Source organism: Condylura cristata, unplaced genomic scaffold (assembly GCF_000260355.1).
Source record: "Condylura cristata isolate star-nosed mole 26May11 unplaced genomic scaffold, ConCri1.0 scaffold00036, whole genome shotgun sequence".
Classification (NCBI taxonomy): Eukaryota; Metazoa; Chordata; class Mammalia; order Eulipotyphla; family Talpidae; genus Condylura; species Condylura cristata.
The window spans coordinates 6442723-6514811 of record NW_004567137.1 but is presented as its reverse complement, the minus strand read 5'-3'; the positions used below and the strand labels follow the sequence as shown (position 1 = coordinate 6514811).

Sequence of the window (72089 nt, the reverse complement as noted above, 5' to 3'; positions counted from 1 at the left end):
GTGTTGATCCAACAGAAATAAAAACATTCAGACTTCTGCATGAAAATTTATGGTTGTTTAATTATAATCACCCCTAAATTGGAAATAACCTGTGTCCACCAACTAAAGAAGGGGAAAATAAAGTATGGCAGTCTGTACGATGGCAGTACTACTCACCTACTGATGGACATTTGGGATGGATCCAGTTTTGAGCAATTATGAATAAAATGGCTATAAATATTTAAGATCAAGCCCATAGTATAGGCAAATGCTTTCATTTCCTTTACATAAATACTGAGGAGTAGAATTCCCAGGATATACTTAGAATGAGAAACTGCCCAACTGTCTTCTAAAATGGCCCCACCATTTGCTCTCCCCAGTGGTCTGAGAGTCCCAGCTGCTTTGTATTCTGGACACTTAACTGTTTTCAGTTCTTTAAATTTTAACTACTCTAATGGACAGCCAGCAATGTCTTACTGTGGTTTCAGTTTGCATTTCCCGGTGACAGGATGTTAGTTTTGTTTTGTTTTGTTTTGTTTTTTAAAGACTTGATTTTAAAGAAGAGTAGTGTTAAGTTCACAGCCTTCCCTGGAATTCCACACCCTCATCCTATCCCTCCCACACTGAATTTCTGAGGTTCTACTAAGGCCTCTTCTTTCTGCAATCTTCTGAGATCAAAGACCTGTGCTTTCTGGACTTCAAATATCATATTAATGCTAATTATTTGATAGTGTTTAATGGCAATTAAAGTGGAAGGAGGGAGAAAAGGTCAAAGGAGTAGGAGAGAGGGGAAAAATTAACCTAAATGGATCAAAGATGTAAATACAACACACTTCCATAATGTTACTTCATAATGTTACTTTGGTGATAGATTTTTTGTTTGTTTGTTTTTTGGTAAGAGAAAAAGCCACTGAAAAGTTTAATAATAAACACTGGAGAGACCCAGCATGACAACATAACTCCTAGAACTTGTATTTCTATTTGTGGAATAAAAGGGAGAAGAAGGGAAAAAAGCAGGTTGGGTTTTTTTTTTTCCCATTAAGTGGACCTTTTGTTTGTACCTAATGTTTAGACCTATTGCTTATGCCAAAGGAGAGAGATCCTAGTGACTGTAGGTAGAAAGTGTAGTTTGCAGGGTATTCTGGGACAATCTATGCACATTTTAGGTCATATAATCTCTGCTTCCCACTCAAGTTTTCTTGATTCTATCATTGTTTACTAACCAATATGTGTGGGGAACACACACAGAAGATAGATGTGGTCTCTGGCCTCATGGGAGATCAATCCATTAACAGTTTTTATAGAATAAAATCATTATGATTATTGAGACCCTATTTTTACCACAGTTTCAGGTATTCCCGGTATCTCAGCCTGCAATCTTTCATCTTCTACAGTCCTGAAATGCCCACGTGCCAGGATGTCATTATTTTTGTTTTACATTGTATTTTATTAAATCTATGTTTTTGTTTTAAATTTAGAAAAATCAAACTGTTTTTTGTTATAACTAGGATTTTCATGTAATTGTGCTTTGTTGAGAATACTGCCAAATTAGAAAGTCTTTCCTGAGTGAGTGTAGCTTTTAGATTAATTTTTTTTCTTAAGGAATCATACTAGCTCTGAAGTTCTTGTTTTGTCTTCTTTTTATTGTATTTTTTTTTTTGTAATGTTGCTTAACAACACTATACACTCTTTGGGAGTATAGTTTCACACCTCTTCAGATGTATGTTTCCACACCACACCCATGATCCTTAGTCACGGTCCACTGGGCTCCTTCCCACCAGGTGCCATTATCAATACACTGTCTCCCCGCTCCACTGATCTGTTTGCTTTAATTCTCTGTCACTTCTGAAACATGGGTGTTACATAGTCAGCTCTGCAAGAGCAAATACAACCTCAGGAGCAAAGGTTTTAGTGGTTCAAAGCTCTTTGATCCCAACATACCTGAATGGTAACTGGGAGAAGGAAGTAACCACTCAAGTGCTTTATTCATCTATTGTGCCAATATTGCCGTAGATTAAACACCCCCAAACTCAGTAGCTCAAACTCCAAAAATTGGTTTTTTTCTCTTATAAGTCTGTGGGTTGCTGTTATCGCTGGGCTCTGGGTTCCAAGTCCAGGTTGCAGGTTGGGTTCAGGTGTGCTCCCGGGTTTCCATAGCAGCCGCCCAAGTCAAATCACTGACAAGTACTAGACAAGATAACTTTATGAGTGCACGGAAAGCCTGTTCTTATATCTCTTCCTATCCTAGCACACTTATTGGCCAAATAAATCACATGGTCAACTCTCAAATCAGTGGAGCAGGGACATAGAGTCCATTTCCAGTCAGAAAGGGAGTGAAGTTAATATTTACAGAAGTCGGATTTTACCCTGTTACACTGAAATTGCCAGGAAGGGCAATTAAAAAGATGGTTTCCCGCAGGTAGGATATAGGCTTCATCCGGTCTTGGTGGTAGGTGAAAAAGGAGGAACAACTCCTAGAACACCGACTATTGGGAAGAAATAGAGAGGACCCACACAGGGTGAGATGGTAATGATGATGAAGTTGTAGTAGGCATGACTGTGGACATTGGTATTTAACTCAGATTTTAGTTTTTCTCATCTCCTCATCACTTACGAAAATTCAGGGGACTGAACTCTATATTGAGGACAAGGGCCAAATATCTTTCTTATTGCACAGTTCTATACAGTGGAAATCTGTAACAACTTATCCTTTAACAATATTTCATGTTCAAATATTTGCACTAAAGGGAGTTCCACACATGGCAAGTCATATGCAAGTATATTCTCTGCAACTACTTTTTGGTGTCACTTCCAAAACACTGTAGATAATCTAAAGGCCTTTCAATAAGAGTTCTATAAACAGATTGCAGATTATTCACTTTTTGGAATGCTATGCAACAATTAAAATGAATCCACTATATGTATTCTCATACATAAAGCTCTCATACATAAAGCAAAACTGGTCATGAAGAATACTATGTGCTAAGACATTTGTGTAACATTTGTATACATTCAGAATAGTAGTACATAATTTTAATAGATATGTATGCATGTGGTAAAATATAGATAGGTAGATAGATAGATAGATAGATAGATAGATAGATAGATAGATAGATAGATAGATAGATAGAGCCACCCAGGAGGCACTGTAAAGTTTTATTTCTTTGGGAAAATGGCTGAATATTTGTTAAATCTGACTTCTGTATTCATGGTGGATTTTGACATTGTTCTTTGTTCTCTATATGGCCTCATTATTTCATTCTTTGAATGGTAGAGATGTTTGCTTGATGTGACTAAAGCAAAAAGACTTGATTATAGAGAGGGTGGTAACTAAGCTATGAAGCGACAGTTACTATGCAGTAATTCCATTGTTGACATATGATTCCACTTATATGGAAATGTACTGTGTTAGGACTACCTCCTTAGTTTCATTCATTATTGAATCAAAGGGTATGTCTTCAGTGTTTTATTCTTGGAAGCTTCCTGGTTGCTGGGTAGACCAATACAACCCTAAGAGTCACAATCAGTTGTCCGTGGCGGTTACTGAGCTAAAGAGAAACAAAGAGAGGTAGTGGGGAGAACTCCCATGTTCTGAACAAGTCAGAGTTTTAGTCACTGTTCAATCTCCCATGCAAAATAATTAAGTCCCTTAAGGAGTCATCTGCATTCTGAATTACATTTTAGTTTAAATACACAGTAACAACAGAGAAGAGGATGACAATGAACAGTAAATATAGTGGGAATTCAGTAACAGAAACACAGCTCTTAAATTGAAATACTTAAGAATTCAAAGAAAGAAATGGGATTTAGGGTGGGAAATCAAGACTTATCTATTTAGATAAGGAATATAGGCAGAAATTCAGTTAGTATTTAAAACAGTCCAGTCTGGGGCCATGGAACATTTGAATATCTCTTGCTTTGTCCACTGCTGTTGAGATTTTTCTTTTTGAATTTTTTTTAAAGATTTATTTACTTATGCATACAGACCTGGGGTACAGGCCAGGGGTGCAGATGCTGTGTGAGAATTCACCAGAGACAGAGTAGGGGACAGAACAAGCAGAACTGACGAAGAACACTGCTGAGGGGACCAGTGGGCAGTTGGGAACGGTCTGCTGTGCCATGTGGATCAAGTGGGGAGGGGAGGTGTGCATGCGGGAGGGGAGAGGTGTATGGGGGAGGTTGGATCGAACTGATGCTGAAGTGGCTTTAGCTTCTTAGTGCTGTGCTTTAACCCACTGTGCCACCAGGGAGGGCTCTCTCTTTGAATTTTTAAAAAGGTTTTATGAAAGTGTCCTGATGTCTACTAAAAAGTAGAGAAAATAATAGACTTGCAGTATTACTACCTCAGGGTTGTTTGTATGCTATTTCTTTCTTTCTTTCTTTCTTTGTTATTGTGGTTAATTTGAAGTATAGTTGACATATGATAATACACTAGTTTCTGGTATACAACATAATTTTTGTACATATTAAGATGACCAAAATAGGTCAAAATGATACCCTGTTTTCCTCCCATTTTAAAATATAAGCAACACCATTTTATACATAGACAATTTTCCTATGTATTAAAAAGTAATCTAGAGTTAAATTTCCAAATCACTTTGAAGCGTTGGAAGTTGAAGGAAGGGAAAATCCAACATGAAATGCAACTTTTATTTGGTTGAAAGGAAAGATATAAGTACCAGTTATTCCGAAAAAGAGTATAAATTGTCTGTTCATCTGCTTACTTCTGTATTACTTGTGTATTGTGAATTTGGGTTAACAGTCCATATAGCTCCACATTATTTTAGGAGATATGCTGCCTATCTCTACTGAAGCATGGTGACCTGAGATAAGCATCCTGGAACTTTTTGCTCAGTTCCTGGTATGCAACTTAGTCCTTGATAGAAATCTTGCTTCATGTTCGACTATGTACTGCCATGAGGCAGAATAGACCTAGAGGGTCCCATGACTACTGGGCCTGGGTGATCTCATGACTACTGACCCTTTACTCACCCCTTGGTATGCAACAATATGACCCACTTCTTGGTATGTACTCAGATCATATCTGACTAATGCAAACCCACCTGAGACCTTGTAGAAACTGAAAGTGTAATAAGCCCCTGACTTCCTGCAGATGGGGCTCAGCTTTGGGATATGAATCCACTGAGTCAGCACTAGTGCATTAAACCTGCTTCTTGATAGCCCTGGTGTCCATGTTTCCTTTGTGCCATATACCACCACCACTGGCCCTTGGGGGAATGGCGCTTCTCCTTCTGGGCAACATTCTCTGACTTCGTATCTGGGAAAAGGGGATAGGATATCTCCAGAGAGTAAATTTATCTTCTTCCAAAAGGCCCTGGGCTCCTTTCTGCAAACTGGCCTACCTCTGTCCAGCTTTATATTCCGGGAATCACAGTGAGTGAGAGATCACTGAAAGATAGTTGCTACATCCTTGTCACAGAGCTTTACACCCTAATTAAAAATGAGTTCTGGGTCTCCCTGGCAGCAAAGGGGTTAAGTCTCAACACTATGAGGTTGTCCACAGAAGCAACTATAGCATGAGTTTGATCCTTGGCCAGCTGACCCACATGGTACAGCAGATATCTTCAGTCTTGCCTGCTGCTCCCCTCAGCAGTGTACTTGGTCATTCTGCCTCTTCTGCTCCCCACTCTGTCTCTGGTAAATCCTCTCATTCCTCTCCAACCCACCTCTGGCCTGCACTCCTGCTCTTGTATGCATAGATAAATAAAATAAATCTTTAAAAAGTAAAGATGTCAGCCTATGTTTCCCTTGCATAGAGAGTAGGACCACTCCAATGACTCTTCAGGAGATAAGTAATAAGTACTACTTACTACTTTGGCTCATAGTAAAGAACTTAAAACATGTTTGTTCCTTTGTCTCTTCTCTTTAGTTACCACCACTCCTGTTACTTGCCCTAATCCTTCGAAGATTCTTTTTGATCTGTCTTTTTCTTTTGGAATCTTCCCAAGCTTACTTTTCATCAAGTGAATCAACAAGACAGCAATAGTATGAAGGAGAAAGGAATTTAAGCTAAATCCCAGACGAAGACACCCCAGCAAGAGGCTAGAAGGTGGGAAAGAGCAAGTGAAGAATTTTCAGAACAGATTGTATTATTCACTTGTGACAACAAGTCTAAGTCGTGGTCACTTTTAAGTGCAAATGTCACCACGTGTGGAATCTGATAATTATATGCATCTGTGTTTTTCATGCCTGAACAGTTAAGAATTTTCAGCTGTCAGATATTCTCCAGTCTGTTCTGTGTAAATGAAGAGATAACATAAAAATCTTCATCAGTAGTAATATGAAACTTTATTCTTGAAAGCCAAGAGTTTGCAGTTACCTTCAATGTAACTACTGATTTTAATCTATCATGAATAATTTCAAACGTCCACAAAAGGGGAAGTACTAATACAGTGAACAAGACTGCCACCCTGATTTTAAAATTGTCCATATGTTGGCATACTATCTTAATCTACCTTTCCCGCTCCCCTACCCCCATTTTTTTTTTGTAGTTAAAGTATTTTAAAGCAAATCCAGAGTCTCAGGAGACTTCATCCCACTTACTTAAAACTCTACTGATTTTTAATTGAATTATTAAGTAAGCCGTTAACAGAAAACAGGATATGACAGGAAGTACCTAGTGAGGTGCAAAGTGCAGCAATTAATCTTTTCTCATTTAATCAAAGAGAGCAGCAGGGCTCTAGTCATATCAATTATGTTTAGAAATGGAAATTTTTTTAAATCAAAAACAAGGAAGCAATTTTAAGTATTTTTAAGCTCTTACTTCTGTTTTCCTCCCTCTTGACATATTCCTTATTAATAACTGGCTACTTTTCAATTCTTTGGCCTCTCCATGTAAGTAGGAAATATGCAAATCATACATATTTAACTTAGCTAGGAAATGGCAGGGTCCCAGCAAACAGTTCCAACAGAAGTTTTCATTTTTAGAGCAAAATCCTGGGCCTTGTGTCTGGAGAAATTTTCTAACCCTTTATATTTTAGCACTTCCATTTATGTTAGTATTATTATTACTGAGTGTTTCTTAGTATTTAAAAGAAATTTTCACAATTTCACAATTGTGAAATCAATTGTGATTGAATAAATCAAATACTCAATATTGGCCCTCCCAGTGGTGCAGCAGGTTAAAGCACAGCACTGCAAAGCTGTCGGAGGCCGCTGTAGCATAAGTTTGATCCCCAGCCAGGGAGGTGACCCACACGGCATGGCAGACCTCGCCTGTCTCACCCCCTGCTCCCCTCAGCAGTGTATTTCGATGGATCTGCCTGTTCTGCTCCCAACTCTGTCTCTGGTGGGTCCTCACCCTCCACACTTCTCGCCTGTACTCCAGTTCTTATATGCATAATTAAAAAAAAAACAACCCAGTATTGATGAAGGTATGGGTGATAGATTGCTGGTAGGAAGGAGTATGTTAATACATTTAAACAGAAGCTATTTTCAGTTTTTGATATCTTAAATTCCATTGGCCTGTTTATAATTGCACAGGATAAAGAATTCTTAATGTGGAAATGACCCCTCACTCTGCCAAAAAAGGGAATATTAACTTTGGATTTTTCTCTGTCCAGCTTCCCACCCTTTTCCTTCAGTGAAAAGGTCACTAGGCCAGATTAGATTGGTAGACTTTTGAAATGCAGAGCTACAGATTGGAAAGGAGTGGGAAAAATTTAATGTATAAATAAGTGACAATTAAGGGATGAAGAGGAGGGAAAATAATTGAGAAAAAGGGAGATATTATGGCTCTTTGAATTACGTGTTCTGAGAATGTTTCCTTTATCAATGTTTTTCCACACGAGTACTTATAACTTGAAAACATAACAGCCTAAGTTACTACTCAGTGAAAGCATTGTGGCCAATGTACCTCTATTGATATAATTTGATTTATCAGTATATTATTTCCAAATTTCTGCCATTTAAAAACTACCATGATGAATATATTTGTATTCACAGTTTTAATATTATTTTGTTAGGATAGAGAAATGTACAGAATTAGAATTATAAGATGAAATTTATAAAGATTTTACATTTTCAGGTTGATTTTTTGCTAAAAATTTTCTGCCACAAATATATGCAAATCCTTCATATGAGATGTGTGAGAATACCTTCATTAACTTGGGCATTTTACTTTTTTAGTGTCTTTTTTTGTGATTGTTTTCCTGATTTATTTTTATATACTTGACAAATCATAGATTGGACACAGTTTGCTGTTCTCATGAGAAAATAATGACTACTGGCATGAGAGGTGGAAGTAAAAAGAGAGAAAGAAAATAGTGATTATTACCTTAAATCATTTTGCATTTACCTCTTAAAGTATCTTTACTAGAGATCATCCCTCACATTATCCTTCTTCCTTCCCTTTCTTCAGTCTTTTCCTCCTCCCTCTTTCCCTTCCTCCCTCCAGTCCTCTTTTTTCCTTAACTTTCCTGTCTCATTTTTCAGAACAGCTGTTTTTTATTTATTTTGGAATACATCTAAGAAGAGCAAAGACTCTCTACCCTGATGATGTTAATCTTGAGTACTTTTAGTAACAAGAAGGGAACTCACAAAATCTCCCTGTACCACTTTGTTGACTTTTTCTGTGTTTTGAAGCAATGCAAAATTAAACCTATTTTGTACTGTACAAAATGCCCTTCAACCCTCCAAAGACAGCGATCTAAGTTTTCTCTTCTGTGTGCTAAGGCACCTCAGTGCCTGTAGCCTCCACACAAACAGTACTTGGAAATGCTTCAGTACTTGTTCACCCTTTCCTGAAAAAATGCTTCCTCTTTCTCAGATCATACAGATTTGACATTAGAGTTCATTTGTAACACTCCATTTGAAACTAATTGCCCCTTGTGTCGGAAATCTAATTCAAGTTTAGATTTGTTTGCTAAAACATATTACTACTTTAGTAAAAAGTTTTCTTTGAAGCAAACAAAGTACACCTCATTGATTCTCTTTCATAGTGCTTGTGAAAATGAATGATTTTCATAAAGTGTGTAGTATATTGGCAAGCATAGAGTGGTGGTCTATGAATGGTAGTGGGAGTCTTATTAGTAACTAGCACTTGAGCTCAGCCTAGGTTTTCTGATTATGTACATCCACATCCTCATCAAGAGAGTATTATTCTTCTGGCTTTATTTTAATGACATATACATTAGTAATAGTCTTTTTAAAGGCCTGATTTGAACTCTGTTGGGTGGAGCTATTACCTTCCTTGATAGAGATATTCATCTACATGTGGAAAACATAATTATGTGTCAAAAAGAAAAATTATTTAATTGCAGTTGAGTTTAATTACTCTTGAAACATTAAAATAATTAGTTCAGGCTATTTGTTTGCCAGGAAACTAAAGATGACAGGACAGACATACATGTCTCAGTTTTCACTTAGTACTACTTATAAAATACTTCCATCTTTTAAAAATTTTTATTTTATTATTACTTTTCAGTGCTCTTGTTGAAGTCCAGGTGGCAAAAGAGAGTGCCTTACCTGCCTTTCTCAAGGATGTTAAACTCAAGTATAACACTGAAGCTTGCATTCTAGAAAATTTGGATATTAGTTGCATTTTCTGTTTTCCTATTTTCAAATATTTGTTTAATTTTTATTTCAAAGTGTCTTTCTATGAGGGCAGTTGTTACGTCTATATAATTTATTACTGTTCTCCAAACCCAACATATTATAGGAGTATACTTTCTACAAGACCACAGGTCAGAATCTGACTTAAGATTTAAAAAAAAAATATTTTATATATTTATTTTTGTATAGAAGAACTAGGGTATAGCCGAGAGGTGTGGCGATTTAGAGGATTCACCAGAGACAGAATGGGGAGCAGGGCAGGCAGATCTACTGAAATACACTGCTGAGGGGAGAAGCAGGTGAAACAAGAGAGATCTGTTGTGTCTTAAGGTGGGTTAGGTTAGCTGTGGGCTGTTGTGGTGATAGCACTGAGATTAAACCCTTAGGCCACCAGGAAGGCCCAGAATCTGACATAGGGTAGAGAGGAATTCAGGAAGAGCCATCCTTTTAAAAACAGCAAAAATAAAAGATAACAGAGAATACTGAGGCCTACTAAAATGGCCAAATGTATGCTGAGAACAAGCGTTGTTTATTCGTATTATCGATAGAATGTGGGTTAATGCCTAAAACTTTACAGAAGTACAGAGAGCACCATTGGATGCTTTCAGGCAGTAGATAGGCAATTTATGGAACTGATACTCATTTGAAAATAGCAATGATTTTGGAAAGGTTTAAATAAACCTTTAAGGCTGGTCCATTATGAGTTATAAGAAAACATAACTATCATGGGCTCACCAGTGCATTTCTTTCTGGTGTTGGCAATATATTCTACTGTATCCCTGCCCTACTCCACTCTCCTCAAAAATACACTCACGCTAATAATAGTATTTGAATCTGATTCATTATAACACTGCTGATTATATACATACATATATACATATATATATAATATATAGGAGAATGTTTTGAGGATGATATTACATAAATGTTAATGTATTGTGTAAGTAATAAGGGGGTAGGAACTGTTTTTACAGCTATGCCTCTGAAATTTAAAAAAAAAATCACATTAAATCTTGATCTCAGTGCTACCAGCATTTCTCTCAGGGCAAGAATATATTTCATGTCCTATTAAATCAAAGGATGTTCATTGCAAAATGTGGTGTGTGTTCCCTTTGTGTTAACACATTGATGCACATGTTCAGTCATTCTGAACCTGACATTGGACTTCCAAAATTTGTAATACAGAAAGGAAACATTTTATGTGTTGCAACTTTTCACCCCCTTTAAAGCAATAACTCACCCGGGAGAAATATAATTCACTAAACATTTAAAAAATTCTCACTTGAAGCATTTTATGGAGTTAAAAATTAATATGGCATTTAAAAAAATAACATGTAAGAGTTCTGAGGTGATTTTTTTATTATAAAATAAGACTATGGAATTTTAGAAATATGATATGAACTATGACAAAAGTAGTATTAGCCCAGAAAAAAAATAATGCAAGTCAAAATTTAAAACTTTCAAAGAAATAATTTAAGCCATATGCTTGGAGATAGTACAGTCTGTCACCTAATGATAAATGATAACTGGCTTAGTGTTGATAGATTTATGGATACATCATTATTGAAAGGAATACTTAATTTTGAAGTGAGAAGGAGCTGAACTAAAAACCCAATTCTGTCGATAACAAGTCATCTCAGTAATATAACTCTGGGTAAGCCAAAGTCTTCTTATATCTCCTGGTTTCTCCATCTTTAAAAATTGTTCAAAGAGCTCTCCTTGGCTACTTTATACACATAAGATAAATTCCATGAAACTATTCTGTAAGTTATGATACCTTGTGTAAAATACCTTGTGTATGACAACCTTGTAGATGTATCTCTTGTCTAACTTAAGGATAACTTCAAAAACATTGACAATCACTTGACAAATTCACTTTTGTACAAGTGGCATTTCACTTGCCTCTCTATTTAGTGAACATATTTCTTCTGCATTTGGCATTTTACAACTTTGTCTTCGGTTGTATGTGTCCTCATTAATATTCAAACCAGAGACTTTTTTTTAAAGATTTATTTATTTATTCATACAGAACTGGGGTACAAGCCAGAGATGCGGAGGGTGAGAGGGTTCACCAGAGACAGAGCGAGGAGTAGAACAGGCAGATCGATGAAGTCCACTGCTGAGGGGAGCAGCGGGCGGGTCAGGAGAGGTCACCTCCAGGGCAGGTGGGGATCGAACTCATGAGGAAGTGGCTTTAGCTTCCCAGTGCTGTGCTTTAACGCACTGTGCCACCAGGGAGGGCCTAAACCAGAGACTTTTTAAAAAAATAAATAAAATGCTCTTTCTTTATAAAGACTAATTCATATTTTACTTTGTTCTAGAAGGGCACAAAACAAAAGTAGTGGCAAATGCCCTAGCCTTGGTTTACCTTAGTGTAGTGGTCACAGACTAGCATGAGTCTTATGTTCCAGCTCAGAGTCTGTGACCTCAGTAGGTAAGTAAACCTGTCAGTTCTTATTAAAGGGGAGAAAGCTCCCAGCCTACTGGGGCTGTTGTGAAAAGGTATAAAACACTGGACGGGGCAGTTTTGTGCTCAACAAATACTTGGCTTTCCTCCTACATCCTTTTGGCTTCTTAGAGAATCAACACAGAAACTCTAAACTAATACAAATAAAATCCTAAAATATTTAACCTGTAAATGATGCAAACATACATATAGGTGCCCAGACACCTCCTGGCTCCCCCTGCGGAGGTCTCTGCTTCCTTCCTCTCCTGATCCCTGGCTCCTCTCAGAAGATCCTCTCCCTACTTGTCACCTCTCTTGTGCCAGGTGCCTCAATCACATCAGGGTCTCTGTGGCAATTTCCCCTGAAGGCTTACAGCAGGAGCTTCTCAGGGTCAGAATCAGTTACTTCTTTGAGTTTTGGGGGCAGCACTGTCAGGTGGTACCCCTGAAGCTGAGTAAGCTCCTGATTTCTTTCGGCAGCGAGACCAGGTCTATCCCTGAAGTTGAGTATATGCAACTTTGTGAGTTTACCAATATCTGGAGTTAGGATTTCAAAATTATTGTCACTTAGCGAGCATGCAGTGTGGAAAGGTAGCAGTAGTTTCCAGAAAGATAATTTTCTTGCAAATTGCTGTAAGTCAACTCAAGGACCTCCAGAGCTGATAGGAGCCAAATCCACTAGGCAAGATGTTTTATCTGCTCATGCCATGGTTCAGGTGTTTCTAAAGATGCTAATCTGTTTGGGCAGATACTCCATCTGTTAATTAAAAAGTTAAGCACTTCCATATTCTTCATTTCTGTGATGTTTGCTGGCGCAGTTTTTAACTTGTTGTGGCTGAGGACCAGTTGCATGACGTAGGGCAAGTAGAACAAGCCATTGATATTACGCTTTTTTTAATGCTTACAGAACTGGGGTACAGGCCAGAGGTGTGGCGGGTGAGAGGATTCACCAGAGACAGAGTGGGGAGCAAAACAGACAGATTGACAAAGTACATCACTGAAGGAAGCAGTGGGCAGATCAGAAGAGGTCTGCCAGCCATGTGGGTCACCTCCCTGGCTGGGGATGGAACTAGTGCTTCGAAGAGCTTCATCATGCGGTGCTTTAACCCATTGCACCACCAGGGAGAGCCTGAGAAGGCCTTTTTTAAGAATTATTTTTATTTATCTATACATGGAAGAACTGGGGTGTAGGCCAGAGGTGAAGTGGGTAAGAGGTTTCACCAGAGACAGGGTGGTGATCAGAACAGGTGGACTGACTAAAATACACTGCTAAGGGGAGCAGTGGGAGAGACTGGAGAGGTCTGCTGCCTATGTGGGTCAGCTCCCTGGTGAGGGATCAATCTCTCGCTGTAGTGGCTGGTGATAGATTGCCTGATAGCACTGAGACTCAATCCCTTGTGCCACCAGGGAGAATCTTCATCTTTGAGGAAATTTTAAACTTAGACGAGACTCTTTACACAAGACATCAGATATGAAATACCTGTAGCCAGAACTGCAAAACTGAGACGATAATAATATACCAATACTACTTTAGTGAAAACCTAAAAGGTGTACTGAGGGCAACAAAATGTATCTTCCCAAATTATGCCTCTTTGGCTTGTGGATTATTTTGAGCTGAGGTCAAGTAGACTGCAGAAGAGGTTTCTGCTGTTTTTCTGTGGTTGATTCAGAGTCTAGATTCTTGTTGAATGTGTGCAAGAGAAATATTTCCGGAAAGACCAGTGCCCAAGTCATCATCAGACTCCCAGGTCCTTCTTTCTTTGCCTACACTGTCTTCTCAGCTCGGGCAGCAGCAGTGGAGCCTACATGGTAGTGGAGGCTTAGGATGTAAACATGGGCCAGGGCCTACGCAAACAAGATGGTTAGAAAGGTTCAGCATGTACAGTGACTGTTTTAATGAGGGCATTGATCTTCTCTGTGACTGTGAACTTGTGATCATGCAGAATGAGGACTGAGTAGCTGGCGGGGTGCTCTGAGTGGAGGCCAGGCTAAGCCAGCTTGTGGCAGAGTTTCTGGTGGAAGTGAGGGTCTCACCCCATCTCAGCCTTAGCTTCTTGGGAAGGAACAAGCCCCTTAGTAGCAGTTGAGGAAAGGGGCAGGAGTTTTGTTTTATTATTTATTTTTAAAGATTTATTTATTTGTGCATACAGAACTGGGGTACAGGCCAGAGGCCCAGGGGCGGCGAGAGGCTTCAGCAGAGACAGAGTGGGGAGCAGAACCGGCAGATTGACGAAGTACACTGCTGAGGGGAGCAGCGGGCGGGTCAGGAGAGGTCTGCCACGCCATGTGGTCACCTCCGGGGCAGACGGGAATCGAACTCATGCGGAAATGGCTTTAGCTTCTCAGTGCTGTGCTTTAACCCATTGCACCACCAGGGAGAGCCGTTTTGTTTTATTTTTAATCTCTCTCTTAACTGACTAACATAATTTAGGAAAATGGCCTATACCTATAGGAGATATTACCTAGAAGATGATATTATCATCTCATTATCAAAAGACTTGCCTGCATGGTGAGGCAAACATTTGTTTACTAACTATCAGTTCTTTTCATTTTCCTATAATTGTCTTCTTCTTTGAGACTTTACACCTCTACCCCTTTTTCTTTGTCTCAGGAGGGTATAGAAGCCTCCATCTGACATGAAAGGGGAAGCCTGTCATATCTTCGTGAGACATCTGTAGATAGAACATTAAATGTTTTTTAATACTGTTAAAGTCTTATGTCAACTTGATTATTAGACCAGCTAAAGAGCTGAGAAATAGGAAAAATTTTCTGCTCTCGACAGTGCTATTAATTCTGATCCATGTGAGAATCTGAATGAAACACTAATTGAATTTTTTTAATTGACTTTCAAAAATTCATCATGATTTTTTCCTTGAAGAATATTTCCATGTACATGTTTGAGTATGTGCCAAGTTGGAAGTTCCATTGTTAAGAGAAATGAATCACAAAATAAAGTTCAAATGGAGTTTTTACAATCCTAACTGTAGTACACTGGAGTTGGAATAGTTAGGCATAAAGAAAAAATTGGGGGGACACTTTCAATAAATATAAGTCAACTTACAAGCATCGGAGCAGTTTGACAGCATAAAAGCATGAAGAGTCCCCCATTTCCAAAATTGTTTATTATTTCACTGGTTATCTACTTAGTTATTTCAGAATCAGCGTGCAACTTATATTTGCAATACAAATAGTTAATGAGTTACTTGAAGAAGTAAAACACTGGTGTAGAATTGCAAACCTTGGGTCGTATTCCACTCTCCAGCTCAAGATCATGTTACTGGGAAATGTAGATCTCCCAGAACTGTTCATTGACTTCACAGAAATGAATTCATCCTTGCCTACAGTAAACAGACCTGTCTCTAACAAGCCAATAGGGTTTAGATATTTTTCGTAATTTTAATAGCTAGGTTAGTGTCAGCAATTTGATAAGCAATAAAGTCAATTATCAGCTCTGTTAGGTAAATCTGTAACCACGTGAAAAAAGGTCTTAATAACTGAACACATTCAGGGATTTCATGCTCAGGAACATAAATGATTTTTCCAATTGTGCTAGTTATCCAAACTTAAGTTTACCTTCTCAATAATGAGAAATACACGTGACTTATTTAATTTGTTCATTCAGTCAGTTATCTCTTAAGCCTTGTTACATTTCAGGTCAGGCATTGTGCTATGAAGGGGATGCAAAAACAAATGAGACAATTTTCCTAACCTTAACACACATTCAGTTAGCTAAAAAGGAGATATGACCAGTTTATAATATATGGAGGTTTATTATTTATAACTTCACTGGAGATGACATTTGTACTGGTCTTTTTTTCCCTTTCCTTTTTTAGTGTCATGAAATTGACAGACATAAAATCATGTAATCATCTTAAGTGCATGACTCAGGTATTGAATACATTCAAAATGTTATATAACCACTTCTATTTACTGATCATTAAAACATTTTCTTTTTATCCTCAGATATAACTGACATATAACATTGTGTAAGTTTAAGGTGAGCAAGTGATGATTTATTATACATATATATTTGAAATGATTATCACAGTAATGTTAGTTAATACATCCACCATCTCACAGTTTACCATTGGGTGTGTGTATCACTATCCCACGGTTTATTACAAATTACTAATCACAATTCATGAATGATATTTCTAGGATGATAACATTAAGTGAAACAAATAAAGAAATGTTTTAATATGTTATTTGTTACTAATGTTAATATCAGGTGATTCACATATATTTTCTTCTGAAATGTTTTATGGGTTCTTATAAATCTGTAAAGGCTCTAAAAGATTTTCAAAGTCCGTTTGCCAAAAAAATATACTTAGCAAGGTTAATAACCAATCTCCTTTCAGTAGAGTATAAATATAAAACATATTTTTCAAAAAGCTTTCTCTGAAAAACCCAACTCATTACTTAATGACATCTCTGTGAGTTCCCAGTATTTCCAATCAATCAGATAGAGATATTTTAAATTCTGCCTAGTATAACCCTCTTCAACATACTCCATTCCCACTGTTACCTGGTTTGTAGTGCAAGATACTTGAATTGGAAAGGAAGTTCTTTTTTTCTTAGACACATTCTCAGATATGTACAACAGGATCTTTTTTTAGTACAACTCTAGTGAAATATGGACTGTGGACTCTACAATTTGTTTATAGGGAGTCAAGGAGCCCATTAATTTTTCCTTATCTACCATTATCAATCAAGACTTCTAGTGATACATAACTCATGAGGATTCAGAATCAGCTTTCACAATCTGAAGCAAGTGGTGGCCTCTTTATGACTTTACAACACTGTTCATTCCAAGAAACATTTATTGTGTCCAATACTAGTTATATCGGTGAAATCATAGCACAAGAAAAAAAATGGAGTTCATTTTGAAGTATTGTGTATATTTACAGATATGAAGATGGTCTGAGGTAACATGTTTTTTCTTTGTGCAAAATCTCAGTTGCTTCTAAGTATTTCTAGGTTCTCCACTCGGAATAAGTGTTCAGTTTGACCGATGCTATTAACAATAGCAAACATAAAGTTAGCAGGTGCTGTGTGTCACTGTGGTGATTTACATATTCCCTTTAATCTAGCTAGTAATGTGATAAGGTATTAAAAATATCATTCTCAGTTTACAGTGAGAAAACTAAGTGTGAGTGGTAATTAAACATGTCCATTTTTACCTTTAAAGTAAGCCCTACAGCTCTGATTCAAAGCTTGCTAAGCCAGTCCAGCTATTTGATTGGAATTGGGATAAGAAGGCTGCTGACTCTGCCCCTTTGTCTGCAAGTTACTTGACTCACCTTTCTGTGTCAGTTTCCTCATTTTAAAAATGGCAGTAACCAATGTGCCTTACATATTTTGTGAGATGAATTAAGTTCAAATAAATAAAATATTTATAACTTATAAATAGTTTATAGTCTGGCACTGAGCACACATAAAAAATCTTAGTTATCACAATTCCATAACCACTAAAATTCATACGAAAACATAAAAGACCCTGTGTTGTCAAACAGATTTGAAAAAGAGTAAAGCTGAAATCCTCACAGATCCTGGCTGCCAAACAAATTACAAAGCTACAGTAATCAAGAGTAGAGCATAAAACATATATATCGAGAACAACGGAATAGAAAAGACATATAAGCCAGAAATAAACCCACACGTGTATATTAAAATCATCTTTGACAGGTGTGCCAAGACTATGCAATGGGGAAAGGATAGTCGACACGGCTTTGGGAATACTACAACCACATGAAAAGAATGAAAATTAGCCCTTATTTTACAACATACATACAAATCAATTCAAAACTAATTAAAGACAAATGTGAGACCTGAGATGATAAAATTCCTAAAAGAAAGCTTAGGAAGAAAGGCTTAGTGTTGATCTTAGCAATCATTTCTCAAGAATAACACCAAAAACATAGGCAAGAAAACAAAAATACCCAGTGGGACTACGTCAAACTAAAAAACTTCTGTTTGGCAAGCAATCAACAAAGTGAAAATTCATCCTATGGAGAAATGTTAGCAAACTATATATCCGAAAAAGGGGTAAATGCTCAAAAGTATGTGAGGAATTCTATAAATCAATAGCATAAAAGCAAATAATCCACTTAAAATAGGCAAAATGCTTTCCTATACTTACAACTGATATTCAGAAAGAAAAAAAAAGGACAAGAAAAAACATAGTTCGTGTTAGACCAATGATGTCCATCCTCCTGTCTTCTTTGTGTGTGTGTGTTGTGTGTACACATTTTAAAACCTAAAACACATCACATGCAGTGTCTGGTCACATACATTGTCTGCCCATCACAGTAAATACAATTTGCAAGTGAATCTTAATTGAATACATAAACTTATGCTACATGGGCACATCATAAATTACTTATCTTTTGAGTAATTATGTTGCTTTTAAATTTCACTTTTTAAATAGCATAGAGAAATGTACTGAATTGAAAATACATTGGAAGAAAAGCAAAAAAAATTGAAAAATTCCTTAATCAACATTTTAAAGATGTGTAAAGATTAAAAATTGCTAAATATGGAGCCAAGTGTGAATATTAAAATTATTGGGAATATGGTTTGACTTCTTTATTATTTTGATTAATAGTTGTTTTGCATTAAATTATTTTAACTGAATCATCTGGAGCTAAGGTTATTGATAATTATTGCTGAGTATAAAAAAATGGTATTTATACAGCCTTGTTTCCATTTTACAGTTTTTAAAAATGAAGATGTACTAAGGAAAAGTTCTCACAAATCTTTATTCCAGGATAGTTTGTTCTGTTCACTGTGACTTGAATACAATCCTCCACCTCCTCCCTCACCCCAGGTGCTTAAAGGGGTGCATAAGAATACTAATTACACTTGTTGTTGTTTTAGTTTAGGCAGGCTTGACAGAACTAAGAGATTGATTTTTTGAAAGTGTGCTCGCATCCCACCCCCTTCCCACCACTTTCTCCTCCCTGGAGTATTTTTAAAATAAGAAACACAGGTCTTCCCTGGTAGCGAAGGGGTTAACATCTCAGCACTATCAAGCAATTACCAGCCACTGTGGCCTAAGTCCTATCCCTGGCCAGTGGTCTGACCAACCCAGAGGAACAGACCTCTCCAGTCTCTATTGCTGTTTCCTGCAGCGTCTATTTCAGTAGAGTTGACTGTTCTGCTCTCAGCTCTGTCTCTGGTGAATCCTCTCAACACCCCTCACTCCTACATTTCTGGCCAACACCTCAGTTCTTGTATACATTAAAAATAAATACAATAAACAAATAAATAAAATTTGAAAGAAATACTAAATAAAATGAGAAATACAGATTTAATGATAGAACACTGGAAGTCATCATTTCACCACCAGTGATGTTCCTTTTCAGCAGAAGCTCATCTGATGTACGTTGTTTTCATACCAGTTATTCCCAGATATTGTCAAAGTAATCTTCCTCTAAAAAAATGTTTTTTACTTATTTATTTTTGCATAGAAGAGTGCAGGGTATGAGAGGACCTAGAGGTGCCAGAGGTGCAGGGTATGAGAGGACCTACCAGAGACAGAGTGGGAAGCAGAACAGACCAACTCCCTAAAATATACTCCTAAAGAGAGAAGCTAGGGAGACAGGAGGGTTCCATCCCCAGCCAGGGCCTCAGCAGTGACAGTATGGAAACCCAAGCCCCAGACCATCAGAGAGGCTCCAAAGTATTTTTCCTTTTTGATTTGGTTTTTATTTAGAAGAAAATTCAAATGCTTCTTAAATATGTTGGATCGTTCTTTTCAACCTTAGGTTAATCATTTTGATTTTGTATGATTTGGCATGTCCTATTTTAATATTTATTATCTTGTGATGAACTCAATATACAGTTAATAACAAAAAATCTTAGATTCACACCTATCTAAACAAAAGTGTTTTTTTTTTCTTTTATGGCTAGTTGGGATGCTTTATATTATTTTGGACTTTTCTCCACTCTGCCTCTTCCTTTTTTGTCTCCCACCCAAGTTATTCATTTTTCCATCTGAAGGTCTATTGACCACCTCTTGTACATTGCTTCAGGCATATGGTTTTGGGTCAAGAAGGTGTACCTTGCTTTGGCTCTTATTATTTCTCAGCACTGACTCAAAGGTGTGAGAGTGAGTAGAAACTCCTACGTGTTTTTACAAAATGTTACATACTTGTCACATATTAAAAATCCTTAAGTAGCCCCTTTGGTACATTTTGACAGCAGAGGTACTGTTAACCACTTGTTTAAGCTATCCAGCCAACTTGCTACCTTTATTATAAGATTCTAGAGAATATAGTCCTAACATGTTGACAAGAAGAATCAGTTTTCCAAAGTCCAACAGAGAGAAATCCAACATTTTCTCATTATCACAAATGACTATCACAAATGACCTAACACCATCTTAAAATTAATTTAGTAGAAAGACTTTGCTTTTTGTAAAGTCATCAGGATCTCACCTCACCTGTGCTTCAAATGCTTCTGGATGGTTTGTACTGAATTGCTTGCTAATCTGTTATCTAGTGGCTACCCAGTTTATTTTACCAGTCCATGTAAGGCTACATTCTGCTCACCTTCATTTAAAACTGAATATTTTACTGAATTTTGAAGCAATTTCCAGAGCACTCCTATATATAAATAATGCCTAGTCACTTTGCATTTGCTCTGGTTTTAGGTGTCTCACAGACATTATCCCTGAGCCACCAGTCAGTGGCTTTGCTATTGTGTCTTCTTTCCAGGTCATGTTACTCAGGGCAGCTCTAAAATAGACAGTGGGAAGAAAAGGAGAGTAACATGAGCAGACCTAGTAGATTACAAAGAACCAGAGAAAGTAGGTCCTTGATAGTCTCCTTACCCTGCCCCTGGACTTTTCTTTTCTAGACTGATAATCTATCTCAAAGGAGAAGAGAGAAGCATACTAGGTTAGGTGTACTCCAAAGTCAAAACTCAGTAAAGGACTTTGAAGTCCTTTACTGAACTAAGATTTAAACTTTGGACCAATACACCTGGATTAAGCTAAGACTTTTTCTGCCTTCTAGTATTTAATAATATCTAATAACAATAGCACCACCTCATTTAATAATAGCTATTACGTATCATTTAGTTTATTCATGATAAAAGACTGGTAATCAGATAATAAGGCTAAAGTCCTTACTAGATCAATATGAGGGAATTTAGCAATCATCTATTTCAATCTTGTCATCATCCCCTATTGTTTGCAGATGAGGAAACTGAAGATAATGAGATCAGAGTAATTCTTCAAATTCTAGAGCAGGTCAATCTAAGCTACAAAGCTACTTTAAAGGGCAAGAAAGCCACGTTTCATCCTTTGGAGCAGAGTAGAAGGTGTAGTTGGAGCAAGTGGTCCTGGCTTTGTGTGTTTTTCATATGCTCTAGCACATAAATAGTAGGCATTAGCCCACAGCACACACAATTGCTCTGAAATTCTTCCACACTTTAATGTTTCAAAGACTTCCTATGGAGGACCAAATAGCACGAGAATAGAACTACTAAATATTTCACCTAGGAATTGAGTTGTAAAATCATTGTGTTTGAATAAAACGATCAATGATAGTGAAAAAACATACATTCACATCAGTTTACTTTGTATAAAAGTATTCTGCAGGGGTCTCCCTGGTGGCAGAGGGTTAAAGACACAGCATTATCAAGTCATCACCAGCCACTGCAGCAGCAGCACTGAGTTCGATCCCTTGAAGGCCAGGGAGGTGACCCACATGGTGCAGCAGATCTCTCCTCTTTTGCCTGCTGCTCCTCTCGGAAGTGTATTTCAGCAGATTCTCCTGTTCTGCTCCCCACTCTGTCTTTGGTGAATCTTTTCATCTCCCACACCTTTGGCTCATACCCCAGTTCTTGTATACATCAATACATAAATTTTAAAAATAAAAAATCAAAAATGAAGTATTATGCAGAAAGTTTTTTAAATGTCACCTATTTTAGCACTTAAGTAATTAGTTAGTGCCTACTGAATGTCAATCACTAAGCAAGCCCTGGGCCCTCCCTGGTTGTGGAAGGGGTTAAAGCACAGCACTATGAAACTCTCTGCAGCCACTGAAGCATGAATTAGATCCCCACCTGGGGAGGACCTCTTTTGTTTTGCCCTTTGCTTCCCCTCAGCAGTGTATTTTAGTTAATCAACCTGTTCTGCTCCCTGCTCTGTCTCTGGTGTCTGGTGAATGCTCTCAGCCCCTGCCCCCACTCCCCAGCACCTCTGGCCTGTACCCACCCATTTTGGTATGCATAAGTAAATAATCTTTAAAAAAAACACTGAATCTGATATTTTTGCAATTGATTGATACAGAACCAAGATGATGGATTAGCAATTGTGAGATTTTTATTACTACCAATTAAATAATAATGCCTCCTCAACTTTATCAAGTTCTGTGAAAAATCTTTTATCACACTGTTTTCAATTAATGTGCTTTACAGCACTGAGCTCTTCCGGTGCCATATCACAATGTGCAGCTTTATGGTATCAGTTAATATATGGCAACGTGCAGCCGCTTCCATTACTCACATAAGAATCCTATAAAATTATTTTTCCTTACATATTTTAAATGATTATAATTTGCTATGTTTCTCTACTCAATTAAACAAAGGAAGAGCCTCCAAGACATAATTATTTATTTACAAGACACTATCTTGAGAACATGGAGGATATAGAGGAAAATAGAATTCTCACTCTCAAGGAGTTAATCTACTGTCTGAAATGGTGTTATAAACTGATTCGAGGGATGTGAAAAAGAGACAGGCTGAATAAGCACCTGTAAGCAGTGTAACCTTTGCTAGATGTTTGACTCACTCATTGCTCTCTTAAATTTGGATCCACAGGCCTGTCCTTGCATAGAATCTCTGAAAATCAAAGTACTTGGAGGCTCTTCCTTTGTTTTGGGGGGAGTGGGGGAACAAGGAGCATGAGGCATAGCGGGGTCACATCATTCATGTCCTTGAATATCAGCTACCACTGATGCTTGCATTTCTGCATTTCAGTTCACTCTACAGTGACATTAGCAAACTGATGTACAAGAATGATTTCACTAAATGATGCTTTTGATTTGCTGGATGTTCTGGCTACTAGGTGTATAACATAATCTCACAGAGTATTTTTTCTTTTTTAAGATTTTATTTATTCATACAGAACTGGGATACAGGCCAGAGGTGCAGAGGTGGTGAGAGGATTCGTCAGCCACAGAATGGGGAGCAGAGGGCAGATCAATGAAGTACACTGCTGAGGGGAGCAATGGGCAGGTCAGGAGAGGTCTGCCAAGCCACGTGGATCGCCTCCAGGGCTGGGGATCGAACTCGCACTGAAGCTGCCACCGCAAGCTTCACAGTGCTGCGCTCCAAACTGTTCCACCACCAGGGAGGGCCTCACAGAATATTTTCTTTGGCAAATTCTTTATGTTGTTACTCTGGTAATGAAAGTTAACTCCTTTGTAATTAAAACATTAATGACTGGAGTCTCTGGGTTTATATTTAAGGATCTTTTCACTCCCTTATATAAAATGCTCATCATTTAATAAGTTATAAACAGTTTTATTAGTCTTTTATATATGGCACAATCTTTATGGCCTAAATCACAATGTGGGTGGTATGAGGCAGAATCTGTTAGGCATTCTAATAATGCATAAAAGGGAGAAGTAAATTTGCACTGGGAAAATCAACACAGGCTCTATGAAGATGATTGTTGGGGGGTTAAGCTCTGAAGAATGAGTGGGCTTTCCTGAAGCAGACTCGGGAGGCAGGTCATTCTAGTGCTAGAGGCCACAGTGTCATGCTTGAGTACAGGAAGAGGCCTAAAATGTGTTGGACACTGTATAATGATATCTTCAGAACTATCTCATATCCTCTAGACATGTGTTGCAAGGTGCTGGGCAGTTTTACTGACATCCTGTAGTTAAAGGCTTTGTTCCAAAGCCAAAGATAATTTATGGGCTGGCTAGCTGCCTAGGAAGTGGGCCTTCCTTGATGTGTGTTTTTCTCAGCTTAATCAGAGAATTCTCTGGTGATCTGCGAATATCACTCCTGTCTGAGGGCTGTTCTTAGGAAACTGGCAGAGTTTCAGAAGCTAAGTAGGTGGACATTCTTTACCCCCTACCAGTTTCAATTCCTGGTGTGGAAAATCCACACATGTGCACAAGAAATTGTGTACAAGAATGTACACGGCAATATTGTTCACAATAGCTAAAAACTGGTAACAATTTAGCTGTCCCTCATTAGAAAATGACTGGGATTCTAAGGAAGACTCTAGTAATTATTTACTGAGTACCTTTTATTTTCGAGGCTTTATTCTAGGCAGTGAAAAAGTGTCGACACAAGACAAATCACAGCTTTACTCTCTTGGGGCTAACATGGTAGTCGAAAATAGACAATAAAAAAGTAAGTTCATCAATTTCAAGATGATTTATGTAGTAACCAGTGGTATTTTAAAAATAAAAATGGTTGTGGTGTTAAAGGAAGCAATCGAAAGTTCTCCTTGGGAACAACTTTTGAGTAATATATAATGATTGGGAGACCCAGGAAGAGAAACTAGTACACAGAAATCACAAGGAAGCAAAAACAGATGAGAATAGTGATGAAAATAGGTGCAGAAAAAAAAAATGCAACTGTTTGCAATCTAACAAGAGGTGCTTTTTGATCCTTAGAGTTAAGGCTTGATTTCTGACTTCTGAATATGTACATAAGTCAATGCAGATATCCCATCTGTCACCTTCCTTCTCTTGCAGGATGTATGTATGTATGCATGTATGTCTGCCTGCCTAACTATATATCCATGGGTCCATCAACCTATTCATTCATCCAATCATTTCCCCCTTTGACAGACAGGTAGATGGTTGCCAGTTGTTAGCTATTGCAGATGATACCGCAGTGTGCATTGTTCTAATAGCTTTTCATGGACATTTGTGGCATTTTTCATTTACCTGGAACTGAAATTGGTAGATGGGAAAGAAAGCATATGCAAAATTATTTTCCCAAATTGTTTTTCTCCAAGTAGGTTTACCTTCCTCTGGCAGTGTATACTTGGCATTATCAAAATTAAAAAAATCTTCCAAACTGATGGAGGCTATTTTTATTTTACCTCGGTTAGAGGGGTATGTTTTCGCAAGTTTATTGTCTGTTTGGATTTTCTCTTCTGAGTTGACAGTCTGTCCATTTCCATTTGGCTTTCTTACTGCTTAGTGATATTCTGAATTCTTGTTTAATTATACATATCTCCATAATCTTTTTTTTTTTTTAAAGATTTATTTATTTGTGCATACAGAACTGGGGTACAGGCCAGAGGTGCAGGGGTGGTGAGAGGCTTCACCAGAGACAGAGTGGGGAACAGAACAGGCAGATCAATGAAGTACATTGCTGAGGGGAGCAGCGGGCGGGTCAGGAGAGGTCTGCCGCGCCATGTGGTCACCTCCGGGGCAGGCGGGATCAAACTCATGCGGAAGCGGCTTTAGATTCTCAGTGCTGTGCTTTAACCCGCTACACCACCAGGGAGGGCCCATAATCTTTTTTTTTTACACTTGGTCATAATAATATCATGAAGTTTTAAATGTTAGTATTTTCAAGTTTTTAGTCTTTTCTTTCATGATGAGTATTTTATAAGTCTTGTTTAGCAAATCCATCCTTAACTTGTAATCATAGGATTCCTTTTAAAAAGATTTATTTTTATTTATTTATTTATGCCATACAAGAGCGGGGTGTAAGCCAGAGGTGTTAGGGGTGAGAGGATTCACCAGAGACATAGTGGGGAGCAGAACTGGCAGATCAATGAAATACACTACTGAGGGGAAAAGTGGGCAAAAATAGGAGAGGTCTGTTGTGCTCTGTGGGCTAGCTCCCTGGGTAGGGAGAGATAGCTTGATAGTGCTGACTTTTAAACCCTGCGCACAAGGGAGGCCCTCTAATCATAGGGTTCTATTCCTATATTATACTTTTCTTCATTCATTTATTTGCATTAACAAATAGTTACTATAGCAAGACAATATGTTGGTGGCCAAAATCAATGAACTGTCAACTAAAGTTCATAGTTTACATTAGGGTTCACTTTTTTGCATTATGCAATTTTGATGAGTTTTGAAAAATCCTTAATATTTTGTTTGAACCATAACAGTATCATACTTTAAAATGACCTATAAATCCCCTGTTGATTTTCCTCCCTTCTCCCCAAACTCCTGGTAAGCACTGATCTTTGTACTGTCTCAATAGTTTTGCCTTTTGCAAAGTGTTGTATAGAGTTGGAATCATACTGTCTATATAGCCTTTTCAGATTGGCTGCCTTTTCAGATTTGGCAATTTGAATAAAGGTGCTAAAAACTTTTGTGTGCAGATTTTCATGTGGGTATAAGTTCATTTGGGTAAATATCAAGGAACAAGATCACTAAGTCATATTACGTTTAATTTTTTAAGAATCTACCAGACTGTCTTCTAAAGTGGCTATCCCATTTTGCATCTTACCAATGTTGAATGGTAGTTCCTATTTCTCCAAATCCTTGCCAGTATGTGGTGCTTTATTTGAGATTTTTGCCATTCTAATAGGCTCACTGTTGTTTTAAGTTGCAATTTTCTCATGACTTGTTGAACATGTTCTTGTATGATTATTATCTACATCGTCTTGATATTTGTCTTGATTCTTTGCCCATTTTTTATTGGTCTTATTTTTTTGTTTTAATTTACAGTTTTGCTCTTCCATATGTACACATATTCCACTTATCTATTCTTTCACCAACACCACTACATGGTCTTGATTACTGTAGCTATAATAAACCTCAAAGCTCGGTGGTATCTGCCTTCTGATTTTGTGGTTCCTCAGAATCATTAGTTACTCTGTACCTTTTGCAGCTCTCCATATGAACTTTAGAATCAGTTTGTCAATGTTCACAACATAACTTGCTGACATTTGGTTTAGAATCACATAAAATCTGTAGGTCAAATTGATAACTGATCTTTCTTATTTTTTTTTTTTAAAGATTTATTTATTCATACAGAACTGGGGTACAGGCCAGACATGTGGAGGGTGAGAGGATTCACCAGGAACAGAGTGGGGAGCAGAGCAGGCAGATCGAAGTACACTGCTGAGGGGAACAGCAGGCGGGTCAGGAGAGGTCTGCCACGCCATGTGGATCTCCTCCAGGGCAGGCAGGGATCGAACTCATGCGGAATTGGCTTAAGCTTCTTAGTTCAGTGCTTTAACCCACTGCGCCACCAGGGAGGGCCCGATCTTTCTTATTTTTAAAGCTTTACTTTTAACATTTAGGTTTTTAATCTTCTAGAACTAATGTTTTACACAAAACAAAGGATAAAAATGTTCTCATATGGCTTTAATGCCATGTATTGAATCACCCATCCTTCCTTAACAATGCTATCTTTGTCATATATAATGTTCTAGAATATGTGTAGCTCTTTTCTGGCAATCCTTATTCTACTGGTCTGTTTGCTCATTCCTAAATCATTATATAATAAATCCTTCTGGGGTAGGTTCTCTCAACTTGTTCTCTGATCCTCCCTTAGCTCACAAAAAGTCATAGCAATTTGCCTTGGACCCAAAGATTAAGAACTTTAATGTCATTTTAACAAGTTCTATGAAGACCTTCTTGAGATTTTAATAACTGGATTCTATTTGATTAATTCAGTGAAAAATGAGCTCTTCATAGTATGAAATGTATCATGAATATGGCTCATTTCTCCATTAAATGTCTTATATGTTCTTTTTTATTCTTAGGTACCTAGTGGTTGTTCCTCCCCACAAGCCCCCTTTCTAATAACCCACGGACACTTCTTTAAAATTAATTTTTAGTTTCTGAAATAATTTTTTAATCTTTTAATATTAAACCATATCACAATTCAAAAATAAAAATTCTCAAAATGTGAACTCTTTAATAAAAAATATAGTTTACATGAAAACACAAGAGATACTAAAATGTGAAAGTATATGTCTAATTCAAATTGAAAGTGTTAACGGTGGTGCCCAGGAAAAGGGGAAGTTCCCCTCTCTCTGCCCTGTAACAGAAGGAATAATCTAGTTTTTTGTTTTATTGTAATACATTTAAAAAAGCCTAGATATGGAAAATGTTGAATCAGTTTTCTTGCTGTATTATAAAACTGTATTTTCTTTTTCTTCTTTTTAGTTTATAACTGATGGTAACTATTTGTGATTTAAAAGATAAGTAGGTTGTTTTGGAACAATCAATATAAAGTCGTGACAATGAGTTAATAAAACATTCTGAGTGTTAACCTGAATCCCTCAGTGACTTAATTTACCATTAACAATTCACCTTGCAGTAAAGGGCTGAAGGAGAGACAGACTGAGATCAATCTCAGCTCATTTTCTCAATCATAAAGAAAACTAGGGTGTTCTAATAAATTACTTATGAACTACTCAACTTCCAGTAATCCCTTAACAGGGGAAACAGCTGCTTTAAAAAAAAAAAACACACCAAAGCCTGAGAAGGTAACAGTTTCAAGGTCCAGTTAGGGATATCCTAAAACAGAGCCATGCTGGCGCTGAGCTTCCTTCCCTGGCTATGAATAATTCTTAGTGTGGGAAAACATCTGACCTTAAAACAAAAACAAAAACAAAAAAAACCCCTTATCAACTGCGGTATTGTCATAAGCAGGTATTTCAGCTAAGTTTATCTCAAATACATGACCCCATTAGTCAACTTGGGTGCTAATGGGAGATCAATCTTCAACCCAACAACGATGTGGTCCCCAGTACTGAGCAGAACCGAGATCGAGGCGATCGGTGAATCCAGTTTGCCTAGACCCTGTCCAAGTTCAGACAGGTTTATTTCATGCCGCATCCCTGCTTCCCAGAAAAACAGCTCTCATTCAAACCTACATCTCGGGACCCGGCAGATCGGGTGCGCCGACTCTTCAAGGCCTTTCCGGTCTCCGCAGGATCCTGAGTGAGGAGGCCGGAGGGGAAGGCCAGCGGGGCAGGCTAAAGCTGGGGAATTAACGGTACGCGACGCCGAGGGGACCGGTGGGCCGCAGAACCAGCTGACGGCTGCCCCATTGTGCCTGAGCCGAAGTCGGCAGCGCTCGTGACGCCGGCGGAGGCTCCGCCCTGCGCGTGACGCAGGCGTCAGGCCAGTCCCGGCGTGCTCTGCGGCCGCCGGCGGGGGAGCGCAGACGGTAGGCTTCGTCCCTGCGAACGGCCCAGGCTCAGTTCAGCTGCTGTCCAGTCCCGGGTCGGCGCCCGCGCCGTCTCCCGCCGGTCTCCCGCCGCTCGCCAGTCAGTCTAAGAGCCCCCTGCCCTCCCACGAGGGCGCCCCGGGACGGAAGGAGCCACCAGCCTGTCGGCGCCCGCAGCTCTCGTGGTCGCCGTCGCCGTCGTCGTGGTGGTAGTCTCCGCCGTCGCCTGGGCCATGGCCAATTACATCCACGTCCCTCCCAGCTCCCCGGAGGTGCCCAAGCTGGACGTCACTGTGCAGGATCAGGAGGAGCAGCGCTGCCGGGAGGGGGCCCTGAGCCTCCTGCAACACCTGCGGCCGCACTGGGACCCACAGGAGGTGACCCTGCAGGTAACGCCCACCCGCCGCCCGGGGTCGCCTGGTCCTGACGCAGCCCTGAGGCTCTTCACCGGCCCCCTCTCCCCTCCCCCCCCGTGGCCTGCGGGACCTTCGGGACGTCTTCTCTCCCCGTCCTTCGGATTGTGACCCTGGGCTCCCCCCCGCCCCCCCGTCACGCCTCCGAAGGTCACTCCCCCTTCCTCCAGAATTGCTAATTGAGGTTGAACCTAGGGAAGATTTTCTTTTTCCCGAAGCCGCTGCGTTAGTGACGCACCCGTTTCCACGTCGGGAAGATTCCTGTTCATAGTTGCCCCTCCTCCCACTCCTTGGTCCATTCTAACTGCAGAGCCCACCTTCCCCACTCCGCTGGCTCGGGGGTCCTTCCCCTCGGCCAGAGCCATCTTCTCCCCTTCCACAAGTAATGCGGTAATTGATCCTCTCTGATCTTCCCCTTCCCCTCTCTCTCCCTCCTCCTGCCCTTCCTTACGGCTTTACTCCCATTGATGCCTCACCCTGCGCTTTATCTTCTTAAATCCTGGGATTGGCCAGAGCACCCGATTCCAAAGTGGTCATGCGTTACTCTGTTGGTTAGGTAGCTGTGCACACATTATTTGAATAGCTGTTTCGGATATTTTTTAAGTCGTATTAATAAAATTAGTAATATCCGATGTTAGTATGACCGGTGGCTTGAGCATATTTCTTTTTCTTGAGTCGCTGTATTCACTACAATAATATTAAAGAATCGAGTTTTTTTTTTTTAATAAATAATGATTTCGTTTCCATGATATTTGATTAGTTTTTAACTTCTGGAGTTTCAAAAGCTGTATTTATGGGAAAGGGAACCGTTTTTCCCTTCCTAAAACAAATACTTGAAAGGGAGGATGTGTGGGGTTTGCTTCAAATCTGAGTACTAATGTCAGAACATTCATTTGAAGTAATCAAATCATTTACCTTGTTTTGTTGACTAATTTTAGTTTATTTAGCAGTTAGTGACTTAACAGTGTTCAGAATCTTTACTAAAGTAGCCACCTATACAAAGATTAATAAAACTTGAATCCTAGAACCCAGAACTCTTCTTGACACAGGACTTTGTGGAGTGTTAGTTTCACTTTTTCTCTAGAGGACAAATTTTGTCTAGAAGGAAATTTGAGCACATTAAGATGCTCCCCCCAAATACATACATATATACATATATATGTATATATGTATGTATATATATCTTGCTTAAGGAAAATTAAATTTATTGAAACTCCAGACTTAGTTTATAATTCATTAACTAATTTGTTGCTTATTATAGACTGTTCTTACACTTATTAAATGATTTGTATTCTGGCTGCCAAGTGTAAATTAAACAGATACTAATTAAAGGCAGTGCTACTTCCTGGTAATTCTGTTTTGGCAAACCATACTACTTTTTAAGCAGAGACTTTAAAAGTTGGAGACAAGAGTTTCTGTTGATGCATTTGTAGAACAGTAATGATAGCTGTTCAGAGGTACTGTGAACTAGGTTGTAGCCCTGGGAATTTTTTTTTTTTTAATCATTTAAAACTCCAAACAATCAAAGTAGGTAGGCACTTTTTTTTTTCATGTGTAATTAATTTTTTTTTTTTTTTAGTTTTTAACTCAGTAAAGTTAGGATTTAGATAAAAAAGGGACAGAAGGTGATAACATTACATTTTTTGATTGTTGGAAATTACTTGAAATTGATTATTTTATCTGATTAACAATTTAGGATTTGAGCTCATAATCCAAATTTATTTGTAAATGAAGGTAAATACTACAACTGATTTTTGTCCCAAGGATGATTATTAGTAAGAAATACATACCTAGAAGCTGAGACAATTACTGTGCTGAAATGATGGTTATTCATCTCTAAACTTAGTAGGTTTCACTCATATTCTAGATCATTACAAACTCTGCTTTTATGATGCATCAGGATTTCTTTAGTAAATCTCAATAAGAATATTTTCTTTTGAGATTTGTTTCTTTTTAAGTATAAAGGTAAAATTTATACTTCCCATTTCAGAGGAGATATATGTATTATATAGTTAACAGATTAAAATAATTAGCTGATTTTTATATCAATAAAATAGCTCATTTTGGGGAAGATTTTTTTCCCTAAATTTTTCATGTAATTTAGAATATGCTTTAAACATACCTTATAAGCTTATGTTAGTAATATTTATTTTACCTGGTAGTTACTCTGCCAGCTAAGCTATCTAGAACATATGGGAAATCTAGAAGTGAGTAAACAGACTGTGATGCAGTCAGAATGATACAGGATCATCTTTGCTCAAAATTCATGGAAATATGGAATAATGTACCTCCTCTAGGTAGGGTTTTAGCAAATGTTTTTTCTATATGTACACAATTAAAGGCATTAAAGTATGGGGGGATGGTGGTGAGCTTTTTGGGATGTATCTTACAATAGGCAAAGATTTAAAATAATACTAATTATAGTGCTTTTCATGTTATAATATTTCACTGTTTATGAAGCACTTTAACATAATATTCTTCCAGTAGCAATTTAGTGAGGAAGCTTAAACTGTTTATATAGAAAATATATGTATAACATATATATATCTGTATTAAAGATTTATTTATTTATGCTTACAAGAACTAGGTACAGGCTAGAGGTGAGGGGGTGGGTGAGAAGATTCACCAGAGACAGAGAGGGGATTAGGCAGATTGACTGAAATATACTGCTGTGGGGAGCAGCAAGCCAGACAGCAGAGGTCTGCTGTGCCATGTGGGTCAGCTCCCTGGCTGCCTGGGTATGGAACTCCTGTTAACAGTGGCTGCTGATAGCCTCATAATGTTCATAAGCCTCATAACAAGGAGGTCCCCTGGTATATATACTTTAGTGAAATGTATGTTAGCATATCTGTTAGTGGAATTGAATTTGTAGTTTATAAATGCAGATCTGTAGTGAGAATCTACTTTGAGTTAATCTTTGACCAAGAAGTTTATGTTTGTGTATTATGTTAAAGACAGGGGAGCCATTTTGTGTAAAAATTAAGAATGAAAACATCGGCCTATTAAAAAATAAAACTTGATTTCTGAATGTTTCCTGAAAGATAACTTTACATTACATCCTCCATATGTGACATAAATTTTTAAAAAGGGATTCACTTCAGTTTTCCTTTAATAACAACTGCCTCCATGTTCTATTTAAAAATAGGATTTTCAACTTACTGACTTTTCTTTGGTTTGTCCTTGTATAAAGGAGTTTAGAATCTAGTAATAGTGCTATGGCCCAACAGAATAGTTCTCAGGACTCTTAAAATTGTTATCATTCTGAAAAAGATGGTGAAATCAGTGTTTGAATATTTTAGGAGATTGTGTCCAACTCTCCCTCTCTGCATAGTTGGATCTTTATTTTTTCATTATCTTGTAAATTTTTCTTTAATTTGGAGCCTGTAGTTAATGGCAAAAGTTTGATAGCTAGGATAAGAATATCATCAATATCATTACTAAGTGCCATTTTAAAGCTAACATCTTGTTTTGCTAACTTACCTATTTTTTTTGAAGATTTATTTTGTATTTATATATGCATTTAAGAACTGGAGTGTATAGACCAGAGGTGCAGAAGGTGAGAGGGTTTACCAGACACAGTGGGGAGCAGAACAGACATATCTATTGAAATACACTGCTGATGGGAGCAGCAGGTGATACTGGAGAGGTGTGCTGTGCTATGGAATCCAGCTGATGCAGCAGTAGCTGGTGATCAGCTGACACTTAAGACCTGTGCCACCAGGGATGCCCTAAGAGAGAAAATTTTTAGATAAATTTAAGTAATATATTTTAAATGTGCTGGACGGATATGATATAGGGACCTTGAGTTATAGATAAGATATAAGATACAGATATAGGTATCTTTTCATTCAGTATAGCTTTCAATATCAGTGGTTAAATCTAGTTTTTTGTATCCCTTCTCAGTTGTTTTCAGTGTTTATAATATTCAAGAAGGTGATAGTACCTAAAAATATACTTATTATAGTTAAGAGATATATAATGTTTGATAAACTCCTATCAAAGATAAATAATGTTTATAGGCTGCCATGTATTTTATTAAGATGTGACCATAAAGCCAGGAACTTAATGCGCTAGCTCATTTTCATATTAACAGTAGTAGGATTTCTACTAAAGAACTACTTCATCTCATGGTTTGTGAATACTGACCCAGCCATTTCTAACCTTTGGCAAGTTTTAAAATCTCTATAAAATGGAATTACTCTACTCTGGAATGTAGCACGAGAATTAAATGAAGTAAATAATTCACAGCATGTTTTAGGACTCTTGTGTGTCTGTTTTTTTAAGATTTATTTATTCATTATTCATGCATGCATGCATACAGAGTGGGGTAAATGACAGAGGTGTCAGGGCGGTGAGAGGATTCACCAGAGAGAGTGGGGAGCAGAACAGGAAGTACACTGCTGAGGGGAGCAGCAGGCAGGTCAGGAGAGGCCTGGGCCCCATGTGGATCATTTCCAGGCCAAGGATCAAACTTGCACTGAAGTGACTGCTGCTTGCTTACAGTTCTGCACCTTAACCCTAACCCGCTGTGTCACCAGGGAGGGCCTTGTGTGTCTATTTCTGATCTCCTACTCCCCCTCCCTCCAACCTGCCTATTTGCCAGTTGAAAAATTGTTTTCAAGAATAAGCTCTGAACTTCAGTAATTCCGGCATGTGCTTTTTGTACAAGGCTCAATAATTTCCATTACTGTTCCTTTGTAAAACTAATTGTAGAAGGTAGGCAGGGGAGGCTTCATAGAGGAGGGTATATTTGAGGGTAACTTGAAAGGAAAGACATGATCATAAGGAATGTAGAATCATTTTTGGGCAAAGAAGACTGCTTGATAAGCTAGAATATCAGTATTTTGGGCAGAGTAGAGCATGAATAAGAAAGGAAGAGGGAGTGATTTTTTAAAAAGGGAGTGAATAGATAAGGGTTTGTGCCTTAAGGAAGTAGTATTTTATTATATAGGATATAATGAGAAGCCTGAATGTTTTTCAGTAGATGACTTATGTGACTTATTTTTTAGGTGGCAGGCTACATGTAGGCAGCATTAGTTACGAGATATGTTGGAATTGGTGAATGATCACTTAGGACATGGGTTTTGAAGCTGTGCTACCACACTCTAATAGGATGCTAAATCAATACAGTGGGTTGAAACCACAACAGTTTAAGAAGAAGAGTTAAAATAAGATGTGATAGATCAGGTTGCCTGGAAAGTAATAAGGTAAGTTATAGTTTTTGTAGGTTGTTGTAGTTTTATATAAACATCTGTGTACTGAATTAGATTATCAATACATTTCTGTGTATTGCATTAAATCTTTGAAAAACCTGGGAGCGATAGTTATGTTAGTCCAGAAAGAGTTACTACAGCCCAAATTATACTGTGGCCTTGGAGAATGAAAATAAAATATGATGTTTTAGAAAATAAATGTGCAGGTCTTGTTAACTTAGTTGGAGTTAACAAAAGAAGGAGAGCTTAAGGGTTTTTTGTTTTGTTTTGTAACAAAGATGGGGAAGTAATGTAGGACCTATGTTTAAAGTTGTATTTCTCATGATTTTTGTCTTATGAAGAGTTATTTTACTTTTTTTTTTTTAAAGATTTTTTTATGCATACAGAGCTGGGGTACAGGTCAGAGGTGCAGAGGGAGAGAGGATTCACCAGAGGTAGAGTGGGGAGCAGAACAGGCAGATGAACAAAGTATACTGCTGAGGGGAGCAGCGAGCGGGTCAGGAGAGGTCTGCCACGCCATGTGGGTGACCACCATAGCTGGGGATTGAATTTGTGCTGCAGTAGCTGCGGAGAGCTTCATAGTGCTGTGCTTTAACCTGTTGCACTGCAAGGAAGGGCTCCTATTTTACTTTTTTGATATATTAGATGGGGGTATGAATAAATTTATATCAGTCTTAAAAATTGTGAGACATAGCAAACATACAAAGCAAGCAAGAGACATAAATTGTTTCAAAACGAGCACTGTAACCCCAACTGAGGGAAAGAAAGAAATGTGACCAGCTGTCCAGGGTAACTATTTCCCTTCTTATCCTAACCTCTGCTTCCCTCTAGTGACAATCACTGTAGCAATTAAAGAAAATTAAGTCAGCAAGTAAGAATATTTTAAATCAGTCATTTTTCTAAGTCAGTACTACTCTGAGAAAATAATACACCAAGTACATGAATTTCCTTTTACAAAGGACTGTAAGAACATGAAATAACAATTTCACTAAAAAGATGTATCATACTAGGTACTGGAACAAGAACAGACACACAGGCCAGTGGATTCAAATAGAAAACCCATATATAAACCCTCAGGTTTATGGGCAGCTAATCTTTGACAAAGGAGCAAAGAATATACAAAGGAACAAAGAAAGTTTGTTCAACAAATGTGCTGGGAAAACTGGGAAACCGCATGCAAAAAAGTGAAACTAGATCACTACCTTGCACTATGCACAAAAACCAACTTGAAGTGGATTGAAGACCTAGACATAAGACCCAAAACCATAAAATACCTTGAACTTGAAACAAAGGTGGGCAAAACACTACATGACATAACTCAGTAACATCTTTAAAGATACAACACCCAACACAAGCGTAGCGAAGGAAAGGATAAACACCTGGGGCTACATCAAGTTAAAGAGCTTCTGTACAGCAAAAGGCACATTACACAAAACAAACAGACATCCCACTGATTGGGAAAAAATTTTCTCACACCATACGAATGATAAAGGATTGATCATAAAAGTAGATAAAGAACTGGTGAACCTCAACAAAAATAAACAGCCCCATAAAAAAATAGGCAGAAGAGCTAAAAAGACACTTGTCCAAAGAGGAAATACAGATGGCCAATAGCATATGAAAAAATGTTAAACATCAATTGTAATAAGAGAGATGCAGAATAAAATATGAGATACCACCTCACACAAGTGAGAATGGCACTATATATATATAAAATAGTTTTTTTTTTTTACATCATTTTGTGCATTTTCCATCTCAGTTGCAGTCCCCTTGGGCTTCCTGTCACCAATCACCCATGTGCCATCACGGTAGTCCAGTGCACTTCCTTCCCCCTGCTGTTTTTGTTCCCATTCCCCACTCCACCCCCACAAAATGTCTCTGGTATCATTATTTTCTCGCCTGTTCCATTATATTCCTGCTATGAGAGAAATCATCTGGTATTTTTCCTTTTCTTTCTGGCTTATTTCACTAAGCATGATCTTTTCCAGTTGCATCCATGTTGCTGCAAAAAGACATGTGTTTCTTTTTTTCGGTTGTTGAGTAATATTCCATTGTGTATATGTACCACATCTTTTTAACCCAGTCATCCATTTTTGGGCATTTGGGCTGTTTCCATGTCTTTCCAATTGTAAACAAAGCAGCAGTAAACATGGGGGCTCAGGTATCTTTTTGAATCACTGTTTTTGTGTTTTTTGGGTAGATACCTAGGAGTGGGATTGCTGGGTTGTATGGAAGCTCCAGAGAATGGCACATTTTAAAACAGCTAACAACAACAAATGTTGGCAAGGATGTGGAGAAAAAGGAACTTTCCTACACTTCTGGTGGGAATGCAAACTGGTGCAACCACTATGGAAAGCTGTTTGGAGGTTTCTCAGACTTCTTAAAATGGAGCTTCCATATGACCCAGCAATCCCACTCCTGGCTGTCTACCCAAAACACACAAAAGCATTGATTCAAAAAGACAACTGCACCCCCATGTTTATTGCTGCTTTATTTACAATAGGAAAGATGTGGAACAAACCCAAATGCCCAAAAGTAGATGACTAGATCATAAAGATGTACAGATACACAATGGAATATTACTCAGTAATCAAAAAAGACAAACTTATGCCCTTTGCAGCAACATGGATGGAGCTGGAGGGGATCATGCTTAGCAAAATAAGCCAGAAAGAAAAAAAAAAATACCAGATGGTTGCACTCATAGCAGGAGCATTAAAGGACCAGGATGGGAGGGTGGCAACAAACAACTATAAACCAGAGACATTTTATGGGGGTGGAGTGGGAAATGGGATCAAAAATGAGAATGGGGGAGTGCATAGAACTATGGTGATGGCACACAGGTGAATTGGTGGTGGGACCTCTATGAGGATTACAACTGAGATGGAAAAAAAAAATGATGTAAAAATAAACATAAAAAAACGACATTAAAAAAAGATTTATCATATTAGGTAAACAAAGACAGCAACCAAGTCTTGTATATAATACAAAGAAACACAAAAATCTCATTTGATTAATTTTAATATTTTTATCTGACGATCTAAAAGCTATTCAGATGTCATTTATTGTTATAACAGTCCTACTGAAATAGAACAATTTACCCTCACTCTCAGGCACTAACTAAATTTATACCCATTTAAAAATTTCTCTGTTTTCTAGTTGTGAAAAGAAGGTCCTTAACTCTTGCTTTCACCTTTTTCTCATTTCTTTATTCATCTTTGAGCTTTCAAAGGCTCTGAATTATAGCTGCTAAACAGAAAATTTAGTTTTAGTCCTAATATAGTGGAAAGTGAAAGTTAGTTTTTGAATAGACTTACAGAACTAGTAATGCTAATTATCTGTGTGCTTTTGAAGTATACAATTTGTGCTCTAATCTGAAAGATGATTGAAGTACTTGAATTTTTTAAGATCTTATAAGGTCCCAAAAGGCCCATTCAGGAAATATGGTATAAATCTCTATTTAAATGTATTTCCTCTAAGGTTTTACTTTCTTTTTTAGCTATAGTTTTCTAGTTTAAAGAATTAGAACCCAGTCAAATACATGTTATGTTATGTGACTTTTAGAATTAACATTTAAAATTCAGAGTTTTTCAAATAACTTGGGCATTTATCATAATTAGAGTAGATTATATTTGTATATTTAAACAATGTCATATACAATACTAGGAAGAGGAATACTTCAGATACTTCCCATATATTAGACATAGAAAAAGTCCCATATATTAGACATAGAAAAAGTCAAGAAAGACATGAATTTAAGAGTAATGCATTAAATTAGTACCCTTCCTTTTTGCTTAAATCAATTAAATTTATAGACATGAGGATAATATTAAAAAGTTTTTTCATTTAAAAAAGTAATTATTTTAATTAGTATTTGATTACTGTTTATTCTGTATCATAAAGTATATAATTGAACCCTCCTCCCCCATTTTTTCTTTTGGTAGCTTTTCACAGATGGAATCACAAATAAACTTATTGGCTGTTATGTTGGTGATGCAATGGAAGATGTAGTCCTGGTGAGAATTTATGGCAATAAAACTGAATTGTTAGTGGACCGAGATGAGGAAGTAAAGAGTTTCCGAGTGTTGCAGGCTCATGGCTGTGCACCACAGCTCTACTGCACTTTCAACAATGGACTGTGCTATGAATTTATACAGGGAGAAGCACTGGATACAAAACATGTCTGTAACCCTGCTATTTTCAGGTATGTATGTTTTTCTAGATAGTTTTTCTTTCTTAAATGCACTGAAATAATTGTAGAATGGTCCTTTCTTTGAACATTTACTTGGTTATCTTAGAAATCCTTGTTTTCTTTTTTTTTAAAGATTTATTTATTTATTTGTGCATACAGAACTGGGGTACAGGCCAGATGCTCAGGGCCGGCGAGAGGCTTCACCAGAGACAGAGTGGGGAGCAGAACAGGCAGACCGACGAAGTACACTGCTGAGGGGAGCAGTAGGTGCATCAGGAGGGGTCTACCACACTATGTGGTCACCTCCGGGGCAGGCGGAGATTGAACTCATGCGGAAGCGGCTTTAGATTCTCAGTGCTGTGTTTTAACCCGCTGCGCCACCAGGGTGGGCCTAGAAATCCTTTTTAATTAGTATTTTGGTTTGTGTTTTCTAAAGGAGGAAAATTTTCTGTCATTTTGACTCGACTTTGCAAAAGGATGGAGTTCAGGAGGTTTTGGATTAGCCTACTCCATAGGATTGGGGTTTCCCTTTGATTTTTTTAAAGTAGTGCCTAAATTAAAATGTTTCCACATTTCTTATTTCCAAGTTTTAATGCAGTAATAAAGAATGGAATGGGCCAGTATTATAGAGATGTATGCAGATTCTACTTTTCAACTATCAGATATAGGTTCTTTTAAAAAATATACTGCTTAGAATGTGTTGAAGGATCCTGAATCGGTCTGCTCTTAGATAGCCTTGAATATATATGTTTTCCCCTTAATTTATCATCCACAGAGATGGAGAAATAGGTCTATGATAGGATTAAAAATAAGTAAGTGCATCATTTTAGGCCAAAGAGAAAGCTAGAGTTTGAATCAGTTATAAAAATGTAAGGTATTAGAAAAGCCTCCCATCCACTTCCTAATAGCTATAGTGGGAAGGAAAGACTAGTTTTAGGAGTTGGTATCCATAAGGTTTAAGAAAAAATTTGCTTAAAGCTGGGCCCTCCCTGGTGGCACAACAGGTTAAAGCACAGCACTGAGAAGTTAAAGCCACTTCACTATGAGTTCGATCCCCGCCCTGGAGGTGACCCACATAGTGTGGCAGACCTCTCCTGACCTGCCCGCTGCTCCCCTCAGCAGTGTACTTCGTCAGTCGGTCTGATCTGCTCCCCACTCTGTCTCTGGTGAATCTTCTCACCATCCCTTCACCTCTGGCCTGTACCCCACTTCTGTATGCATAAATCTTTAAAAAAAAATTGCTTATAGCTAATGCCATTTTTACTTCTATAGCAGTCTTAACTGTCTTTGCAAAGCCTATCAATACTTAACATACATTTCACATTTATAATTCTGAATTGTCTTAGTACTATAAAATTTCATTTGAATTGCTGACAAAATTATCAAGTTTAATGTAGAATTTTTGGTTTAGGGAAAACTCATAATTGATGTTTTTCAAGTAACTTTAAGTAGAACGGTAGCAATATTTACAGTTCCTCCCCTCCCCCCAAACACTGATGTTTTGTCAAAGCTTTCTTTGGTATTTGATAGTCACAAACATGATAAAGTTAAATTGAGTATAACAAGGAAAAAGTAAAATTATGGAGGCAGTAAAAAAAAAATAGTGTTGGCAAGGGTTAGGAGGAAGAGATGACTACATCAGGATTTTTAGGGAAGTGAAAATGTCTGTATGATATTGAACGGTCTGTATCTGACATCATTTTGTTATGTCCACAAAATGTGCACCATTCATGTAAGCTGTGGCCTTTGGATGATAGTCCTGTGTCAGTGTGGGTTTCTCATAACAACGGTACACTCTGGTAGTAGCATTGGCCTCCTCCTTATGAGAAACCTCTGGACCTTCCCCAAATTTTGTTATAAGCCTAAAACTGCTCTTGATCTTTTGTCTTTTCCAGTACTTAACTAGATCTGCTTTTTTAGAGCATGATTATGTTGTATGTCTGTGGTACTGATGTAGCCCTATAATACAGAAAGTTAGAATGTATACTGATAGAAATAGAAATAGATATAGAAATACTGATAGAATGTATACTGATAGAAATATGGGGTATATTCAGTTCTGTGACAGTTGGTTTGCAACAAGTGATGTATTGAGTTAACCCACAATTTTGAAAAAGAAAAACAGAAGAGCTGAGGCTGAGAAAGGAAGCAAAAGATAACTGTAAGGAACTCTGTAATAGGATATGATTAGTAGGCCTTATGAGTACTTGCTATTTACCTTATTTTGTTATTTATTTACGATTACGTTATAATTCCCTTATAGAAATTTAAGTGCTTAGTAGTTTTTTTGATAATAACTAAAAGAAAATGTAAGCCAGTTGAGGAAAGATACTTTTGAGTAAAAGAGCTGAATTATATATGACTTTAAAAAGGAATCATAGTTTTATTGTTTTCAGATTTGTGCAGTCAATACTTTATAGAGGCATCAAGTATGCAACTGAATAAATAATGGTATGGAGCCCTTGGGATTAAGGGTGTGAATTTAGGATGATGTGGTTAGTTAGTTTTTCTCCTTTAAAAATAGAATTTTTCATATTTATGGTGAAGAAAGGTTTTTGACTTATTAATAAGTGCTTGCTACCAGTTTGGGACTAGTTTAGATGTCCATTTTGAGCCATTATTATTAAGTCACATCTTAATTAATTAATTTATTTATAAATCTTCATTATCTTTCACAAACATCAGTAGGCTTCTCAGTCTAGAATGATTAATTACAATTTCAGTAAATATTAATAAGAGATCACAGATCCTTGCTTTGGCTTATTTAGACATAGTTATATGCCTGGATTATGACTATGATAAGGAATATTTACTTTGAATATAAAAGGCATTGGAATATATATTCAGTCTAGTTGAAGAGGAAAAAATAATTTAGTCCCTCCTAATAAATTAAAGTCTGTGCCACACAATTATCTTGGGGGGAAAGTAAACTAAATAAAGTTACACAGGAAGGATTTTCAGAAAAAGTACAGTTTACTGTATTATAGTAGGAAATTAGACAGTATTTCACTAGCTCACATTTGAAGTGGACATTAAAGGATGAGGCAGAGAGAATGGAATTGTAGGAAAAGACCAATTGTACCAAATTACTTCCTAACTAAATTAATTTAGGGGAGTTGGGGAATTCATCATATTCCTTTTTTTTTTTAAAGATTTATTTATTTATTTATTTATTTTTAAAGATTTATTTGTGCATACAGAACTGGGGTACAGGCCAGAGGCTCAGGGGCGGTGAGAGGCTTCACCAGAGACAGAGTGGGGAGCAGAACAGGCAGACTGACGAAGTACACTGCTGAGGGGAGCAGTGGGCGGGTCAGGAGAGGTCTGCCACACCATGTGGTCATCTCCGGGGCAGGCGGGAATCGAACTCATGCGGAAGTGGTTTCAGCTTCTTAGTGCTGTGCTTTAACCCGCTGCGCCACCAGGGAGGGCCAAGATTTATTTATTTTTATTTTATTTATGTATACAAGAACTGGGGTATAGGTCATTGATGCCAGAGTTAGGGAGGCAGTGAGAGGATTCACCAGCGACAGAATAGGGAGCAAAACAAGAGGATCTACTGAAATACACCCCTGAGGGGAGCAGCTAAATAAGATAGGGGAGGTCTGCTGCCACCTGTGGGGTTAGTTAGCTCCCTGGTTGGAACTCTTGCAGTGTCTGGGGTGTTTTAATAGCATTGAGACATTAACCCCTGTGCCACTTGGGAGGCCTTCATGGTCTTTTTATATTTGAACTTTTTTTTTTAGTAATCAAGCATTGCCGAGACCTTCAAAATTTTAAAAATTTCATTAGGAATTTTTTCATCAGGTGTTTCTCAAAACCACATTTTGCTCTGGGAATACTGACAATATACATGTGGAAAATGCAGTTTAAATAAATTACTGTACATTTATTAAAAAGCATAACAAAAATCACCAACTTTCAATGTTGAGGGCATTGCTGTGGAACAGTTATTTGTGGGTTATAAACAAAGTTGATAGATAATGTTCTCTTTAGGAGGTCAAAGGCAGTACATAGTCAAGAAAGAAAGTGGTAATGGTCTATTCTGTAATGAAAACTCTTAGTTACAACTAAGGTACATCAACACAGATCAGTATTATCTCAATATGGTAATTTTTGAGTATTGTCTAATGCAAAATGGCTGATGTAGGTTGAAGAAGAGAAAAAGCAGCCTTTTAGCTGAATTGTAGCTACAGTGATTTGTTTATCTGAAAACTCAAAGGGAGTGGTAAAAATGAAACTGTTGGGATGATAGGATTCTCTGTTTTTCAATTTCAAAAACTTCCTGTTAAAATGCTCTTAATTTTTTAGAAGCTTTTAAGAGGGCGAACAGTTAGTATTAGTGGATATTTGAGGGAGTTCTCTGAAACCTTGAGATTTTCAAATATTTGCCTTAATGATAGTGCAGTAAAATCTTACTTATTGAGACTTGGTAAAAGGACCAATCTATGGTAGTGAGAAGTAGAAATCTTTTAAGTTACTTTTAAAAATTATCTTATATATAAAACAGCTAATGGTGTAGTAAATAATGCTAATTTATCTTAGTGAATAGTTTTTTATAGTTTTGCATATGGAATTTACTATTAGAAAAACAATTGAAGTACTCTAATCAAGTCTTTTTAAGAATCACATTTTAAAAAAATGATTTATTTTATTTATTTATGCATACACAAACTGGCATATAGTCCCGAGGTGTTGGGGGTGAGAGCATTCGACAGAGTGGGGAGCAGAACAGGCAGATTGATGGGAATACACTGCTGAGGGGAGCAGGGGCGACACAGGAGAGATCTGTGGCACCATGTGGGTCCCTCCCTAGCCAGGGTTCTAACTTATGCTGAGACTTAACCCCTTATGCCACCAGGGAGGCCCCCAAAGTTTTCTTTTTAATTGTGGTAAAATACAACAACAACAAAAAAAGTAGCATCAGTTATTTTTTTTTAGCATACAGTTCAGTAGCATTTATACATTCTCTTTATTATAATATACCCATTCTCTGTATAATTATTTTCATCATATAAAACAAATTTTTTATGCAGTGAACAGCTTCTTACACTTTACTCCCCATGCCTTGGCAACTGTCATTCTACTGTTTGCATGACTACTGTAGGTATCTCCTGTAAGTGGCATCATAGTCTCTTTTTCTTTTTTTGGAAGCTTTCAGTGTTTGATTTTAATATGTAACTAGATTGCAGAGTAAAAGCATTATATGAGGCATCCTTGCTCGTTATCATGGACTTAGGATCACCTGGAAATCTTATTTTAAATGCAAAGTGCTGGGGGTCACTCAATCCCAGAAATTGTGATTCAATAGATGGCAGTTGGGAACCTCAGACAATCGTAGGTGGTGCTGTTACACATTGTAGGTCCCTAGGACTATATTTTGAAAAGCATTATATTATAGCATTTTGAAAATTTACCAGTTTATTTTTTTAAGTATTTATTTATGCATACAGAAGTAGGGTACTACATGCCAGAGGTGCAGGTGTGGTGAGAGGATTCACCAGAGACAGAGTGGGGAACAGAGTAGGCAGATCTACTGAAATATACTGCTTAGAGGAGCAGAGCGGGAGACAGGAGAGGTCTGCTGTGCCATGTGGGTGACCTCCCTGGCTGGGGATTGAACTCATGTTATAGTGGCTGATGATTGCTCCTTAGTGCTATGCTTTAACCAATTGCGCCACCAGGGAGGATCCTGGTCCCAAACATTGTATAATCAAAATAGGCCTTTTTACTGATGCTTTTGAACACTTTTAGTTCTTTGAGTGTTTACTTGCAACTTTGAATCTTACACAAGAAAAAAATGAAACATGCTATAAAATAAATGCTACTGGGCTTTTTAATTTACTTGGGGATACATGGATGAGTTTTATAATGCTTAATATTTTATTTTTTGTCATTTTGTTTTTAAATAGGCTAATAGCACGCCAGCTTGCTAAAATCCATGCTATACATGCACATAATGGCTGGATTCCCAAATCCAATTTATGGCTGAAGATGAGAAAATATTTTTCTCTTATTCCCACAGGATTTACAGATGAAGCCATTAATAAAAGGTAAAATTATTTTTATACATTTGAAATTATGTTTTACATTGCATTAGATGATAGGCTTCAAAAATAACTCTAGGGTTTCTGTGTATGAAATCTGGTTTGGTTTATCTCTTTGTACTTAAGTAAAATAAGCATTGACTCACTCTTTACAGAAATGGCTTCCTCTTTCCCAGCCAGCAAAAAATAAATAAATAAATAAATAAATAAATACAACCTGAAAAACACAATCCAGCAAAAGTGCTGGTTGGGGATGAAATAGAGGTGAGGGACAAAAAACAGATATGACATTTTTTAAAAAGTAAATGTAAGATTACTATGAACAGGAACATTTTTGCAGGTCCTGGCAATGGGGACCTTTAAAAATACTTTTTTGTTTTAGGCTATTTTAAAGCTTTACATTGGTATAATTGTAGACCCTGTAACTCTACATTGGTGTAGTCTGTTACTGCTGGACTGAGAGATTTTGGGTTATCTAGTTCACTGCGACTAAGATTGAAAACTCATTCATTGGGATATTAACCTTTAATATTGACTCCAGGTTCACACTGACTAAAGTATTTCATAATTTTCTGTATAAAAACTTTGTAAGTCATTATTTCTTACAAAATTATATGAACATTTTTATGTAGTGTGATTAGTACCAGTATACAATTGAAAATTTTATTTTGTTCTTTATATCTAAAACTTACTTGAATATTTACTTGAATACTTCAGGTTTTGTTTTCATGAAGACCTTGTTTTAAGAACAACATAGACAAACAGAGACCTATACATTTTTTTCTTGTTTTTAAACATTTTTAATAATTATTGGGGATAAAACTGTATTGTTCTGTTTAGTTTGATTATTTCAAAGATTAGTTTTGTCCTGTGTATGTTAATATTTAAGGTAATTTGTCAGGCATTAAATCTGATAGGGCTATTACATATTACACCTTTTTAACTGATATAAGGACATTTTTGAACTGTGTCTAGTCTGCTAGACACAGGAAGTGACAAATCTTATTTTAAAGTAGCTGTTTAATGAAAAGTTTTGGGAAAACCACTTAAAAATAATGAAATATGTAGCAGTAGTGAATATAGAGTTATGGTTAAGGGTACAAGATTCTGAAGGTTGACTGCCTGAGATCAAATTTCACTTGAACTTTGTAACCTTGGGCAGTGACTTGTTTGCTCATCTGTAAAATGGAAGTAGTAATATTTTATCTTTTAGGAATTTTTAAAAAAGATTTATTTACTTATGCATACAGAAGTGGGGTACAGACCAGAGGTGCAAGGGTGGTGAGAGGATTTACTAGAGATAGAGTGGGGAGCAGGAAAGGCAGATTAACAAAGTACACTGCTGAGGAGAGCAGCTGGTGAGCAGGAGAGGTCTGCCATGCCATGTGGGTCAGCACCTGGGCTGGGATGGAACTCACTAAAGCAGCTGCAGCTAACCAGTGCTGCGCTTTAACCTGCTGCACCACCAGGGAGGCCCCTAACTCTACTTTTTAAATAGATTCTTGAACAGTTAACACCATTTTGAAAAGAACTAGTAAGGAGTATCACTGGAAGCTCCTTTAGAATAGAATGCAGTGCTTAGGAAAATACAGGTAGTATATCATCTTTTTTATATTGTAAAGTTAAAAAACAAAAGTATAATTTGAGAGACTAGAGGAAAATGAGAAGTTGGCTTAATGTTTTAAGAAGAGAGGGTGACTATCAATTTTCAAGTCTGATGCTATTGAATTAGCAGCCTATTTTTAGTTCAGTTTATTTTGATCAAAGTGATACAAATATAGCATGATAAATACAGAAGGGTATAGAATGAAAATCCATGATCTCTAGTTCTGCTTCATATTACCTCCCACCTGTCCAGTCTCACACTTCCAGGAAGATTGTATAATAGATAATACTGTTATATGTCTGTCATGGTTATGTGATCAAATAATAACGAATTGTCAGTAGTAGAAATACCTTTTGACTTTGAAATGTGAATTTTACTGAGAGGTTAGCTGATTTATACATTTACCTTTCCCTTTCCAAGCTTGAAATAGATATTTCAGATTAATTTGCCTACAAGAACTGGGGTACAAGCCAGACGTGCAAGGGGTGAGAGGATTCACTAGAGACAGAGTGGGGAACAGAACAGGTGGCTCTAGTGAAATAAATACACTGCTGAGGGTAGCAGGTGGCCTGTTGGGAAAGGTCTGCCACACTGTGTGGGTCACCTCACTGGCCGGGGATTGAACATGTGCTTAGTGGCTGTGGATAGCTTCATAGTGCTGCACTTTAACCCACTGCACCACTAGGGAGGGTCCCTCTTCCTTTCCTTTTTCTCTTACTTAAAGATTTATTTATGCATACAAGAACGGGGGTGTAGGCCAGATGTGGGGGTGTGAAAGGATTCACACCAGACAGTGGGGAGCAGAGCAAGAGGTTCTACTGAAATACACTGCTGAGGGTCACAGCAGGTGAGACAGAAGTGGTCTGCTGGGCCATGTGGGTCATCTCCCTGGCCAGGAATTGAACTCATGCTGCAGTGGCTGGTGATTACTTTATAGCATTGAGACTTTATCTCTGTGCTACCAGGGAAGTCCTGTATTTCACTTCTTTTATGTAATGTTGCAAGTTTAAAATGTACTTAAACCTCAACTTGTCAAACCTTTTGTGTCTTGGATTCCCTATATATAAAGGGGAGATGAGTCTAAAACATTTGGAATAGTGCTTAGTAAACGTTAGTATTATTACCTCCCCAAATTTATAGTGATGTATTTTTTCTTTTCCATCCTACATTTTAACTGTTGCTCAGTTTCTTTTTAATCATGTTAAAATTCATAGTTTATTCCATTTTTTCAGAATAACTGGCCTATTGTTTTAGTTCAAGTGTGTGTACAATTAAGCTGAACAAATTTATTTAGAATAGATTTTAATCCTTAGTCAAATTAGAAAAATGTCATTAATACAAACACAAGGTATAACTCTTCTTTTAAAACTAAAAGGTTCCTAAGTGATATCCCAAGCTCTCAGATTCTTCAGGAAGAGATGACTTGGATGAAGGAGAGTCTGTCCAACCTGGGCTCACCTGTTGTGCTTTGCCATAATGACCTATTGTGTAAGAATATCATCTACAATGAGAAACAAGGTAGGTATTTGACTTTACCAGTAAGTAAAGTTGATTTATTTTCTGTTCTTAATGGTTCTTTGATTTTTGTATCAATAAGTTTAATTCAAATGGAATATTAAAAACATGCATGATGTCTTTTAAGGTTTTCTTTTGGGTTATAAAGTGATGGTAACTGCTAAATGAGGAATATATTCTATATATCTATTTAAAATGTTTTTTAGTTTGGTTTCGTAGGAGCAGTTTGTTGTTCCTGTTTGTGTTTTAAATGAAAACTAATAAAGTGACTATAAATTTAACTGTAAAATCTTTCTGGTAATTCATGGTTTGAAAATGTACATGCTTGTAATGCGGGTTATTGACAAAACTGACATTTCACTGCTTCATAAACAAATTTTCTCAATCTTGGGGAAGACAACAGTATTAGAAACTGAATTATTTGTTTATTATGCTATGTTAGATACTCTGATGTTAAGGAGAGAGCCCAGATGGAGGAAATGTTACTTGTAGTTGCTGAAATTTATATTTATATTACTACTAGATTAGTAATCAAGAAGCTCTGATAATAGTGTTAATGTTTTTTGAGGTAGACTAATATTTTCCATGATTTTTTTTGTGATTGTTTATATCTTGCTGTATTCACATTTTCATATTTAAGTAATACTTGGTTGTATTATATTATTGGATAAAGTGGTTTGGGGTTTGGTTGCTAAATAGTAGATGCCCTTCAGTACTAAATTTAAATTTGAAACTATAATTTTGGCTGAAGGATTAGCATTAATTCAAAAGTCTGTTTGAAACTATGAAAGTATTGCATTTTATAGGAAACCAGTGATTAATTATAGTTGGAAGGTTTTGAGTTATGAAAGTGTGCTGTTGTGAAGATACTAAAAGCAAAGAATTCTAATTAATTGACTATAATTATATCATTTATGATCCTTCTTTGATTTTAAGTTGTGACTATACTAGTGCAAATGTTGTTGATATTTGTAACTACCTTAACTTGAAAACAAAACAAAGAACACTGTCAAGAGTGGTAGAATGAAACATTCAAAACACATTTGAGTACCTTTTACATTTGATAGCTTAATGTGGATAAGAGATTTTATTTTTAAAAAATATAATGGTATGCCTTTTTTTTGAATGTCTTAAATCTTGGAATCATTTTAAAAAATTAATACTTGACAGTGTCCTTTCATTTTTTATTTTTCTGTTGTGTATAATTATCACTATATATATTTATATATACTTTATTATATACTAGTAACCAAATCTCAATGCCATTTCTGAGACAAGAGTATTAGTTATGCACTAAAGCGATGCATTAGCTTTTAATAATATTTTCAGTGCAATACCTGATAAAACATTTATATAATAGAATTTCAAGTGAGGGGCTTCATCTTACGTTTGAAGTGGACACTCAGCTTTATTTTTAACTGCAAGTTAATCAAAGAGAATCTGTTGTTTCCTTTGAAATATAATTTTAATTTCCATATTTTTATTTTCTAAGTTTTTTTTGCATATTCATTTCACAGAACAAACTTGTTTATAAAACTCAAAAGGGACCAAAAAAATCAGATTACTTTGTTTTAGGTATTAAAAAGAAATATATTTTTACTTTTTTATCTAAAATTAATCAGTGATATGAAAACTTCATATTTTCAAATAAAATCATTATGCTTCAATTTGGCTTTAAGAGTTCAAGGTTGTCTTTAGTTTGGTTTATCAAATGTTACTTCAGTCATACTTTCATATCATATTTTTCTTTCCTATACAGAAGAACAAATTTCAGTTATGTAATTATTTTGATTCTTTTTTTAAGGTTTGCCCTCTTTCATAAAATCTATTATGTACCATTTGTTCTTTTCTTGTCTTTGTGGTTATGTTTATGTGTTATAGTGATGTTCTCTTTTTGTTTTCCCTAAACAGTGGTTTTATTGTGTACTTTAGGGCTTCTAGTTTGAACCCTGTGACATCTATTAAAAGTGACCTCTTATGTGATTGAGTTGATATATAAGCATGAAGAAATGTGGTTAGAATGCTGTTTGTAAAAAATCTAAAACCCACGAAAGTTGTTCTGTTGATTATTCGCCCATTCTATTTTAAATTAAAGGAGTTAATGGTTTTCAAGAAATATATATAACTATATGACAGACTTGTCTTTTTTTTATATGAAAAAGATACTGTGTCTCCTACTTAAAAAAAATTCTATAAATTTAGCAAGCAAAACATAGTATGTTTGAAACTGACATTAGTACTTTACTAATGGTAACAATCTTGAGAAGGATAATTCACATTAGAAATATGGACTGCAGAGTCCTTTACCTTCTTAACTGGTTAGTTACCTTGTTAATAGCATCTAAAAGCCAAGTTATATCTTGGGGAATTAAAATAATTTTTGCATATAAATATGATTAAGTTTCATATTATATACACAAATGTTTGACTTTTACTACTTTTTAAGTTATTCTTGTGATTTGATTTCAGGGTTTCACCTTTTTATAGCAATCTATGAGATATAAATCTATAAAACTATGATACGGCTTTGACACCATCAAGCTTAATATCTCCAGTATACATGTCAGATTTGTAATTTCTCAGAAGTTCAGATTTAAAGTTTATGACAGTGTGTATATACTGGATCATCTTGAGGTCTCCACATGTGATTTTCAACCACAGTAACTTAGATTTTATATATCGTAACTATATTAAACATCTTTAACTCTTGAAAGCATATATACTGAAGTCTGTTTACAAACAGAGAAGTCAGAGCATAGTTTCTGGGTTCAGATCCCCACTTAATCACATATGGAAGTTAAGTGGTGTTAGACAGGCCATTTTATCTCTGTATTAAATTGTTTATTTTAGCATCTTGACTATTAGCGCAATAATCGTCTAGGATTCTGGTGGCAGGGTGGAAGGCAAGTTCATGGTCCCATGCAAGACCAAGTGAGCAAGAATTTTTCTCAGTGAGTTTAGGAATCTGTATGTTTAACAGATTTATATTGTTGATAATGTAGAACTTTAGTTTGCTTTATTTGTAACTGACAGGTAATATCTACTTAAGATTGTCCTAACAAGAATTTAAACAATGCATTTAAAGTGTACAGGACTAGGAACTTAGCAGTTTATAATTGCACCTATTATACCATGATAGGGATTGGCAAACTTTTTCTCTAAGGGACTTGATGGTCATATTAAAGACTCTATCACATATATATTCCCTATTGTAAATATTCAACACTTTGTTGTAGCATAAACACAGCCACAGGTAATTTATAAATTAATGTATGTGTATTCTATTAAAACTTTATTTATAAAAGCAGACAATAGGCTGGATTTGTCCTGAGGTTACATGGTTTGCCAACACCTGTGTTATGTGTATAGGATGCATTTTTTTCCAGTTACCTAATTCAGAGGGTAATTGTTAGAAGTGTCCTATAACTAGAAAAATCATGGTTCATAGTTATAGCAGTTCAGTGTGTATTTAAATGCAGCTTAACATACTCTTGAAGTTTAAAAATGTATTGATGTATATGTGTGTATGGATTACGTGTGTGTGCGCATATATATATATATACACATATGCATATATATATGCGCACGCGCACACACACACACACACACACACGAAGATTATGAATTCCCTGTAGGTTACAGGCATTTTCACCTGTGACAGCTACATGAACTGGTAGGCATTGCAGGAAGAAATACTGCTTCTACCTGTTCTCACCATGTCAATTGACAGGACTCAGGAATATGGCAGAAGAGTGAACTTCCTTTCTGAAGTTGATGGTAGCTGTCAAGATTTTTGAAAAGTTAGTCAGTGCCAGGAATTAGGTGGTTGGTAAAGAGTGGCCCATTCCTTGCCTTCAGTGAAATGACATCTTAAAAAGGTAAGAAAAGAATGTTAAATAATGTGATAGAATTTATTACATAATAAGGAAACCAAAGATATGCTTTTGTTCCAGAACTGTAAGATAAGACTTACCAATCATCTTTTAATAATTAATAAAGAATATATACTAAGTAGAACAAATTGTATTACTGCTTACTGACTGACTTCAAATTTAGTATTTTAATTTCAACTAATTCTTTGACTGCTTATATAATAGAAGTAATTGCTAAAGCTTTGAGTTTGTTGTCTTATGTCTTGATGCTGTCAGAATGTTTATTAGTGACTGTTTTGTTTCTTTTCCTTGCCCCCATTTCTTCATGAAGTTTCATATAGAGATCTAAGATATAATATTAAATTTCAGTAATACATTTTCTGTCAGCATAATTCAAGAACTGATTAGGAAAATATATGTGAGTGGTTTTTAAGAATGTTTTTTCTGGGAATTCAAATTTAATTGGCTTTAAGTTTTACCCACTCTGTTATTCATGAAAAGACATTATTGAAAATGTGGTTTTACTGATATTTTCATTATTTAAGAGTCTTTGGTTTTTCTTTAAAATGTAAGAAAATACAAGTTTTTGTATTTGGTAACTTGTATTTTCCAGGGTGTTAGCATGAAGGATAATCTAAAAAATATCTCTGAGTTAGTTAATAAACTCTTAACTAACTCTTAAATTGTACTGTAAAAACCTAAATTGCTAGGAAGAGTTACTTAAAATAGTGTTTTTTTGTTTGTTTGTTTTTAATTCATGCATTAAGTCCTACTCTGTGTTCATATTTGTGGATATGAATGTCAGAAATGCCACTTTTTTCTTAAGCATTTCATGCCCCCTCCCACGCCAAACGTATGTGTTATCATTGTGTGTCCACAGAAACTCCATTTATTCTGCCAGCATTTGAAGACTTGTTCTATGGCAGGGATTTCTCTGTGGACTACATGATGAGAGATAAAGGGACCTCTTACCTCTCTAGAAAGCCATATGCCATATAGTGGAGGAGAAAGATTTCCAATTAGATGTTTGCCTAGAATGATGAGTACTGTGGTGAAGGTGGATGCTGAGAGAAGGATGAACAGAGCAAAATTTTTTTCTAAATAAGAGAAAGCATTTGCTAACATTAGTGTAGTCATGGATACATTTTCTGCCTGTTCTTTCTGCCTTAACACTACAAAACCAGCAGAGTGAATTGGAGAGATATATAGGTTCTCCTACTGGTTATATTGCTTTTTAATTTTTTATCCCTTTCTCAACAACAACAAAATAAAGGAATCCAAACAAAAGTGTCATGTAAATTGTATAGCCTTAGTTACAGTAAAACAATAATAAAAAATTATTAATAAAATACTTAATTCAAAGACTATTTTCAGCTCAGATTTGAATAATTTTTTAAGTCAATGAAATGTGGATTTCATTGTTGTGAAGGTATGCAAGAAATATAGTAATAAAAATTAGCTTTTGAAAATTCAAGTTATAGTCTTATTCATTAATTTTATGATTTAGCCATATGTCAGTGTGCTAATTACGTAAAGATTAATAATATAGAGTCTTAGCTCTTAAAGCAGTGTTTCTTCTACTTTTCAGAGGTCAGTGATCCCCTGAGGATCTGAGAAATTAAGAGTACTTTACTTAGGAAATTTTAGGAAGTATTCTCACTATCTTTCAACTTATGAAACCCTAGTTAGAAACTCATGTCTGAAAGAATTAACGAGATAGTGATGTTTATGTGAACTATTATTAATAGCAGGTAATGTGGTCGTCCCTCCAAATGTGAATTTTAGAAATCAGAAGGTCAATTAGAAATAAAGAAGGTCCATATACTTTCTGTTTGTAGGAAAACAATTGCAGTAATTTGATTTTTCTGGCACCTGATTAAGAGTAGGCCTCTAATTATACTTTGTTGCAGAAGATTAAATTTAAGGTTGAGTTCCACTTTGTTTGCAATAGTTTGACAAAGAATAGTTAATGCAGATTTTTTTTTAATTTTTTCCTTTTAAGCTTTGTGTCTTGTAAAATGTGAGTTTGCCAAATTTTCTTCATCTGCTACAGATTAGGTATGCCATTGTTGCTGCCATGTGGCGGCGCACCCCGTGCTTCTTAAACGCACTGACTGGAGGTTTATCGCATCACTTGTTCACATGCACGGAGCCTGGTAACAGCCTCATCTGTATCTTGTTAGCTTCATTTTCTTGTTTTTTTTTTTTTTTAAATTTCATTATTTATAAACTCAACATAGCATTTAAAGATAAAGGCTAGTTTTAATGAATTAATGCTACTACAAAAGCCTTGCTAAAATTTTTATACTGAAACAGATTTTAACTTTTGTTAAAATAACCTATGCTTTATTTAAATTGTATTTATTATGCAAGCAGGCATGTTTTACCTGCCATTTTAACTATATTTGCCAAATTCTAAATATAATTTTGAAAACTGGAATTGAAACTTTTGTTTATGTGGCAAAAGTACACTTCAGGACTGGGCTGTGTATTTTTATTGGCATGTAACAGTTAATATGAGCTCTACAAGAATTTGTGCTTAAAGAGCTATAGCAATCAACAGCTACAATTTTTCAAATAATAAAGTTATTTGGTTGGCTCAGTTGTGCAGTTTGGTAAGTCGTCTTGAATCCTGAATTCTTAAAGGACAGGTGAATAGCTGTATCCCACATTATCATGCTTATTATTAGTCTCTTATTTCTTGACAGTTGTATTTTGAGACATCTTGATCTTTTAAAACTATCTTTTCTCCTCCTAAAAGTAATTCGTATTGTAAAGAATTTTTAAAATATAAGGCTATATTCCTTATAGAAAAATATAAGGCAAAAAGGGCACTTGTCTATCACCTGTAATGAAACCAGTTGAAACATTTTTAGTTTATTTCTATTCATCTTTTCTCCCTTCCCCATATATTATATATGTGTGTGTATATATATATATTTTCACCCTCTGAGAATATGCTAAATTGGATCACTACATTTATTATTTTGTGTCTTTTTTCATATAACATAATTTCCCTAGTCATTAAATACTATTTGGGAATGAAATCTTGTTTTCATGACTGCAAAGTATTTTGTCATGAGGTGGTCTTCACCTTCATTTGGAATAGTACCTAGAAAAAATATTTTATTTAAAACATGTTCTGACTTCCCATTCTGCACTTTAATAAAGTAATTTGTTAAACTATGTCTTGTCTCCCACTCTACAGCTCACTAATGTGATTTGGGGTTAACTTTAGACTTTCTGTGGGATAGATTTTTGTGAATTTAAGCATATGATACTTGTGGTGTGGTGGTTGAATTGTGATTTATTATAGTCAGCAATACTGTAAAAACCTTACATTTATTATTATATCAGCATGCATAAAGGTTGATAACTGGGTTTTGATGATTTTCATTTTACTCTAGACTTGAGTATTTTTATAAGAGTTTAGAATAACTTTTAAGTGAAAGTACATTTAAAGTTTTTTTGTTTTTATGTAAAATACTCCATTTACCATCACATCATCACACTTGTTACATAATTGCATTTTTTCCTGAGTTTGAATATGACTTATATCCATCCCCAAATTAAACATGTAATCTATATCAAGACTTTATAGTCCAAAAGCTTTTTTATTTGGGAAATGCCATGTGTATAGGCCAGGAGTTTGTTTTTTTTTCATCTCAGCTTCATGTTTAAAACATGATGTAATTAAGCATATGCTATGATGCATTTTCTCAATATAGGCAGCTTAGAAGCTATTCTTGCAGCCATCTCTGCTCTGTATCCATTTTATGCTTGCCTCTGTAAGCCTTTGAGTTTGTGATCCCTGGTGTTGACAGTGACCCACTTAAAAATTTTAAAAAACATTTCTAACTGTTTCATCTTTCTTTCTCTTGTCTCTTTTTAAAGAAATAGGAGCTCTGTCTCTGTGGATCCAAATGCACTGTAATACTCAGTACTCAAAAATGAAGAGTTCCTAACAGTAGCATGTCCCTTGAACAGCATTATCTTCAGATAATTGTACTGAAATATGCATATATATTGAACAGTAATTTAGAATAGCTTATATAAAAAAATTAAAGAGATTTAAAAAATTAAATCTCTTTAAAGATAAAACCACCACCCATGCGCTGCTTAGGTCTGCTGTTAGAAACTTTAGTTGTGTAGTATGCCAGGGAAGTATAGACTCTTAAGGGTTTTATTAAATTGATCGGCAGATATTGTTATAGGTAACTGTAAAGTTTACAAAATTAAAGGCTTTCAAAGTTTGCATTTGATTTCCATATGTAGATTAGTTTATCAGTTTTTTGTTGGAATATCACAAATTAATTTTTTTGTTAAAGTTGCTTAGATTGTTAACAATTTACAAGGGTGAGTTTTCATTTCTAATTAAGCTTGAATTTTTAAGTAACTGATGCCCCCATGTGGTGAAAAACATTTTATTTTTGTTTGAAGTTGGAGAATGACTATTTTTTTGACTTTTGTCTAATATAGTTGACATTAGTGTTCACAAAGAAGCTGTTGACCAAGATAAATAATTTGAATTTTGTAAAGCTCATTGCCATAAAATTCACAGCCTTACCCTGCATTGTCTCAGAAGTGCATGTAACCAAGCACGTACAATGAGACGAAATATTGGAAGCTATTTAATTACAAATAGCATAGGGATTTTCTACTCTTATATATGATTTCTTATGTCTTTGTTTTTGTGTCTCACATAGGTGATGTACAGTTCATTGATTATGAATATTCTGGCTACAACTACCTGGCATATGATATTGGAAATCATTTCAATGAATTTGCAGGTAAAACCTAGAGGCGGAATAACATATATGACTGAAATACCTTTAGAATAGCTTTTTTTTCTGTAAAGAAGACCAAGGTTTTTAAAAAAAAGTTCTGTAGGGAGAAGAGGAGGTGACTTCATTCTTAATTTTCTTAAGGAGAATAAGAGAGGAATAATGATTATAGTTTCTTTTACGACCTTGACATAGTACTAGATGCCTTATAAATTTTGCTTCATATTTTCCCCTGTAACTACAATGTAAATTAGGTCATATTTCCACTTTGCAGGGGAGGTAAGTAGCTCACAGAGGACCCAGAAGACTACAGAGAACTAAGCTTTGAAACTGTTGTTATTTAAAAGCTTTTGCGTTTCCATTGCATAACTTGGGCTTTGAGTTAAATTAAATAAACTTAAGATTCCCCTATTCTCCCTTTGGCTATTAATAATTAGCCAAATTATTATAATTAGCCAAATAATAATAAAAGCTGGTTATTTTTGTCCTTGAAAATGAATCTAATATCAATTATGAATGTTTTAGTTTGATTTAATGTAAGCAGAATTAAAGCAAAAATATGTCTTGATTATATTTAGAAACATGAAATGCCCTAAAGATTAGGAAATTCTCCTGGATGATTTATATCTGATAGGAATTTTTCATTGCTGAATTTGTATTTGTATACACTCTGTGATTACCAGATGGGGGGGAAGTCAGAAAATTTTTAATTTATGTATTTCCAGTTATTTGCCTTTACCCAAATTTATCATATACATACCATGTCCCCGTATATGTGCTGCACAGCTTCTCACATATTTCTAGCAAGGGAAAGCAGCTAAACATATAATGAGTATTACTTTATTAATAATCTGGATGGTTACTGCTTTGAGTGTGAAAGAGGAAGAAGCGCCAGTGATCTAATTTGATTTTGTGGAGAAAAAAATTGAGCTAAAACTTGAAAGTTAGGTAGAATTTAGATGTGCAGATTGATTGAAGAGAAGGAAGGGCATTGCAGGAAGGGGTAAGAACACTTCAAGGTGAGTATACTTCTTTTTATAGGGTATAAAATTTATGTAAGACAGAGGTTTTAACACCAGCGGCATAGGCTTGATCAACTTTTGAAGAACCCTGAGTGGTAGGCAAAAGAGTATGAACTTTATACTTTGGGTATAAGAGTTTTCAAGCTGCAGATCATTAAGTCAAGTTTATTGGGGAATTGTTTTAAAGCAAGGAATGGCAAATAAAGAAAATACCAGAATTGAAAGGTGTAGTGAGGATAAAGATTGCTTTGTGAAATTTAGTGTCAATTGTGTGTGTGAGATTTATATATAAAATACACTGCTTTAAAATAAACTGCTTGTCATTGAATAGTATCAGAAAAACTTTAGAGCCACAGTTCTAAGAAATGCTCTCTACCTAGCTTGTCAAACACCTGGATGCTTGTTAAAAGGAAGATTTGAAACTTCTGAGGGTGATGGCTCAAGCTTCACATTTTAGTTGAAGCAATGAGAATTGATTATGGTGATTAGTAGTACTTTAGAGTAGTTTTTAAGTTGGAATACATTATGATTGTTTTATTAGTTTAATAAATGTCATTTACTTAACCAGTATTTCAGCCAAAACATAGTAGGTGGTGTTAAGCTGTGGTAAAGTCTGCATTTTTCCCATTTAGGTGTGAGTGATGTAGACTACAGTCTCTATCCAGATAGAGAGCTCCAGGGTCAGTGGCTGCGTTCTTACCTTGAAGCTTACAAAGAATATAAGGGCTTTGGGACTGAAGTTTCTGAAAAGGAGGTAGAGGTACTCTTCATTCAAGTCAACCAGTTTGCATTGGTAAGTTTGTAGTAAATCTTTAATTTTAAAAGTTTCCAAATTTTCATCATCTTTTAAAAGTTTCCCTTTTTGAATTTTGTGAATTTTTTAAGCTAATGAAAGAAGATGATTATTTATAATTCCCCTCTTATAGTACTTTTGTGTACAAAGATTTTGCTTCATTGCCTATTCCACCCCTAGTCTCCACAATAGTGATGAACACATGGTGGGTGTTCAGTAACTATTTAATGAATGGATTCTAATTCAAGTTAGGATCATTTTGTGAGGCAGTTGTTTTTAGTATCTGTTGTCTTTACATTAAGAAAAACATAATAAAGGATAGATTTACTGGAAATGAGATTTTCCACAAGACTTAATCACCAAATCTTAATGTTAGCCTGATAAAAATACATCGAAAGAATCACTAGAATTATGTTTTCATGACCACACAGTATTTTGTCTTTTTTGTTTTCTTTTTAAAGATTTGTTTATTTATGCATATAAGAGTAGGGAGCAGCACAGGTGGGGGAGCAGCAGGTGAGACAGGAGAGGTCTTACCTGGACACGTGGGTTAGTTCCCTGGCCTGGGATCGAACTTACTTTGCAGTGGCTGCTGATTGCTTCATAATTCTGAGAATTAGCCTCTTGCACCACCAGGGAGGCCCAGTATTTTGTCTTTTTAACCTTCTTTTGATAGTTATTTTCAGTGTGTCTTACCTTTCAGTACTTCATTAATATTATTTTTAAGATCTACTCCTTACTCTAGGTTTATTAAGTTCTTAAAATTCATTGAGCTTCTTAAGAATAAGCTTTTAGCTAAGTATGAGTGCAATGTTGAAATTACTTTATTTCTTTTTAATTTTAATTCTATGATTCTGTACAGTAGACAGGGTTAATATTTGCTATACAGTCCTTACAGACAGACTCTATTTGTAACTTGTGGCTATACTTTTTCCAGAGTCTTTTTTTTTGTTTAAGATTTGTTTCTTCATGCATACAGAATTGGGGTACAGGCCAGAGGTTCAGGTGCCATGAGAGGCTTCACCAGAGACAGAGTGGGGAGCAGAACAGGCAGATCCATGAAGTGCACTGCTGAGGGGAACAGCGGGTGAGACAGGAGAAGTCTGCTATTTGTTGTGGGTCACCTCCCCTGATGGGGATGGGGATCCGTGCTAAAGCTGCTGTGGCTAGCTTCACAGCACTGTGCTTTAATCTGTGTGCCATCAAGGAGGGGGGCCGCTTTTTCCATAGTCTTAAGAGCATTATTTTCCCAGAGCCATTCAGAACACCTCAGGTAGGAGGGTATGCTAAAATGTGACTTTACCTGCTGTTCTGATACCTATTTTCAGTATAGCTGTTGGTTATTTTAGTGGCATGCTCTCCAGCTGATCCTAGGATGCCTGCTGTTTCTATTTATTCTTAAGCATAATCTTTAAGCAGAGAATGTAGGTATTTTTCCCCCATGAGGTCATTAATAAAGTTCAGAATCAACCTACTGCTTCTCTTTAGCCAACGCCTGCTTTTATGTGAGGAATATTATGGTGGTTCTAATTTGTGGCTTTTCCATATACTCATTTAAGAAGTTAAATTATTTTCAAGGATTGAATTGATTAGTTTCTACATAATGCCCACATAGCTTATAAATTCTTAGTCCACAATCCCATTATTTACTCTTTAAGAGCTAACTTGAGCTCTCGTAAATTTTTGTTGTTTAACACCTTTGTTGTGGGATATGTACATGGTGGTGACAAAGTGCATTCCTTCGGAGTACTTAACAGTTTAGGAGTGCAAATAAAGTGTACAAAATAAATTTGTAATGAAATTCAACACCTGTCCTATTTAATTTTTCTATCAAATTAGAAATAGGGGAGAATTTATTAACCTGATCTCTAAAAGATATTTAACTTAATTAAAAAGGAATTTATCTGATGGCATACATTGAGTAAAAGGCCTTACAGAAGAAGCATAAACATAAAACTTGAGGTAACTTTTTCCTCACTTAGGTATGTCCCTCAGAATTTGCAAATTCATTTTTGAATTATGTCTAAATGATAATTTTTCATACTTTTAAGATTCTGATACTATTCCATCAGAAACTATTTACATCAAACTAGCTTGGACTTGAATTCCTTTTATTTAATTCTGTTCATGCTGTTTGTGTTTGTCCTTTTTCTTCTGAGGTATAGGTTACTTTCTTACATCAGCAGTTATTGTTGTCTTCGGAAGTAAGGATGTAGTAAACTTAGCTGAATTCTCATACATGGCTCACTGAGTCCTAGTTACTAAGATTATCAACACTCCTTTTGATGTACCATCTTTTTAAGATGTTTTATAGTTTTGTTTTGTTTTTTTAAATCTAACCAGTTTACCTGGCATTTTTCTGTTAATGACTTCAAGTTGAATTTCTCCTGTTTTGAGCTCCAGATCCATTCTGACTCATTAGTCCATTCTGTCCTAACAGTTTTTGATCACATTATGTCCAAGCTTGAATTTTATTTTGTGCATCCTGCCAGCTATCACATAATTTATTCTTTATCCTGTTGTATTAACTTAATTAAAAAATCTGTTGGCGTATTTTGAAACCAGAATTTCCTGTGTTCCTCTTCATTCTCATGTTTATTTCCTATTTTTAAATTCTCTTAACTCCTGGCTCCTAAAATTTTTTGATTCCAACCTCTTCTCCTTAATTTTATGATTCTTATGTTAAGGCCTTAATCTCTTACCTTTTGTGGTCTCTGCTGCCAAATTTTTAGTCTTTAGTTCATACCATACATTTTAAAAATGATCTTTGTGATAACTAGAATCTAATTCATGGATCTGATTGTGTCACTTTCTTACTTTATGGCTCCCTGTGACCTACAGAATGAAATGCAAATGACAGTATAAATTCTGTCTTACTCCTCACTTCAAATCCAGCAGATCGCAGTGCTTTCTGTGCGCTCCACGTGTCAAGTCTGTTTTGCAGAGGTTACTCCGTTATGCCTAGTAGCACCTTTTTCTCCACATCCTCTGGTAGTTCCTCCTCTTGTGCATATGTCTTAAATACAGGGTTTTTTTTTGTGGAACTTCATTGATCACTTGTATGAAGAAGACAGTACATACATATATTATCAAGGTGCACTAGTGAATAGTCTCTTATCTTTTAACACAAAAAATATGTTAATTATTAAAAGATATAACGGGATTTAGTGGCGTAGCCCAGAATTGAACTCCCAAAACTCCTAATTCAGTACACTATTGTGGTTTACTTGCAATTTTTCTTTTAAATACCCAAAGACCTACAGATTGTTGTCACTGTAGTGAGTTCACCACAACCAAAAACCTTACCTCAAAGATATTTTTCCTAGATATAACATTTCTAGTTATAGTATTGCTTGGGAAATAAAGTTTTATTAATGTATTCATATCTCAAAACATTATCATGTGTAACTGAAAATAAATTATAATGTGCAGACATACAGTTCTTTTACAGCTCCTAATTATATATATACATCTTTCTCTCTTCAAGTCTTAAGACCCATTTTCCTTTATATAAGAAAGTCCTGTTACAGCATTGGCTCCATAAAAATTGTTTTCAGAGATTTGTCACTGCTAGAGCATTCTTTACCTTTATTAAGATTTGGATTTTCCTTTTTGTCTATATTTTTGCACTAAGAAACAGGATGTTGATAATGTGTGGGAAAGCTTGTTAGCAATTATAATTATTCAAAATATAACAATCAACATTTATCAGTGTTGATGCTGAACTCTGCCTACACAAAACAGGTTTCAGGAATTGCTCTACTTTATAAAGCAGTTAGCATTTATTAATTCTTTTGGTGTGATCTGTGGTCATATTTAGATAATAACTAATTTCACTTACATTAAGTGCACGTGACTTTTCAGATATATCTATTTTTAAGATTTATTTTATTATTTATGCGTACAAAAACTGGGGTATAGGCCAGAGGTGTGGGGGGTTGGGACGTGAGAGGATTCACCAGAGACAGAGTGGAGAGCAGAACAGGTGTATCTACTGAATACACTGCTGAGGGGAATAGCAGTCAAGGACACAGGAGAGGTCTGCTGCTGGATATGGTCAGCTTGCTGGCTGGAATCAAACTCAAGCCCTAGAGGCTGGCAATAGCTTGATAGCACTGAGACTTTAACTCCTGCACCACAGGGAGGCCCTCTTCAGATATTTTTTATTAAGAAAGTATCCAAGGGGCCCTCCTTTGTGGCGCAGCGGGTTAAAGCACAGCACTAAGAAGCTTAAGCCACTTCTGTATGAGTTCGATTCCCGCCTGCCCCGGAGGTGACCACATGGCGCGGCAGACCTCTCCTGACCTGCCCGCTGCAGTGTACTTCGTAGATCTGCCTGTTCTGCTCCCCGCTCTGTCTCTGGTGAATCCTCTCACCCTCCGCATTTCTGGCCTGTACCCCAGTTCTATATGAATAAATAAATAAATCTTAAAAAAAAAAAGCATCCAAATATAGTGTATGGAGTTAATGAAAAGGGAAAAAATATGTACAATTTGATATTTATTTTAAAAATAAATGCGTTATCAGGGTGCAGCACTGCACTGCAAGCTAGCCACAGCCTTTCATTGCAAGTTCAATTCCAGGCCCCAGGGGTGATCACAAGGCACAACTGGCCTCTCCTCACCTGCCCACTGCTCCCCTAAGCAGTGTACTAGGTCAGTTGGCCTGTTCTGCTCCTATTCTGTCTCTTGGGAATCCTCTTACTGCCTCTACACCTCTGGCCTGTACCCCAGTTCTGTATGCGTAAATAAATAAATCTTTAAAAAAAAAAGTGTTAATCGGGCCCTCCCTGGGCAGCGGGTTAGAGCACTGCACTGAGAAACTGAAGCCACTTCCGCATGAGTTCGATCGGCGACCACATGGTGCGGCAGACCTCTCCTGACCCGCCCGCTGCTCTCCTTAGCAGTGTACTTCGTCCATCTGCCTGTTCTGCTCCCCACTCTGTCTCTGGTGAATCTTCTCACCCTCCGCAACTCTGGCCTGTACCCCAGTTCTGTACGAATAAATAAATCTTTAAAAAAAAAAAGTGTTAATCATAATTCTTGTTTTTTCTTCCTTTCTTAGGCTTCTCATTTCTTTTGGGGATTGTGGGCTTTGATTCAAGCCAAATACTCCACTATTGATTTTGATTTCCTTGGGTAAGTATAATTTTACCTTGTTATGTCTGTCTTTACTTTCTTTGGATTAAGATTTATAACTCATAGGGGACATTGAAGTTATTATTTTCAGTCAAATATTACAAAAATTGCATACATTTACTAATTGGTCTGTGAAGAAACTTGGCATAATCTTTTAAATGCTCGTAAGTGTTAGAAAATTGTCCAGTAGGTGGTGCAATAAACTAAAAATATGCCCTTTGAAACCATAAAATGTAAAAAATTCATCTTAGGTGGTGAGTGGAAATAGGATTAAGTGTTTTAGCTTTGACTAATTCTTTTGTTATTCTCTTTCTCACTAGGTATGCAATTGTCCGTTTTAACCAATACTTTAAAATGAAGCCTGAGGTTACTGCATTAAAAGTGCCTGAGTAAAGAAGAGATTTAATTATTCTCAAGTAGCTGAACAATGCTTGTAAATCTTTTCTTAAGAAATCCAAAAAGCCAATATTTGTTAAAATTCTGTTACTTAATTTGGTTATCTTGCTTTACGAATTATGCCTCTACACAATCTATTTTTTAAATAGACTGAATGATGTCAAGAATATACCTACTGCTATCAGTATGTGGTGGATTAGAAATTTGTTAAATCTACAAAAAGGTATAAGGATGTCAGTTTAATTGTTTCTTTGATAATTTAATCTGTTATATGTGAATTATTTATTATAAATTTAACATGTTCTTGTGGTGAATGATTCATCTGTTTCATCAGTTTGTTGAGTGTAAACAATGAGAATGTTGCAGAGAAAGTTTGTTCCACTTTAATAAGAATAATTTTAGTAAATTCTAGATACAGTGTAACCTTTTTATTTTCATGCACTGTAAGTAAAATGAATCATTTACTCTTGAAATGCCAGGCACTGGTATAGATAACTTAGGATGTTCATAGAAAAATACCTGTTTAGGAGGGTGAAATACATTCACCATTTATGCTAGTGGTACATCTTTTTGAACTGAGTATTGAAAAGTTTCTTTTTAGGGAATATATCTTAGAATTAAAATCCCCCTCCCTACATAGTCTGGTATATAAATATTAATATTTACCATATAATCCTCGAATAGATATGATTTTATGTTACCAACAGTTGCATTAAATAATGTTTTCATATACTAAATATGGTCATTTAAGTTACTAGCTTGATTTTAAATTTTCATGACATCAGATTGTTCCTAACTAAAAATTTTGTTTTGTTTATTGAGATTTTCCATGTTTCACTTGGTATTAAGTGGTAGCTAGTAGATATATTGTTAGGTTTTGAAGCAAAGGTGTTTATGATACTTGGGAACAAGAGAATGTCATTTAGACGAATTCTTGACCTCTCCAGATTCATTCCTTTCATTTTGGTTTCATGCTTTAGTTAGGTTCCATATCTTTAGAATGGTATCAGCTGATTACTTGACACGTAGTTTCAGATAAATATGTTGATGTGGTTAAAAGAAATAAGGAACATGTAGGGCATTGATCTTGTACATTTAAAATTTGATGTAAAAAATGTGAATTAAGCAGAAATACTCATGGTAGGAGAGCTTCTGTTTTGATTTCTCTTGATTTTGCTTTACCTTGAATTCTAATTTTATTTAGGTGTGAGAGTGTGGCAATTATATGGAAGGGAGTTTAGATCTTTGGGATAGATAAGTAGGCTTCAAATTTTGAAGACTGCTGTGTGGACCTGAGCAGTCATGGTTAACTTAGAAAATTAGTCTGACAAGCTTTGCACTTTGGTCACATAAGTGCCCACGTACAAAGTTGGCTTAATGGATCTGCATATTCTGAATATGCAACTACAAATTTATCCTCTGAAACTTTCTGGGAGCCTGATGTATTATTCCAAATGACTTAATAATTCTCAAATAAGTGCTTTAAAATACTTGGATTATATCAAGATGTTTAAAGCTAATAAAGTAGGTAGAAACACTTAAAGGCCATTTTAAATGGTAAATTCTAGTTACATAAATAGAATATTAAAATTTGTCTGTATCTGTAAGTGTTAGGCTAAGACTGGGATTTGTGTTCTACCTCCCCAGTGTTACAGATGCTCACTTCTGTCTTTATAAACCATAGTACTGTAGAGCGGTAGGGTTTTACATTATTGCCTAACTGAATGGAACCAATTAAACAATTATAACTTTTATATAGTGTTAGCGTGAACTTGAAAAACTGTTCTTAGTGGAATTTTTGTCTGTGGTTGGGAAATTTTCTTAGAGTGATGAAGAAATGTAGTATTCGTTTTCCTTTTTTTTTTTTTTTTGGGGGGGGGGGGCTTTCTGACTTCTAAAGTGAAACAGTATATGTCCTGGAGAACTAGAGGAGAAAAGATCATTTTTCTACTTTACTCCATATTCTTTCAACTATTTTGAATAGCAATTCACTGAGCCATTGCTGGTAGACTGCTTGCTGCTAGCTGTGATACTATTGTAAGCGTTCCAGAGAGATTAGAAAGATTCAGGTAGAGGGGCGTGTGAAAGGGAATAAAAGCTTTCTGTGTAGCCCTAGGAGTGTGCAGTAGATCTTGGGAACAAAATAAGAAATTTAAGATATTTCTCCCACTCTTTGGCTAGAAGTTGGAGGCTGTGCAGGTTTTGGGATCATGCTGCAAGCCATTAGGATTCAAAGTTGTTTCCTTTTAATTGACCATTTAAGGAATTCTGAAGGAAAAACATCCCTCTAAAATTGTGCTGTGGCTTGCTGTCTGTCTCCTTTTTATGTTAAGCTAAGGAACTTGAATGCCTTACCTAATAACTCAGCTGGTTGGAACTCACTTTGTAAATATAAAAATGGTTGTCAAAGAAGTGGCATTCATGTGTGCTCACTGTTAGTCAATAGACCATAGTGGCCTGGATGCTTTAACAAGCAAAATCCCACAACTTTTTTTCTCACTATTCCTTACTACTTCTATGATCTTACCTGCCAGTAATTTGACTTAATCCCCCTCTTATCCCACGCTATCACCATTTTCTGGAAATCAAAGAGATGTGGTAGTAATTTATATTGTTCACATGATCATTTGAGATCATTATGAGCACAAAACTCATCAACTAGGTCTGCCTGGAATGTATATAAAGTAGTGTAAATAAAAATTTGTAATTAGTGTGAATTGTATCTTGCATATGAGATCGTGTTTTGTTTTGCATTATGTTCCCTTTTGTAGAACTTTTTTGGTAATAACCTGATCCAGCCCTTTGGTTTTAGACTGGAAATAGCCAACATACCTGGCTGCACAGTGGGATAACAAGAGGAACTGGAAATAGGGCTTATCTGGTTTTGTTAATGTCACTACTTATTTATTTAGCCTCTCAGTGCCTAATATGACTTTTCTTCATTCTTTAGTTGGTCATTAGTTTTTTGAAGTTACTTCCTGCAAGCAGTAAATTAATACACTGTTAGAGCTCTGTTTCTTCAGTCATTGTTCCCAGCTAAAGCAGATGAGAAATACAATGATCATAAACTTCTGAAATATTATTATTTGCTGTTTTCAAGGTTGTTAAACCATTTTCTATAAAATAATCCTTGGAATTTTATAAATCTCAATGTGAATCTAAGTCTCATATTCACAAAAAATATGAAAAGTAATAGCTTTTAGCTTATACTTAGATATGCTTCAGCATATCTCAGTTGGTTTCTCTAATGTTGTTCACTATGGGATTGTAAAAAGACAAAAAGCATAAGTAATCTTTTAATGACTGGTATTTCCATTTTTACGGAATTAAAAATATTTACTTTAACTTCATAAATGTTAAAGCTTTCAAATTTAAAGAAAAAAGTTCTCCCTGAAACATTCAACTCATTAAATACCTCCACTTTTACAATTATAGACTTTTTTTACATTACACAGAACCTGCTGTACCGTTTTTAATTCTTTCATAATGAGAATACTGTCAGTTTGAATTTCTGCTTTAAATTGCTTTTAATAAGCATTTTATATTGCATTCCAAAGTGATATAGGCTTAAGCTCTTTATTAATCACTCATTCAGTTGATAGACAAAGTCAACAGTGCTTTATGCTAGGAGGAGAGTTTGATATTGGCAGCAACTTGAACTACTTTACACAAAAGGCAAGTGGTTGTAATTATTACACATAAAGGATAGTACAAGAATGTGGTAAAGCCGCTTTATTTCAAAATTGATTTGCTTTGATTTTTTCTTGAGATTTTACGATGGCTTCTGAAAAGTTAGTTAACATATTAAGGCAATCTTTTTAAAAAGAAAGATGTTATATTGAGCCATCTTTTTATTTTTTTTCCTCAACATACCACTTGTGTGATTAGTTTTGTCTTGGGTTTGATGTCTTTGAACAGGAAAGTGTATCAGTTACTTTAAATAAATTTTCCCATCTTTGAAACTTAGTCTGTTAAGTGTGTTGCTCTAAAAGAAAACACTTGAGTTTGCATTAGTAGAAAATTGGAATTACATAATGAATTAGATTTTCCTGAGCACAGTTCTTACCTAAAAATTTTCATTTCTGGATCATAATTTGAAATGCACAGAAAATTTCAACTACTTGAATGGGAAAAAAATGATATTGCTTATAGAAAATACCTTTTTGTATTTGCTGCATCTTAAACTCAAGATTTTAGGTAGGTTTCTGTTCTGAAAACTTTTTTTCCTATACTGAATGCACTTACTATGCTACTGATGTTATCAAATAACAGGTTAAAGTAAAATTTGTGTTCACTATGAATTCTGTAGCATAACAAGTTATGAAAAACTTGATCTGTAAAAACGCTTAGTCCCTAAACATAGACATTTTTATTTACATTTTATCCATTAATGACATAGTATCATTAATCATCGTAACAAAACTTTTAGTAGGTATTTATAGCAAAACATTACATACTGGATTGGACTTAGCTGACTGATTTAAATTATTCTATTAAATTTCAAAACTCTTAATAAAGGAACTTGAATAAAGGAACTCAAAATACATTTTGAGACCCAGTGACATCCACATAAACTTGTAATGATCTGGAAAAGAACCCCCAACAGTGTTGGAGGAAATCAGAACATTTACTTGCCATGATTGTGGTGTTCTGTTACTTCCATTTATGTAGTGACACACTGAAATTTTAATTGTCTAATAATCTGAGGAAATTTCCTTTTACTTAACTTTAAAATTACTATTAATTGGTGGAATCCACAAAGGGAACTTTAACTGTACTGTACTTAGGAGCCTTTGTACAGCTGGCAAGTTTCTATGATACGAAGTATTTGCATTTCACAATATATTATTAATATAAGGAAGAAGACATGGCATTGCTCCATGTTCTTAAACAATTTTGTTGTTCAGTTTCAGAAGAAAAAAGCAAAATGAGTATTTGTCATTGCGTTAACTGTATGTTGAATTGGAAAATTGTGGCATAAAGCTTAAATTTGTGTTTATCAAATGTGAAAGAGTATTATGCTGCTCTTGTATATACTGTAAGTGCTACACATTGTCTCAGCACTGAAAATGTATTGATACCTCTCAAATGAATGCAACTTTGATGTAGGTGTTTTGATATGCCTCAGAAAGTATCTGAGTGTCTGAGAACTTGTTAATCTGTTTGGTAATGAAGATACTTCCTGTTTTTTTTTTTGTTGCATATTTTCATGTTTAAAATAATTTCTACATTTTTACTACTGTTAATTTAAGTAAAAATTGTTTAGTGGGTAAAATGGGGTTGCCAGTGAAGAAAATTAAAAACAGCCTCATTCATGTAACTGCTTAAGTAAAAATACATTTTTGCTTATATGTTCATAAATTTAACGATGCTGTTTATATTTCTGTTTAAATATGTGATGTTTAGGCTGTATTTTCTGTTTAATAAGGCCTTTCACCATTGATTAAATGAAGGAATGTATCTTTTTGAAGAGATTTATATTCTGTAAATAAAAATTGGCTGTAACAATAAAGTCAGGTTCTAACTGCAGTGTACTCATGAATCTTGTTACTTCAGCTCATTTTGTGTAGTTTTTCTTTTGTAGAAAAATAAAACTTTCAAAGTGACTGCACAATTATAGATACCTTACATAATTATAAATGCCTTACAGAGTAGCAATGAGTAACAGGACTTATTTATGTCTGAATAGCTAGGAAATGGCTCTGATCAGGCAAATAAAATAAAAAGATGGTATTTGATCTTGAGAGAGAAGCCTGGGAAAGGACTACCCCAACTTTGGAAAGATTACTTTTGGAGAAGGTGATCTTCACTCTGGTTTTTTTTTTTTTTTTTGTTATATTCTCATGTGTGCTTTGTAAATTATTTAGATGAGCCCAAGTTAAAGTAGATGGCTTTGTTAACTGATAATGGTTTCCTGGAGGTGACCCAAATTGAGTGGCTTTAGCATCACAGCAGCTTTTCAAGCCTCACTCAGACTATTAAAAATGTTGTGTCGCAAGCAGAAAAGCTATTTTTCTCTATGGATGAGTTTCAACCAAAATTTTGAATTGTTTTTCTTATAATGTTGCCTATGTGGCAGGCAAACCCTAACAAGCATTAATGTATCAGAACTTTAGTTTTTAAAGTGGTCGTCGATAATTATGTAGGCAATGATCTGGGTTTTTCTGAAGGTTTGGCATTTGTATTAGACTGTCTCCTCTGTCCCACTTAATTCAACCTAAATGTAATAAAAGAGGAATCAGCCTAAAACTATTCTTTGACATCAAGTACTTTTACTGTGTATATTCAACACAAAATCATGAATCAAAATTTTAGCCCTCTAGCTGGTTTTCTAAACTATTGTGAATCTTAATAGCCAAAAATTAGTCTCTTATAAAAATACTATGTAGTAATCAGTTGGTTAAAGATTGCCATTTTAATTTCACATTTTAAGAATATAGCTCGAATTGTTCTCTTCTCCCCTCCCCCTCAAGTTTTGTAACACTTGGGGGGGGAAATGTAAAATTTCATTGTGCTGCTTGCAAGTTTTTTTTTTTCTTCACATGGAAGCAGAAGGCTGTGTAGGTGCCTGGTAAATGGCTGTTTTGGTGACATCCTTAATAAGAACTTAAAGTAATTCTGTTAAAAAAAATTTCTGATTTCCAGCTTTGAAACATTAAAAACAAAACAAAACAAAAAAACAGGAAAATGTAACCAATTGACCACGTTTGCCAGTGAGCTTCTTCCCTTGGTTGGAGGAGCACATTATCTTTGCCACCTGATACTGTATTGACAACATCAGCTCTCTTCTTTTGCCAAAAAAAAAAAAAGCCAAGCAGCAGTTAATTGTTAATTAACGATACCAGTGTTTGTAAAGGTTGAGTGGAGTTTAGTTTCTGTTCCTTGTCAACTCACCATATCTGGATGCAGCCAGAAACTTAAAAGAGTCCTGTTGGAAGACCCCAGTTGGGTGGCAAGAACTCCCAGTCAGTGACTCTGAGTTGTAGGCTTCATTTACTCGTGGTTAGAATGATCAGCTTCAAGAATAATATCTATCATCTATCTACAATGCTTGCTTGAATTCCCACCACCAGTTCACGCATACACCATCACCATAGTCCCGTGTGCTCTTCCTGTCTTAGCTCTGGGCTCTCCTTTCCTCTCTCTAGAGAACGTCTCTAATTGTAGTTGTCTTTTTATTGTTTGGTTTTGTTGTGTTTTTTATTTTTATTATTCCCACCCCCCCTCCTTGGTCCATCATTTGGTTCCCCTATATTCCTCCTATCAGTAAAACCATCTTGATATTTTTCTTTTTCAAAATTCTTATGAGCTGAGTCTCTTTTAGTTCTAAAGTGCTAGACAATAGTAACCATACACTTGAAAAGATTTCATATAAAATTTGAGTCGGCTTTTATTGTCGCTCTCAGCACACCACTTTTCCTTTGTTGTCCTATCCTCCCTATTCACAACTCCTCAAAACACTCATAGCTGTACTTCCTGAACAGCTACATCTCATCTGAACAGTAATTTCCACAGGGAGGTACTTTGAGGATTCACACTGAGTTTTCTTTTTTCTTAAAAGATTTATTTATGCATAGGGAACTGAGATACAGGCCAGAGGTACTGGGGCAGTGAGGATTCACCAGATACAGCCGGGGAGCGAAATACACTGCTGAGGGGAGCAGTGGGTGAGACAAGGGGTCTGCCATGCCATGTAGGTTAGCCCCTGGTGGGGATCTAACTTAGCGCCGAAGGTGCTGCGTCTAGCTTCGTAGTGCTGCACTTTAACCCGCTGCAACACCAGGGAGGGCCCAGGGCCCCTTACTGTACTTTTCCTAGTCTTTTATATCGGAACTATTCCAAAGTAGGGGCCATTGTCCTCTAGTTTTTGTATGCTGTTATGGACTAGTATGTTATCTCCAGAATTCATAGTCCTGTCCCCCACTATGGCTATATCGATTTGGAGATATCCCCTCCAAGGAAAGATTCAAGGTTAAATG

General features: G+C 36.1%; 1 protein-coding gene across 2 annotated transcripts; it reads left to right on the top strand.

The window, feature by feature from the left end:
- The first annotated feature begins 29105 nt into the window (after positions 1-29105).
- On the top strand, positions 29106-69639 carry ETNK1 (ethanolamine kinase 1). Of its 2 annotated transcripts, XM_012732877.1 has the most exons (9): positions 29106-29511; positions 38690-38949; positions 44850-44990; positions 47966-48108; positions 53980-53997; positions 56684-56767; positions 58416-58576; positions 63641-63714; positions 64035-69639. In XM_012732877.1, the coding sequence occupies exons 1-9, from the start codon at positions 29356-29358 to the stop codon at positions 64105-64107; spliced, it is 1110 nt and encodes a 369-aa protein (XP_012588331.1). In that variant the 5' UTR covers positions 29106-29355; the 3' UTR covers positions 64108-69639. The 2 variants fall into 2 exon arrangements, with proteins under 2 accessions (XP_012588331.1, XP_004693270.1); XM_004693213.2 differs by lacking the exon at positions 53980-53997.
- Positions 69640-72089: the final 2450 nt, after the last annotated feature.

Coding starts and splice junctions, on each gene's coding strand:
- ETNK1 (XM_012732877.1), top strand. CDS start 29,356: ATGGCCAATTACATCCACGTCCCTCCCAGCTCCCCGGAGGTGCCCAAG. Junction 38,950..44,849: donor TGTAACCCTGCTATTTTCAG/GTATGTATGTTT, acceptor GTTTTTAAATAG/GCTAATAGCACGCCAGCTTG. Junction 63,715..64,034: donor ATTGATTTTGATTTCCTTGG/GTAAGTATAATT, acceptor CTTTCTCACTAG/GTATGCAATTGTCCGTTTTA.